Source organism: Prionailurus viverrinus, chromosome B1, assembly GCF_022837055.1.
Source record: "Prionailurus viverrinus isolate Anna chromosome B1, UM_Priviv_1.0, whole genome shotgun sequence".
NCBI classification, from domain to species: Eukaryota; Metazoa; Chordata; class Mammalia; order Carnivora; family Felidae; genus Prionailurus; species Prionailurus viverrinus.
In genome coordinates, this window is record NC_062564.1 from 146,352,615 (window position 1) to 146,423,876 (window position 71,262).

At 41.4% G+C, this 71,262-nt stretch overlaps 3 protein-coding genes across 5 annotated transcripts; all 3 read right to left on the reverse strand.

Moving 5' to 3' along the window:
• Nucleotides 1–24,703: 24,703 nt before the first annotated feature.
• LOC125163274 (growth-regulated alpha protein-like) lies at nt 24,704–44,033 on the reverse strand. Of its 2 annotated transcripts, XM_047854801.1 has the most exons (5): nt 43,840–44,033; nt 43,619–43,742; nt 43,420–43,503; nt 26,974–27,057; nt 24,704–25,615 (listed from the first exon to the last, which is right to left on the reverse strand). In XM_047854801.1, the coding sequence occupies exons 1-5, from the start codon at nt 43,925–43,927 to the stop codon at nt 25,603–25,605; spliced, it is 393 nt and encodes a 130-aa protein (XP_047710757.1). In that variant the 5' UTR covers nt 43,928–44,033; the 3' UTR covers nt 24,704–25,602. The 2 variants fall into 2 exon arrangements, with proteins under 2 accessions (XP_047710757.1, XP_047710758.1); XM_047854802.1 differs by lacking the exons at nt 24,704–25,615; nt 26,974–27,057 and adding an exon at nt 41,859–42,591.
• A 17,109-nt stretch (nt 44,034–61,142) lies between these two features.
• On the reverse strand, nt 61,143–62,154 carry LOC125164245 (platelet factor 4-like). Of its 2 annotated transcripts, XM_047856841.1 has the most exons (4): nt 61,925–62,154; nt 61,745–61,819; nt 61,490–61,616; nt 61,143–61,370 (listed from the first exon to the last, which is right to left on the reverse strand). In XM_047856841.1, the coding sequence occupies exons 1-4, from the start codon at nt 62,025–62,027 to the stop codon at nt 61,283–61,285; spliced, it is 393 nt and encodes a 130-aa protein (XP_047712797.1). In that variant the 5' UTR covers nt 62,028–62,154; the 3' UTR covers nt 61,143–61,282. The 2 variants fall into 2 exon arrangements, with proteins under 2 accessions (XP_047712797.1, XP_047712798.1); XM_047856842.1 differs by lacking the exon at nt 61,745–61,819 and having other exon boundaries at nt 61,925–62,124.
• A 4,764-nt stretch (nt 62,155–66,918) lies between these two features.
• Nucleotides 66,919–68,724, reverse strand: LOC125163893 (platelet basic protein-like). The gene is made up of 3 exons (XM_047856170.1): nt 68,494–68,724; nt 68,019–68,154; nt 66,919–67,866 (listed from the first exon to the last, which is right to left on the reverse strand). Exons 1-3 carry the CDS (start codon nt 68,678–68,680, stop codon nt 67,764–67,766), a joined length of 426 nt encoding a protein of 141 aa, XP_047712126.1. The 5' UTR covers nt 68,681–68,724; the 3' UTR covers nt 66,919–67,763.
• Nucleotides 68,725–71,262: the final 2,538 nt, after the last annotated feature.

Genomic DNA, 71,262 nt, shown 5'->3' on the forward strand with positions numbered 1-71,262 from the left:
TTTTCAAACATTTTATAAATAAACCTCAAGAAATTGATATCATATTTTAACCCCATGATTTTGTTGTTGTTGTTGTTGTTACATTGCCTTTCTACCTATACTACTAACAGTATAGGATTTATCTTTGGGGGGCTATTTAAGAATAGCAGAGGCAAAACTCTCTTTCCGATAATGTTTTAAGCCATAACTCTTACCACACTTAGGAAACACCCTATATATCTCCTGGGTCCTTGCTTTTGCTCTTGCTTTTTGCTCTGTCCAAATATCCTTCATCTTCCTCACCAAGTCCCCACAAATCATCTCATACCCAAATCCTTAGTCACAGAGGTCCATCTAAAATGTTCCCTTCTCCACAAACTTTCTAGGGAAAAATTAATCTACTCCTATTCTCTCCTACCAAAGCATGTTTTGTGGGCTTTTTGGTTTGTTTGTTTTGCAATTATAATACCACTAATCATGTTTGCTTACTTCTCTACGTCTTCTGGTAACTTGTGGGCTGATTACAGGTTGGAATCCTAGAATTTATCCTATGTAAGGCCACTTCCTCCAACCTATCCTACCCTCCATCCTGCTCCTTTAGCCTGCCAAACTCTTTACAATGTTAGGGTTTTAGAGTTTTGATTTCTGTATGTGTTACGCACGTAGGGGAAACCACAATTTCTTTTTCCCTTTTACTCAGAATATGGCTGCCTAGTAAGAGACTACATTTCCTAGTTGGCTTTTCATCCAGGTGTAGCCATGTTACAAAGCCATAGAAGATACAAGTGTAAGTAATTACCTCCAACGTATAGAGAAGGCACTAAGATTATCATTATCTCGCTTCACGGGGAGGATACAGGCTTACAGAGATTCAGTAATTCAGTTACTTCAAAGCTTATAATTTCAAGTTGAGACTCTTATGCTCCGATATCTCTTGTGAGTTTAGTTTGCCAGAGGCAGATGCACAAAATCCAGACAGTTATGGGATATCTGTAACTGAGATTCAGGTCCTCGTGAATGATGACCACACCAAGGCAGTTCAGGTAGTTCCATGATAGCCTCTCCGAACATCTGAACATTCAGTCTGCCTTCCTGTACAGGCGCAACGTTCTGGTCATCTGTTTGAAGAAGTTTTTCCCAGATGGCCGTCTTCCTTCCCTTCCTGCTGGCTGGAAATGGTGACGGTGGGGCAGCTGTAGAAGTCACAGTGGAGGATGACAGAACTGCCCTTCTCAGCCCAGATCCCTAGATGATTTTACAGGAGAGCTTGACTACTGACCCTGGACTGTGAGGTGAAAGTGAAACTTTTGTTGTCTTACCCCTTAAATTTTAGAATCAGTTTATTAACCATCACCCCCAATGAATATGCCCCAGAACACCTTTCTATCAGTAGTAAATCCTACTGACGTTTCAGGTCTCAGCTTAAATGTTCTTTTCTTGGAGAGGTCTTTCCCAGTCTCTCAATCTTTTTTTTTTTTTTTTTAAGTTGACTTATTTATTTTGAGAGAGAGTGAGAAAGTGTGGGGGGAGAGGCAGAGAGAGGGAGAGAGAGAGAATCCTAAGCAGGCTCCACACTGTCAGCATGGAGCCCCATGTGGGGTTCAAACCCACAAACCGTGAGATCATGACCAGTCAAGAGCTGGACATTTAACCAACTGAGCCATCCAGTTGCCCACAATCTCTCTATCTAAATGGTTTTCCTTTACATGCCTTATCATTTGATCCAGATCTTTTCTTTTAGAAAGCTCAGCAACATCTAGGTCTGTTTCTATTTATGTGATTATTTAGCTCTCTCCCTCATTAGACTGTAAGCTCTATGAGTGCAGGACCACACCTGCTTATTCACCAGCACTAATGCACTATCAAGCACATAGTTGGATCCCCAAAAAGATTTGTTATGTAAATACAGCTAATATAGTAATTTAGGCAATAACTGTCACTTATTAAATATTCACAATTTTCAGGAGTGGTACTACGTGTTTTACACACATCATCTCATTTAATCCTTTCAACAACATATAGAGAAGGCACTGATAATATCACAATCCCGGTTTACTAGAAAAAAGTAGGTTTAGAGAGGTTCAATAATTCATACAAGATCATATAGTTCAAAGCTTATATTTTCAAGTCAAGAGGATTGCCTCTGTGCTTATATATCTCTTGAGAGTATGGTTAGCAAGAGTTGGGTGCACAACTTTCAGACCCTTCTACTAATGGAGAATTCCAGGATTTCTACTAATTGAGACTCAGATCATAGTGAATTATGACCACCTCAAAGCAGACTGATTTGGTCTGAACATGCCTGAACACCCAGCTGACTTTCCTATGCACCTGCAAGACATTCTTGTCTCTAAATGCAGCAGGAAAAAAGCCTAAGCACTGTTTATAATTTAAAAATATTCTCTAACCCCTGTGTTAATTCAACATAAGGCATGAAGAAACATTCTTCTGAGCTCCCAAAGGAGTGACTACAAGATTTTTTTGACTATTTTTTTCTTTGTTTGAGTCCGGGATTTGATCCGGAGTGGATTGATATTTTAGAATTATGCATGATATTTCCTTATTACATATTTGTTGTTAAATGCCCCCCCCAAACACACACACCACTCAAAACAAGCCAAGAGTATAATAGCAGAAGAAAAATCTCTAATTATAGAGAAGCTTGTGTACAAGATTGAAAATGGTATTAAATCAGGAGTCAGGGCACTGAGGATCTAGGTCTGCAGTGCCCAATATGGTAGTCTTTACCCACAGTAGCTATTTACATTTACATTGAAATTAAATAAAAATTAAAAACTCAGTTTCTCAATTGCATTAGCTGCATTTTATTTTATTATTTTATTTTATTTTATTTATTTTATTTTATGTTTTTCAATTTTTAAAAAACTTTTATTTAAAAAAATTTTTTTAAATTCATTTATTTTTTAATTTACATACAAGTTAGTTAGCATCTAGGGCACAATGATTTTGGGAGTAGATCTTTAATGCCCCTTACCCATTTAGCCCATCCTCCCTCCCACAACCCCGCCAGCAACCGTCTGTTTGTTCTCTGTATTTAAGAGTCTTTTATGTTTTGTCCCCCTCCCTCTTTTTATATTATTTTTGCTTCCCTTCCCTTATGTTCATCTGTTTTGTATCTTAAATTCCTCATGAGTGAAGTCATATGATATTGGTCTTTCTCTGACTAGTTACACTTAGCTTAATACCCTCTAATTCCATCCACATAGTTGCAAAAGGCAAGATTTCATTCTTTTTGATTGTTAATACTCCATGCTATATATATACACCACATCTTCTTTACCTATTCATCCATTGATGGACATCTGGGCTCTTTCCATACTTTGGCTATTGTCGATAGTGCTACTATAAATATTGGGGTGCATGTGCCCCTTCGAAACAGCACACCCATATCCTTTGGGTAAATACCTAGTTGTGCAATTGCTGGGTTATAGGGTAGTTCTATTTTTAATTTTTTGAAGAACCTCCATACTGTTTTCAAGAGTGGCTGCACCAGTTTGCATTCCCACCAGCAGTGCAAAAGAGATCCTGTCTCTCCACATCCACGCCAACATCTGTTATTGCCTGAGTTGTTAATATTAGCCATTCTGACAGATGTGAGGTGGTATCTCATTGTGGTTTTGATTTGTATTTCCCGGATGATGAGTGATGTTGAGCATTTTTTCATGTGTCGAGTGGCCATCTGGATGTCTTCTTTGGAGAAGAGTCTATTCATGTCTTTTGCCCATTCCTTCACTGGATTATTTGTTTTTTGGGTGTTGAATCTGATAAGTTCTTTATAGATTTTGGACACTAATGCTTTATCTGATATGTCATTTGCAGCTATCTTCTCCCATTCTGTTGGTTGCCTTTTAGTTTTGCTGATTGTTTCCTTCACTGTGCAGAAGCTTTTTATTTTGATGATGTCCCAATAGTTCATTTCTGCTTTTGTTTCCCTTGCCTCCAGAGACATGTTGAGTAAGAAATTGCTGAGGCCGAAGTCAATGAGGTTTTTGCCTGCTTTCTCCTCCAGGATTTTAAGGGCTTCTTGTCTTATGTTTAGGTCTTTCATCCATTTTGAGTTTATTTTTGTGTATGGTGTAAGAAAGTGGTCCAGGTTCATTCTTCTGCATGTCGCTGTCCAGTTTTCCCAGCACCTCTTGCTGAAGAGACTGTCTTTATTCCATTGGATCTTCTTTCCTGCTTTGTCAAAGATTAGTTGGCCATATGTTTGTGGGTCCATTTCTGGGTTCTCTATTCTGTTCCATTGATCTGAGTGTCTGTTTTTGTTCCATACTGTCTTGATGATTACAGCTTTGTAACGCATCTTGAAGTCCAGGATTGTGATGCCTCCTGCTTTGGTTTTCTTTTTCAAGATTGCTTTCACTATTCGGGGTCTTTTCTGGTTCCATACAAATTTTTAGGATTGTTTGTTCTAGCTCTGTGAAGAATGTTGGTGTTATTTTGATAAGGATTGCATTGAATATGTAGATTGCTTTGGGTAGTATTGTCAGCTACATTTTAGATGCTCAACAGTCGCATATGTCTAGTGGCTACTGTAAGAGACAGTGCACATTAGTGTGGCTTTTGAGGCCACCAAAGCAAGTTTCCTGAGTGATGCTGTTTGGATTCTGATGGGCTGCTGTGTTGATGTGGATTCGTTTTATAGCTCCTATCAGTGCTTGAGCCGGAGCCATAATTGAAGGCAGTGGTATTAGGGGGACCTTCTCCATATATAACCTGAAGAGAAAGAAGTCACCTCTGTAGATTCAAAACAGCCTCACTCCTTCTTCACTGTAACTTCGGCCTTAGCTAGAACCAGGAATAGGCCTAATTATCCTGGTATTGATCTGGACCTCATCTAGTTACTTCCTCAGCTTCGCTCTGCAAATGTGTCCCTTATAACAATCCCCCAAATGTATAATTTGTTACTGTGCTGGGAAAACACTGTGCTTGGCATCAATGGTAGTGTGACCATCTTGATTCGGAAAGAAAGAGGAGAGGGTTTGTGAAGTCAGTCACCTATTGAACAATCATATCACTGCAAACTATCATTTCTATATAGCATGTTGTAATGGGGTTAATCTAAAAGTACTGTAAATCTTCTAAAAAACCTCTACAATACTATTTTAAAAATCATTGCAAGCAGAGTCTGCCTTAGGCTAAAGTGTATATTCAGTATACTCAGGGTCTGTTCTCTCTCTCTTTCTAATTGGTGATGATGACATCTTTTATGTTAAAGAGTTATGTAAACATCCTCCCTTCTGGGCCAAGTGCCTTTCTCTGCAAAGATGTCAGATCAAAGTGTAGTAAAAATGCATCTGACCATTTCCCTCTGCATCGTTCCAAACTCACTAGCCCCAAATGTTGTTCTGTCCTGTTGGGGAAGTCCGTGCTCTATCTTGCTCCTACTAATCTTCAGAGATGGGACCTTTACAATTTGTTCCAGGTGTAGAGGCAGCGACACTAGCCAATGCAGACACACTTCAGAATTATCTGACCCTAGGGAAAGAAGTGGGGAGAATTTACCACCAGTGTCCTCCAATATCCACTGGGGGCACCAAGGGAGTCAACAGCCTCTTGCTTCTGGGTGCTCCCATGTCATAGAAGTTCCAGGGCATAAAGCAAGAGACATGCTATGTAGCTAAGGCCAAGTGCTGTCAAGTTATACCTGCTCAGAGCTGTTTATTGTATGAATGGCAGGGTACAGAGAGGGCCCAGAGGATATGAGGCAGGGCACAACCAAAAAAAAAAATTACAAATAACAATAACTAAAAAGTATACGGACTGTATGAGAATGTTTTCTGTTGGTGCAGAAAACAAAACTAAGTATTCTGGTTGAACTTTTCTGGCAAAAAATGTAATTTATTTGTTTGGATACAGAATGTATCCAAGGAAGTGAAATGAGCATCCAGTTGGCCAAGATTCCTCCAGTCCAATGTTCTGACTGTTTTCACATCCCACTTCTTGGTATCCCCTGCACAGCTGCCTTTGTTCCCAGTTTGTTGGTCTCTGAGAATGTGGCCAAGCAAAGCAGGTTGTGGTTTTATTGATAAAGTTTCTTACTCTTCTAATCTGATGGCTCACAATGAGTCAATATGTGGTTTTTGCTGGGCCTTTAGGTAACGCAACTGTCATTCCAATAGACTGCAGCTGCCTGCACTTTGGTTGGTTTGGATCAGTGCCTGGGTTGCTTCTCTGCTGGCTAATGGTAAAGGGAGGTCAGCCAAGTCCATCATAGATCAGGAATAAAGCTTTATACAACATTGTTGAAGGGAGGAAGCTAAGAGAAGCCAGAAAAAGGGGAGAATAAAGGAATGGTCCTCTTTCTTGGCAGATAAGAAAAAGCACGCTCAGATGTAGACTGGGGTTCTAATCACAATCGTGTCTAACAGGATGAGGAAGCGTGGTTACATGGTGAATTGCATCCCTCAGGGGCACCTTGATGGAGCAACCTTTATCATAGTTTTCATGTTCTAGTACAGTGGTCTGCCTGCTCATCAGAGCCATGGTCAGGTATGCTAGTTGTTCTTTTAGGGAACCTACAAACAGTGCTCCTTACAACTTCCTGAATTATGAGTCTTGATCCAATTAAGATACAAAAAAATAAGTTAGATCAAAGACCAAAATACCAACCTTCCTGCTAATAAAGCTGATATTAAAAGTTGCAATTGGTATCTATGGATAGATGCACTCCTTAATACTGGACGCCAGAATTAGGCAGACTTATCTACCTAGTCACAAGCTGAATTGGAAATTCTCAGACATCCCCTATGGGGTAAGCTGCTTTCACACACAATGGAGAACAGAGCAGATCACTTGCTATAGGTGGGCAGGTGGCTGTCATGGGAAAGGTAAGAGGAAGATGTTATGCAAATCCACTTGGTTCATAACAAACTCATCCATCTAAATAATCGTAATCTTCCTCTCAAAAGAAGAGAGACCAATTAACTTAACTTTTCAAGATGCCACTTTTCCGTAGGTAGATGAATCATGAGAGAGTAGAAGCAAGTTTGCAGGTAAAACACCAGCTTTTTCTGAGCAGTACATGCTGCTCAACTTGCACACCGCCCCCCCCCCCCCCACTATCTCTTCTTTGTGGATGGGCTTGCTGCCAGATCCTGTACCTTCACGCTGTGACTCATTCTGTTGCTGTAGATTTTTTTTAATGTTTTTAAATTTATTTTTGAGATAGAAAGTGTGAGCGGGGCAGCAGCAGCAGAGAGAGAGGGGGATAGAAGTGGGCTCTGTGCTGTCAGCAGCAAGCCTGTGTGGGGCTAGAACTCACAAACCACGAGATCATGATCTGAACCAAAGTCTGACACTCAACCGACTGAGCCACCCAGGTGCCCCAGTTGCTGTAGATTTTGACTCCTCTGGGTTAGTACTGAGACTGATAAAGAAAGGATGACAAGGAAGCTAAACTTTATGAAGAAAGTATGTTTATACCCATTTGTTTACTCAACAGAGAAATGAAGCTTCAAAGATATTAAGATACATACTATATTTCAGTGATTCTAAGAACCTTACTTGATCACACTTTAACGTCTCTGAAGTCATGATATGCTTACCACTAATGGGGAACACAGATTATTTAACTGGTATTTCTCTTTCTAAATGGTATGTAAAATAATGATGACTTATAATCTATAGGGTCTGAGAATCAGTAAGAATCTAATAAATGAGGAGCCTAAAATTTGTCACCTGGGTTGTGTGACTTCAAACTTCAGAATATTTTTTTGGCCCACAACACTTTCCCCCTGAAATATGCAGGCAATTAAGGCAACACGTGTTTCATGTTTTATGCAAATGATTTCCTCCTTTCCCCACAACACTTCACGTACTGCCATCCAAGTTGGCATTCAGTCTTGCTTGGCCACATCCGCCCAGAATTACATTCTCGTGGAGCCAAATTCCTTCTTTTGTGAAGCAAAGCTTCTTACTGAGTTCTGTGAAGTGCACTGATGATATGTTCACTATCACAAGTTGAACTGATGTTGACTGAATGTTCCAGCAGCTGGGCCTTGTTAGAAGAGTAAACTGGGGCTGACGCTTTATGTCAACTCAAGTGGAATGTGAGGGAAAAGGCTGGGGAACTTTTCTTATTGCTCAAGACTATTCCCTTTTGCAATCAAGAAATGTGGGAAATAACTGAAGTGATTATTTCATAGTTGATTTCTCAAGCAATACTTTGGCATTTTTCTCAAATGCATCTTAAGTGTCTCTTTCATACAAAGTGTGAACGAGAGTATGCTACCTGCCACTGAGAATCTGACATGATATAAAACAGGAAACACTGAATGCACTCTTGACTAACAGAATAAGAGAGGCTCAGAGAGGTGATATGGGGGTTTGAAGAAGGAAGAAATCACATACGTATGAGAGAATTTCTCTCAAGCAGAGATGGGATCGAGACTTCTGGTTTCCTATAATGTCAGTCTCCAATAGGGTATTTGGAGACACTCTCATGGAAAGCAAATAAATGGTAGATTAAATATTTTTAAAAAATCTTTTAAAAGTTGGGGCACCTGGGTGGCTCAGTTCATTGAGTGTCCGACTTCTGCTCAGGTCATGATCTCACGGTTTGTGAGTTTGAGCCCCACGTCTGGCTCTGTGCTCACAGCTCAGAGCCTGGAGCTTGCTTCAGCTTGCTCCATCTCTCAGCCCCTCCCCTGCTCATGCTCTGTGTCTCTCTCTCAATAATAAATAAATGTTAAAAAAAATTTTTTTAAGTAAAAAATCTTTTAAAAGTTGAACAGCCAAAAAACAATAAAGAATTATTAGATCAAGATTTGAAGAAAATCAGGAACTCAGATAAATAAGTGGAGTATAAAAGCCCCTTTGTCCCTAAAGCAATTTGCTAATTCCCCTAAATCTGAACTTTAATTTTGATGACCCACTTATAATGGCCAGTCTAATAGAAGACTGCCTTCAATAAGTTCATAATCCTGGAGACTGCACAGACAGGATGAAGAAGAACCAGGTGTAAACCAGCCCTCGACCATATTTCACATTGAATGGCTGAATCCAGGTAATATTAAACTTCAAACTTGAAGATCTAAGGTGGTCCTGGACTGATAGAGATTTGGAACACAAATCAAGTTGGAGAAAGGCAATGAACAGCATATGGTCATACACCATCATCAGGTTCAATATACTTTGCTTCCACCAAGGATATGACCACATCCATGCAGACATTGACATTGTATAAGGGTGTGTGTATGTGTGTGTGTGTGCGTGTTGTGTGTGTGTGAGTGTGTGTTGATGACACTATAAATTGACACTTGTAGCTATTACCACATTTTAAAACTGGTATCTTTAATGACAAGGGATCTGCCTACCTTTGCGATTTTCTCAAATTAAGATACTGGGTGAATATTTACGTCAAAAATATCCAGCTCAATATTTTACCTGGATTACATATCTTTCTTGCCATAAAATAGTTTCTCTTATTCTAACAGTACTAAGTATTGAGTAGTGAGTTCTTTCAAAGAATTTCTATCTTCAAAATATGCTAATCATGGATCAATGTCCTTTGAGAATTTGTAATTTATTTTATTTATTTATTTATTTATTTTTTTTTCTGAAATTTATTGACAAATTGGTTTCCATACAACACCCAGTGCTCATCCCAAAAGGTGCCCTCCTCAATACCCATCACCCACCCTCTCCTCCCTCCCACCCCCCATCAACCCTCAGTTTGTTCTCAGTTTTTAAGTCTCTTATGCTTTGGCTCTCTCCCATTCTAACCTCTTTTTTTTTTTTTCCTTCCCCTCCCCCATGGGTTCCTGTTCAGTTTCTCAGGATCCACATAAGAGTGAAACCATATGGTATCTGTCTTTCTCTGTATGGCTTATTTCACTTAGCATCACACTCTCCAGTTCCATCCACGTTGCTACAAAAGGCCATATTTCATTTTTTCTCATTGCCACGTAATATTCCATTGTGTATATAAACCACAATTTCTTGATCCATTCATCAGTTGATGGACATTTAGGCTCTTTCCATAATTTGGCTATTGTTGAGAGTGCTGCTATGAACATTGGGGTACAAGTGGCCCTATGCATCAGTGCTCCTGTATCCCTTGGATAAATTCCTAGCAGTGCTATTGCTGGGTCATAGGGTAGGTCTATTTTTAATTTTCTGAGGAACCTCCACACTGCTTTCCAGAGCGGCTGCACCAATTTGCATTCCCACCAACAGTGCAAGAGGGTTCCTGTTTCTCCACATCCTCTCCAGCATCTATAGTCTCCTGATTTGTTCATTTTGGCCACTCTGACTGGCGTGAGGTGATACCTGAGTGTGGTTTTGATTTGTATTTCCCTGATAAGGAGCGACGCTGAACATCTTTTCATGTGCCTGTTGGCCATCCGGATGTCTTCTTTGGAGAAGTGTCTATTCATGTTTTCTGCCCATTTCTTCACTGGGTTATTTGTTTTTTGGGTGTGGAGTTTGGTGAGCTCTTTATAGATTTTGGATACTAGCCCTTTGTCCGATATGTCATTTGCGAATATCTTTTCCCATTCCGTTGGTTGCCTTTTAGTTTTGTTGGTTGTTTCCTTTGCTGTGCAGAAGCTTTTTATCTTCATAAGGTCCCAGTAATTCACTTTTGCTTTTAATTCCCTTGCCTTTGGGGATGTGTCGAGTAAGAGATTGCTACGGCTGAGGTCAGAGAGGTCTTTTCCTGCTTTCTCCTCTAAGGTTTTGATGGTTTCCTGTCTCACATTTAGGTCCTTTATCCATTTTGAGTTTATTTTTGTGAATGGTGTGAGAAAGTGGTCTAGTTTCAACCTTCTGCATGTTGCTGTCCAGTTCTCCCAGCACTATTTGTTAAAGAGGCTGTCTTTTTTCCATTGGATGTTCTTTCCTGCTTTGTCAAAGATGAGTTGGCCATACGTTTGTGGGTCTAGTTCTGGGGTTTCTATTCTATTCCATTGGTCTATGTGTCTGTTTTGGTGCCAATACCATGCTGTCTTGATGATGACAGCTTTGTAGTAGAGGCTAAAGTCTGGGATTGTGATGCCTCCTGCTTTGGTCTTCTTCTTCAAAATTCCTTTGGCTATTCGGGGCCTTTGGTGGTTCCATATGAATTTTAGGATTGCTTGTTCTAGTTTCGAAAAGAATGCTGGTGCAATTTTGATTGGGATTGCATTGAATGTGTAGATAGCTTTGGGTAGTATTGACATTTTGACAATATTTATTCTTCCAATCCATGAGCAGGGAATGTCTTTCCATTTCTTTAAATCTTCTTCAATTTCCTTCATAAGCTTTCCATAGTTTTCAGCATACAGATCCTTTACATCTTTGGTTAGATTTATTCCTAGGTATTTTATGCTTCTTGGTGCAATTGTGAATGGGATCAGTTTCTTTATTTGTCTTTCTGTTGCTTCATTGTTAGTGTATAAGAATGCAACTGATTTCTGTACATTGATTTTGTATCCTGCAACTTTGCTGAATTCCTGTATCAGTTCTAGCAGACTTTTGGTGGAGTCTATCGGATTTTCCATGTATAATATCATGTCATCTGCAAAAAGCGAAAGCTTGACTTCATCTTTGCCAATTTTGATGCCTTTGATTTCCTTTTGTTGTCTGATTGCTGATGCTAGAACTTCCAGCACTATGTTAAACAGCAGCGGTGAGAGTGGGCATCCTTGTCGTGTTCCTGATCTCAGGGAAAAAGCTTTCAGTTTTTCCCCGTTGAGGATGATGTTAGCTGTGGGCTTTTCATAAATGGCTTTTATGATCTTTAAGTATGTTCCTTCTATCCCGACTTTCTCAAGGGTTTTTATTAAGAAAGGGTGCTGGATTTTGTCGAAGGCCTTTTCTGCATCGATTGACAGGATCATATGGTTCTTCTCTCTTTTTTTGTTAATGTGATGTATCACGTTGATTGATTTGCGAATGTTGAACCAGCCCTGCATCCCAGGAATGAATCCCACTTGATCATGGTGAATAATTCTTTTTATATGCCGTTGAATTCGATTTGCTAGTATCTTATTGAGAATTTTTGCATCCATATTCATCAGGGATATTGGCCTGTAGTTCTCTTTTTTTACTGGGTCTCTGTCTGGTTTAGGAATCAAAGTAATACTGGCTTCATAGAATGAGTCTGGAAGTTTTCCTTCCCTTTCTATTTCTTGGAATAGCTTGAGAAGGATAGGTATTATCTCTGCTTTAAACGTCTGGTAGAACTCCCCTGGGAAGCCATCTGGTCCTGGACTCTTATTTGTTGGGAGATTTTTGATAACCGATTCAATTTCTTCGCTGGTTATGGGTCTGTTCAAGCTTTCTATTTCCTCCTGATTGAGTTTTGGAAGAGTGTGGGTGTTCAGGAATTTGTCCATTTCTTCCAGGTTGTCCAATTTGTTGGCATATAATTTTTCATAGTATTCCCTGATAATTGTTTGTATCTCTGAGGGATTGGTTGTAATAATTCCCTTTTCATTCATGATTTTATCTATTTGGGTCATCTCCCTTTTCTTTTTGAGAAGCCTGGCTAGAGGTTTGTCAATTTTGTTTATTTTTTCAAAAAACCAACTCTTGGTTTCGTTGATCTGCTCTACAGTTTTTTTAGATTCTATATTGTTTATTTCTGCTCTGATCTTTATTATTTCTCTTCTTCTGCTGGGTTTAGGCTGCCTTTGCTGTTCTGCTTCTAGTTCCTTTAGGTGTGCTGTTAGATTTTGTATTTGGGATTTTTCTTGTTTCTTGAGATAGGCCTGGATGGCAATGTATTTTCCTCTCAGGACTGCCTTTGCTGCATCCCAAAGCGTTTGGATTGTTGTATTTTCATTTTCGTTTGTTTCCATATATTTTTTAATTTCTTCTCTAATTGCCTGGTTGACCCACTCATTCGTTAGTAGGGTGTTCTTTAACCTCCATGCTTTTGGAGGTTTTCCAGACTTTTTTCTGTGGTTGATTTCAAGCTTCATAGCATTGTGGTCTGAAAGTAAGCATGGTATAATTTCAATTCTTGTAAACTTATGAAGGGCTGTTGTGACCCAGTATATGATCTATCTTGGAGAATGTTCCATGTGCACTCGAGAAGAAAGTATATTCTGTTGCTTTGGGATGCAGAGTCCTAAATATATCTGTCAAGTCCATCTGATCCAATGTCTCATTCAGGGCCCTTGTTTCTTTATTGACCGTGTGTCTAGATGATCTATCCATTTCTGTAAGTGGTGTATTAAAGTCCCCTGCAATTACCACATTCTTATCAATAAGGTTGCTTATGTTTATGAGTAATTGTTTTATATATTTGGGGGCTCCGGTATTCGGTGCATAGACATTTATAATTGTTAGCTCTTCCTGATGGATAGACCCTGTAACTATTATATAATGTCCTTCTTCATCTCTTGTTACAGCCTTTAATTTAAAGTCTAGTTTGTCTGATATAAGTATGGCTACTCCAGCTTTCTTTTGGCTTCCAGTCGCATGATAAATAGTTCTCCATCCCCTCACTCTCAATCTAAAGGTGTCCTCAGGTCTAAAATGAGTCTCTTGTAGACAGCAAATAGATGGGTCTTGTTTTTTTATCCATTCTGATACCCTATGTCTTTTGGTTGGCGCATTTAATCCATTTACATTCAGTGTTATTATAGGAAGATACGGGTTTAGAGTCATTGTGATGTCTGTATGTTTTATGCTTATAGTGATGTCTCTGGGACTTTTTCTCACAGGGTCCCCCTTAGGATCTCTTGTAGGGCTGGTTTAGTGCTGACAAATTCCTTCAGTTTTTGTTTGTTTGGGAAGACCTTTATCTCTCCTTCTATTCTAAATGACAGACTTGCTGGATAAAGGATTCTTGGCTGCATATTTTTTCTGTCTAGCACCCTGAAAATCTCGTGCCAATTCTTTCTGGCCTGCCAAGTTTCAAAAGAGAGATCAGTCACGAGTCTTATAGGTCTCCCTTTATATGTGAGGGCACGTTGCTTGCTTTCAGAATTTGCTGCTTTCAGAATTTTCTCTTTATCCTTGTATTTTGCCAGTTTCACTATGATATGTCGTGCAGAAGATCGATTCAAGTTACGTCTGAAGGGAGTTCTCTGTGCCTCTTGGATTTCAATGCCTTTTTCCTTCCCCAGTTCAGGGAAGTTCTCAGCTATGATTTCTTCAAGTACCCCTTCAGCACCTTTCCCTCTCTCTTCCTCCTCTGGGATACCAATTATGCGTATATTATTTCTTTTTAGTGTATCACTTAATTCTCTAATTTTCCCCTCATACTCCTGGATTTTTTTATCTCTCTTTTTCTCAGCTTCCTCTTTTTCCATCACTTTATCTTCTAGTTCACCTATTCTCTCCTCTGCCTCTTCAAGCCGAGCTGTGGTGGTTTCCATTTTGTTATGCATTTCGTTTAAAGCGTTTTTCAGCTCCTCGTGACTGTTCCTTAGTCCCTTGATCTCTGTAGCAAGAGATTCTCTGCTGTCCTGTATACTGTTTTCAAGCCCAGTGATTAATTTTATGACTATTATTCTAAATTCACTTTCTGTTATATTATTTAAATCCTTTTTGATCAGCTCATTAGCTGTTGTTATTTCCTGGAGATTCTTCTGAGGGGAGTTCTTCCGCTTGGTCATTTTGGATAGTCCCTGGCGTGGTGAGGACCTGCAGGGCACTTCCCCTGTGCTGTGGTGTATAACTGGAGTTGGTGGGCGGGGCCACAGTCAGACCTGATGTCTGCCCCCAGCCCACCGCTGGGGCCACAGTCAGACTGGTGTGTGCCTTCTCTTCCCCTCTCCTAGGGGTGGGATTCACTGTGGGGTGGTGTGGCTCGTCTGGGCTACTTGCACCCTGCCAGGCTTGTGATGCTGGGGATCTGGCGTATTAGCTGGGGTGGGTAGGCAAGGTGCTCGGGGGCAGGAGGGGCAGGCTTAGATCGCTTCTCCTTAGGTGATCCACTTCAGGAGGGGCCCTGTGGCAGCGGGAGGGAGTCAGATCCGCTGCCGGAGGTTTGGCTCCGCAGAAGCGCAGAGTTGGGTGTTTGCGCGGAGCGAGCAAGTTCCCTGGCAGGAACCGGTTCCCTTTGGGATTTCGGCTGGGGGATGGGCGGGGGAGATGGCGCTGGCGAGCGCCTTTGTTCCCCACCAAACTGAGCTCTGTTGTCAGGGGGCTCAGCAGCTCTCCCTCCCTTTGTCCTCCAGCCTTCCCGCTTTCCGAGCAGAGCTGTTAACTTATGTCCTCCCAGACGCTAAGTCGCGCTTGCTGTCGGAACACAGTCCGCCCGGCCCCTCCGCTTTTGCAAGCCAGACTCGGGGGCTCTGCTTGGCCGGCGAGCCGCCCCTCCGCCCCGGCTCCCTCCCGCCAGTCCGTGGATGGAGCACCGCCTCTCTGCCCTTCCTACCCTCTTCCGTGGGCCTCTCGTCTGCGTTTGGCTCCCGCGACTCTGTTCTGCTAATCCTCTGGCGGTTTTCTGGGTTATTTAGGCAGGTGTAGATGGAATCTAAGTGATCAGCAGGACGTGCGGTGAGCCCAGCGTCCTCCTAAGCCTCCATCTTGCCGCAACTCTCGAGAATTTGTAATTTAAAAACGATTTTTCTGGGGCGCCTGGGTGGCGCAGTCGGTTAAGCGTCCGACTTCAGCCAGGTCCGGATCTCGCGGTCCGTGAGTTCGAGCCCCGTGTCGGGCTCTGGGCTGATGGCTCAGAGCCTGGAGCCTGTTTCCGATTCTGTGTCTCCCTCTCTCTCTGCCCCTCCCCCGTTCATGCTCTGTCTCTCTCTGTCCCAAAAATAAATAAACGTTGAAAAAAAATTTAAAAAAAAACGATTTTTCTCAAAGCACATGACAGACATTTTGCTGGAGTAATTGGAATTATGGAAAGGTGTCACATATCTGGTGCATGCATGCTATCGTCAGCATCATTAGTCATTTGAAATATGAGTATAAAATACAAAGGATTTCTTTCCTTTCAGTCTCCATTGTTAGATCACCTTCAACTTTCTGACTCCCACACGCTGGCATGTCCCCGAGTCCATCCAGAGACCTCTTCTCAAATTTATCTACAATCAACACCAAGGGTAACTTACTTAGGTCCATGGCTTTTATTATCACTTGTATGTTGAAGATGCTTCCACTCATGTCTCCACCTCTCATCTTTCCTCTGAGCGTCAGGACGGATGTTGCAACTATTCAACGTCTCCACTTTGGTGTTTAACAGACACCTCAAACATGGTAAGACCAGAAGAGAATGCTAGTTAACCCTCCAACACAAACTTACTTATCCCTTGTCATCTCTTAATAAAAGGCACCGCCATTCACAGACCAAACCTACGTTGCCTGCCTTGATTTTTCACTTTCTTTTTTTCACCCCTTGCCTCCACTCTATCAGCAAATCTGTTGACTTTACCTTCAGCATTTATCACTCATTCAATATTTCTTGCTCTCCTGACTGTTACCTCCTTAGTCCAAGCCACCATCACTGTCTCATAGGATGTGACAGCCACCAAACTTGCCTCTTTGCCTCCTCTCTTGCTCCACATGCTCACAGTCCATTTTCTACACTGTAGCCAGGGTGATATTTTTAAATAAAACAAAACATTTCACTCTTTTACTCTCAGCTCTTCAACGCCTTCTCATTACACCAAGAATAATATCTAAAACTTTTCCATGGCTGCAAAGTTCTTTATCACTGTCCCCATCTACCTCTTCAACTTCATTTTTGAGACCCCCCCCCCTTCATTTATTCCACTATGTCAACCTTCCCGCCCCACTTATTCCTTTAGAATGTGCCATTCACAATTTTATTTTATTTTTTTTTCCAGAATTCTGAGTCACAAGAATATATTCCTGTGCTGTACCCAATTCATTCTTCACTGCACTTGCCTTTGCATCAGTCTAACTGTGAAAGACCTTTTTATGGTGGCTGCTTTTTTGGCCTTTGCTGTATTATGTGTAAATAAAATGGTCTTGTTCCTTCTCACCTTTCATTTCTGATTTTATTTATTTGGCTTCTTTCTCTTTTTTTCTTTAAACAAATTTTTTTAATGTTTATTTATTTTTGAGAGACATAGAGAGAGACAGAGTGTGAGCAGGGGAGGGGCAGAAAGAGAGGGAGACACAGAATCTGAAGCTGACTCCAGACTCTGAGCTGTCAGCACAGAGCCCAACACTGGGCTTAAATCCATGAACCACGAGATCGTGACCTGAGCCTAAGTCTGACACTTAAGCAACCAACTGAGACACCCAGGCACCTCTCTTTTTTTCTTGATGGAGTCTGTAGAAAGTTTATCAATTTTGTTTCTTTTTTTTTAAAGAACAAGTTCTTGGTTTCAGTAAATAATCTCACATTGGAGTTTTAGAGAGGGAACTCACTTGTCCCATTTCTCCATGAACCTGTCTAGTCTTCCACGAACCCTTTGGGAATATACCCCACCAGTATGGGATATATTTTATATACATAAAAATTGGGTATATCAGCTCTTTCCCACTTTGCATACAAGCAGTATAGTTATCTGCCACATTCACTGTCCTCACCTTACCACTCTCTCTCCATTTCTGAGATGAGGTTTTTGTGAAAGACTAGTTTATACAATTTTCTTAGAAATTCTTTGGAAGGACAATGAAAGAAGCAAATCCCCAGAAAGGTGATAATTCATAACAGGCCATCCCTGAACCAAGTCTTCATTCTTAATCTTTGAACACAACCCTTTTTTGTGCCATTTTGTCAAATTTGTTACAACCAAATTTGCCTTACAACAAAAGTGTCCTTCTCCAAATGAATCATGTCGATACAGGTACATATAATCTTTTCTTTCTTTAACCTGACAGATAAATGCATTAAGGTCTGCTTGTACTGAGTCTTGTCAGTTATCTGAGGTTGGGTCTTCTGGTCCTATCTCCTGTTCTCCACTGAGGTCCCACACAACTTCACAAGCAAAATAAAGAGGATATCAATTCTTCCCTGCTGGCTTTATTCTGCCTTCCCTGCTTCTCTCTTCTTCTAGGCCATCCCCTCCTGCCACCCAAAAAAGATATCCATAATCACTGAATACAAGGTGAAATTTGTCAGCTTAACAGCTATACAAATAGCCTCACAGACTTTAAAATCTAGCTTGGTCTTGACTAGAACACCTTGCTGTAGCTACTGAATAGATGGAAAAGGCACTTTTCCGAGAAACAGGATGACATTGCACATATACATATGAAAACAGAATCCCTAAATATAAGAAAAAATCGCCTGGAGTGTTGACAGTCCCCAATTTTGAGTGTAAGTTAAGGGATGGAGAAGAAATGCGGTCAGAGAGCAAATTTGACTTGCCTTGGGGTGACCATGGTTTGAATAGATAGTACTTACCTCTCAAATGTGAAGCAGGCTGGTCATTTTCTAGATCTCAGTTGGGTTGAATAGTGCATCACCTCATTTAACTGTCAGAAGGATTAGAAGTCTGGGCATAAACATCTGTTCAGAGTTATTAAAATATAGATATTTGGGGATATATTTCTTAAGACAATTCCCACATATAGGAGAGAAGTTAGCAATAGCAAGGTCAAACGGGGTGACATCCTATTATTTAAACTAACAAGCTGGGAACAAACCCTCATGAAATACAGTCCCCTAGCCAGCCAGAATCCCATCTGCCCAAAGAGAGTAAGACCAGTTTTTTCCTTATTTCTTCCCCTTAATTATCCACCTGCCCCTAAATTTCTTCCCCATTGTTCTGTTGTAATGCTTGAGATTCTACTATTGCAATCATTTTGGAGGGCTAAGGCTTATTCAGTTTTCAAAATCCACTCACTACTAAATGCCTACTTCATCAAGCTCCCACTTACCTTTCAAATCTCAGCTCCTGTGTGACCTCTTCTTTGGATTCCACCCACCCACCCTGCCCCCTGGTTCTCCTGGGCAATTGAAGCCGCTCTGACTAGACTCTCATTGCTCCTGCCCTGTCTGTCTGAGTTCCCACTATATGAACAGCTCCTTGTAAAGTGTCTTTAGAAAGTTTGATGGGACAACAAAACAGGGACCCAAGGGTGGTGGTGAGGGTAGGTAGCAATTATAAATAAGCTGATTGGAGTAGACTTGAGAAACTGACATTTGAACAAAGACTAGAAGAGGTGAGAGAGTTAGCCACAGAGATATCTGGAAATAATATATTCCAGGCAGAGGAAACAACCAGAGTTAACAAACATTCAGTCCCTAATACCCTCACTAACAATAGGACCTCACCTCCTGCTGGGTTCTCCTCCATCACTCTCTTCAGGCACATTGACTTGCTTAATGACCCCTGAACAACTCATACATATGCCTGCTTTAGGGCCTTTGCGTGGCTTGTTTCTTCTGCCTGGAATATATTATTTTCAGGGGAGACCCTTGGGGGGAGTGGGGAAGGGCAGACCTAAGGCTTTGTTGGCTATTATAAGAACTTGGGCTTTTCTGTGAGTGAGATGGGAAGTTATCAAAAAGTTTTGAGTAAAAGAATGTCATTATCTGGTCTATGTTTTAAAAACACCACTGTGGCTATCGTTTTGAAATAAACTTTGGGGGTGAGGGTGGCAAGTATAGAAGCAGAAGTCAATTTGGAGATTATGGTATCCCCAGGTGAGAGATAAGGCTAGCTCAAACCAGGGAGGTAATAGCTGATGTGGTGCAAAGTGGTCAGATTCTAGATATATTTTACAGGTAGATTCTCCAGGGGTTTCTGACAAAAATAATGTCTAATGTGTGGGTAAAAAGAAGTCAAGAAAAACTCCAAGATTTTTGGCCTGGACAATTGGAAGCCTAAATTGCCATCGACAATAATGGTGAGTTGCAGGCAGACCAGATTTTGGGGGCTGACCAAGAGTTCCATTTTGGATATATCAATTTCAAGACGTCTGTTAGATAACGAAGTGGAGTTGTTCAGTAGGAAGTTAGATGCACAAGTATGGAGTTCAGGAGAGGGTTCAAGAGTGGCGTTCTAGGTCTGGGAGTCATTAGCACATAGATGCCGTCATCGGGATCTGTTGTTTTCTCTTTCTAAACTTTGAAATTCTTTCTCTCCTTCTCTACTCATTGTACTTCTTTTGCATTAAAATTTTTTTCATGTTTATTTATTTTGGAGAGACTGAGAGAGAGAGAGAGAGAGAGCACATGCAAGCAGGGGAGAGGCAGAGAGAGGGATAGAGAATCCCAAGTAGGCTCTGTGCTGTCAGCATGGAACTTGGCTCGGGGCTCAAACCCATAAACCGTGAGACCATGAACTGAGCCAAAATCGAGTCAGATGCTGAGCTGTCAGCACAGAGCCTGACACGGGGCTCAAACTGACCAACCATGAGATCATGACCTGAGCTGAAGTCAGACACTTAACCGACTGAACCATCCAGGCAAGCCCAGAAGTTCCTGTTCTATAAACTTATGCTATAGGTACACCTGTATGACTTGTATACACAAGAAATGAATACATAAATGTCACTAAATCATTATTTCTTTTTTTTAAGTTTATTTATTTATTCTGAGAGAGAGACAGAGAGAGAGAGAGACAGACAGAGAGACAGAGAAACATGTGCGTGAGCTGGGGAGGGGCAGAGAGAGAGGAAGAGAGAGAATCCCAAGCAGGCTCCACACTCTCAGCATGGATCCTGATGTTCGGTCGAATCCCACAAACCATGAGATCATGACCTGAGCTGAAACCAAGAGTCAGACACTTAACTGACTGACCTACCCAGGTGCCCCCCTTAAACTCTTAAAATATTTACCATGTACACATTTTCTTTCAATAAATATGACACATGTATCTATTTGCTGATGTAAGTTTGAGCCCAGAAATAACAAATTAAATAAAATTAAGTGACAGTAGGAATGTGGGTCCCTTTTTTGACCAGATGGCTTCAGGGGTATCAAAATTTGAATGACACCAGGAAAAATGGGTCAGAACTGGGTCTATCCACTGTGTTTTGAAGCAAATCTTAATAATGGATAATTTTCACAAAGGATCTGATTAATGGTCATTCTTAATTGTTGGCCTGCCTTATAGATGAGAGATTCATCTCATCTATTGATATCTGTGTTTTAGAACAATCACTTTGCAGTGAATAAGATGGATTGGAATAGGAGCAGACTGGAGTCATGGATACTAGTTTGGAGGTATTTCAGGGAAATGGTTGAAAGTTTGAGAAGGCCAGAATTAAGACAGCGGCAGAGGGAAGAGAAAGGAAGGCTGGATGAGTGTGGGAAAGAGTGGAGAAGAGGCAGCACCTAGAGCCTGGCTGGATGTGGGGCAGGACAAGGTCAGTCTATGATGACCCCTAAATCCCTCGCTTAGGCAGCTGGATGAACTGTATGTAATAAAATAGAAAACCAGAGGAACAGTGGGTCTGGGGAAAATAACAAACACATCTCCTTCACCTTGAGTTCTCTGGCCCATGGGGTAGGGCATCGTCATGGGTGATTGTGTGTTTCAGGGCAGGATGAGGGTGCAAGGTAAGGGAACAATTCTTTTCAGCAGTGACACGAATTGAATCTCAAGAGAGGAGAAAAATCCTTGTGTGGATGATGAGTTCTGGAAGGAGGTTCGGCTAAATTAAAATGATAGCATATTTTTATTGGCACCAAGAAGAAAATACAGAAGATAGGCAGCAGTCCAGACCAAGATGATAACATGTGACGGCCGAGTGGGGGAAGACTGCTTATTGCTGGCAAGGAGTAGCAGTCAGGATGTCTTAAACAGCCTGATGAACTGCCGTGTCATGAGGAAGAAATGCACCTCACCCAGAAACACACAGAGGGTCTCTTTCTGGAGATTTTATGTCTCAGCATCCCACAGTCTGGGTGTAACCAGGGTGGAGCTGGTTCTGTTAACTAAAGCGGAAGTAATGGAGATAATGGAGTAATGGAGGATAAAAATCAGGATTCCTGGCTTCACGCCTTGGCTCTGCCACGATCTGGTTTTATAATATCTGGCAAGTCAGTTGGTCATGTTGATTTTAAAACTTCTTCTGTGAAATAAGTTCAAATGTGAAGCAATTGTTATTTTGACAGTTTATGTAATTGAGGAGCAAATAACCCAGACTTGAGGGGGACGGAAGGGTGCCCTGGAGGAGGTGATATACAAACTAAGATCATTCCTCAAATCTTAGTTCCTTTGTATGTTAGGTCAGGTTCAGGGGACGGAGGCAGGGCGAAGGGAACCAATTTAAGCGGAGACAACAGTATGAATATGAGCTTTAAGCCAAGAAACGGAGACTAGCTTCACAATAAGTACGAGCAATGTGATGTGGTCCCTAGAGCAGAAAGAGATGAAAGGCATTCACCTCTTTTGTTCTTTTCATTTGCTTTCTAAAATACATATTAGTGTTGACATTTTATAGAAGAAGACACTGAAATTCTGAAATGTTACTTGCCTGAAATCACTTAATCTGTAAGTGGTAGAACTAATAGGATCTATCTGCCTCAAATCCTGTTTTAACTACCGATTTTTACCACTTCCCCAGAACACATGAAGAGGGGTGGGGCAGGGTGGTGGTGGGGGGAAGTAATGAAGGTACACTTTTCTCAATACATCCAAGCAGGTTACATTTTGAAAAATTCGTTGAACCTAAGAAAATCATGGTGAAAAAATGTAACATGTGTGAGACGGTGTCAAACCACCAACATGAGGAAGTAAAAGATTTCTAGTAAAATTAGTCACATAAATGAATCACTAACCGTGGCTGCTTCTTAGGAGTTCACTGTATCCTTTAGGCATAATTAACACAAGCCAAATTCGGTGACCTTGATTCTTCATAAATGTGCACAAAAGGCCACAGCAATTTGATAGTCTTTTACAACTATTTCATCCCCAGCAATCCCATTTTATTTTATTTTTTAAGTTTATTTTATTTATTTTGAGGGAGACGTATAGACAGGGCGAGTGGAGGAGGGGCAGAGAGTAAGGGAGAAAGAGGGGGGCTCAAACCCACGAAAACTGTGAGAAACTGTGAGAAACCTGAGTCGAAACTAAGAGTGGGCTGAGCCACCCAGGCGCTTCCACAGCAATTCCGTTTTTAAAAAACCACATACGTATTCCAAAGACGTACCGCAGGTGTGACCTTTCCTTGAGCCCTCCTTCTGGAAACACTTGCCACACGGTATAGGTCATGCTTATTCATTCTAAGGTCTTTTCTCTGTATTTTGGATCTGGCAGGCTTATTACAATGTAGTGAGGTATGAATTTTATGTTTCTATGATGCTTAGAATTTGTTGGGCTTCTAAATATGAAAATTTCATCTGTCTACAAAATTCTTAGTCATTAGTGACAATTTCATCTGTCTGCAAAATTCTTAGTCATTATTCTTTCAAATATTACTTTTCATCCATTCTCCTCCCCTCATTGCCTGGAATTCCTTTCAGAAATAATTTAGATATTCTCAATACCATTCTTGAAGTCTCAATCTTCTTTTTGTATATTCTGTATTTGCATCTCTCTAGCACATCTTAGATTCACGTAAAGCAATGGTCTCTCTAGCTGAATCTAATCTATTGCTTAAGCCCACGGAGTTGTCTACCAGCTACTCCGGAAATGGCCTGCCTCATCCTGGGGTGGCTCCTGACCATGTCTCCGTCGTGTGTTTACGCTCTTCTGTTCTAGGGTGCTAGACCCTGAGTGGATACATGACATAAACTGTGCCAGTTAGATCCCTTTCTCTTGAAATTTGGAATTTGATATTCTAAAATATTCAGTCTTGTACTTGTGGTCCTGAGATAGTTCCTGCAGCAAGCCCAACTTGAGAGCTAGTTGTTGATATACAATACTTTATGATTTTTCACACTTATTTTCAAAGCAATTTTATTTTAGGATCTCCTCTTAACAATCCTGGCAGGAAGGAAAAGGATTTGATTTTGTTTTGTTTGCCATGTTTTCACATTTACAATGGAGTGTAGAGAAGTGACGATACTTGTTCAGAATTGCAGGCCTTCGACCTTTTGCCCAGGGCTCTTCCAATGCATGCATATCACCTCTTGAAGGCACTAGAGTCTCTCCTGAGGAAATGTATTTTCTCATTTGTCTTTGTGTTTCCCTTTCACACATGAAGACACACATGGAGTGATCGAATCCTTCGAAGGATTCAATTCATAAAAAGGGCACTATCCCTTGCCACAGTTTATTGGACCTCTGTGGACACCTGGGTCGATATAGCCAATGAGATCTTCTCTTTCAGGAATCAGACATTGAATCTTAGGGAAAGCAACTTATTTTTTTGTGGATGACTTGTCATAGAGACCCAAAAATCAGAGAAAAAAGAGAAACCCCAGGCCAGCAGAGAGAGGCAAAAACATAACAGATGACAAGAGAAAGTCCTAAGAACTCCAGTGTCTAGGGACTGAATTCATTTCCGCTATGGACTAAATGTTTGTGTCCTTCCAAAGTGCGTATGCGGAAATCTTAACCTCAATGTGATCGTGCTTGGAGGTGCGGCCTTTGGAAAGTAACTGGGTCATGAGAGTAGAACGCTCATGTATGGTATTAGTGCCCTTATTTAAAAAAAAATGGTCAGAGAGCTAGCTCTCTTTTTCCTCCATGTGAAGACACAGCAAGGAAATAGCTATTTGTAAACCAGGAAGAGGACCTTTTCAAGTACTTGGCCTTTCTGGCACCCTGATCTTGGACTTCTGGCTCCCAGAACTATGAGAAATAAGTTGTTGTTTAAGCCACCCAGTCTAGGGTAATTTGTTAGCAGCCCCAACTGAGAACATCACTCATCTGTTAAAACATTTTTATTTTCAGAACGATAAAAAAATTATATACATATATATTCTCTCAATATGGTGTTGCATATCCAGAAATTCTACCTAAAAGAAGTTAAATGGTTAAAACACAGCCTTAGTTCTGCATTTTCTATTTCATCTTTCCGAGGCATCATCCTCATGATCTTCCTTGGGTCTCAATGGTCTTAAATTTCCTTCCCTTCCTCTTCCAACCTGACGACTTTACAGTTTCCTAGGGTGGGTTGCCTCTACTCTTGGCTGAGGTTATCTATCAGGTTTGCTTTATTTAAGAGTAAATTCTTACAATTTAAGACCAGTCTATCATACAACTGTATGAACCCCATTTTCTTCTCATTAAATGCATAGATCTTATAACGAATGAAAAATTCCTGTGAAAGAAGCATTGAAGTTTTGACAACTGTAGATAAACAATCTTATTTATACTGAGATCCAAGATTGTGGATGACTAAAATGGGGAGCAAGTTAAAGCCTTTGGAACTTAAAAGTTCAAGCAATCAAAAGGCCAGAGTGTTGACAAGTTAATCAAGAAAAATGTTGATATCATTAGGAATAATATAGAAGGATAGGGTCAAGTGAAAAGCAGTGGTCAAATGCCAGAGTGCCTTCGGAAGTTAACTGGTAGGGCACAGCATGGAAAAGGTGGACTCTACTAAGGTGTAGTGAGCCTAACTAGGAAACCTCTAACCTACGATATGAGTTTAGAGAGTATTCTTACAACATAATGGAAATTTCATAACCCTCCCTTCCATTATTCCCTCACAAGTAGCCAACCACCTGCCTGAAAACAATGTTTAGGTTGTCAGAATAAGTAAAGAAGGCAGTTCATTTTAGTCAGAAATTAGCATAACTTGATGCTACTCTGAAAGAAACCTCTGGAGGATGTCCAAGCTCACGATGATACCGAGGGCTTCTGATATCCACAGGATGTGATGTTCCTTGTGTGACCATCAGTTAGGGGCACTACAATACAAACAGAGCAACAGGTGACTATACAGATACACAGGATTACCCATGTGTGGCCCCTTGTAAGAAAATAAGAAAAAACCCAGAAGAATAAAGAAAAAATCTCATGTATTTGGTAAGCTAAAAACAGACAGCAGCCATAATTAAGCACTTTACATGTATTATCCCATGATAGAGCAAAGTAAGAACAAACGAAATCATGTAAATCTCGATGTTAAGTGAGTTATCCAAAATGACATAAATTATAGTTGTGGATCTGGAACACTAACCCATAGCTCTATGAGTCACAAACCTGAGCTCTTCCCACCACATTATACTACTCAACTGCCAAGGTGATCCCCTGGTGAATCATAGTTCCACATACCCTTAGTTCGTTTTCCTTTTTTAAATTAATTAATTAACTGTTTTTATTTTAGAGAGAGAGAGTGTCAGTGGGGGAAAGGGGCAAAAGGAGAGGGAGCGAGAGAATCTTAAACAGGGTCCAAGCTCAGTGAGGAGCCTGATGGCGGGGTTGGGGCCGGGCGGGGGGGGGGGGGGGGGGGTTGGTGATCCCATAACCCTGGGATCATGACCTGAGTCGAAATCAGGAGTGGGACATTCAACTGACTGAGGCGCCCAGGCACTCCCTTTTCATTTTTTAATTTAAAAACCCACAAAATTTAGTTTTTCTAATATGAGTCATAATCTCTGTCTTATGCACTGCGTTGGCTTAAAAATCCTACCGTGACTTTTTTTCCCACAAGTTAATCCAAATACACTCCCATTATCACCTGCCTGTCCTTAATGTATCTTCTCCATTCACCAATTTGCAAATTCCATGTGGAGTCTGGATTCTAGAAATGTTGTGCTGGAAGTAAATTTTTTTTTTCTAAAGGGATTTTTTTTTCCTTAAAACTTCTTTCACCAAATGTGTCTATTGCCGGCCTACCTTATCTGCATAAGATAGTGTCTAGCAATATTAGATCATTTTTATATTTAATGGGGATACTTACAACACAGGTCAACTTGGATAGCATGTTAAATAGAAGGTAAGAACCAATGGTTCTCAAACTTGGTCATGCATCAGAATCTCCTGGAGGGCTTACTAAGACACAGGTGTTTGGGCCCGACCCCCAGTTTCTGATTTCAGTAAGTCTAAGCTGAGGCCTAAGAATGTGAATTTCTAACAAGTTGCCAGGTGATGATAATTCTGCTGGTCTTGGGACCACACTTTTGGATTCTCTGGTATAGACTCATTCTAATCTTACTGTAATTTTATTCTAATCTATGGCAGAGTCTGTATATATTCATACATATCTTTAATTAAAAGAAAAGAAAGGGAGTTCGAATATGAGAATCCTTGGCGTTAATTATACCTGTTGATAATCTTTTTGATAATAATCATCACCCATTCAGCGTTAGGATCCAAACAAATTAATTTCCCATCTTCCAATGTGACTCTGGAAAAAAAAAAAAGAGCATTTTGGTTAAGTAATAATTGTACATAATTTAATAATGTTTTAAATGTATTGATTAAAATGATATCAATATGAAATTTTATATTTAAAATGGACATATGGATTTCTCAAACTACATTAATATTATTATTGGAATATGACTTTCAGTCATACCAGTATACATAATGAAATTTTAAAAATCAATTAAAGATAAAATTTTTTCTTAAAGTTTTTGAGATATCAAGTATGCAGCAAACATTTAGTAGACTTATGCTACACAATTGTTAGACTGGAAAATCTACACAAGGGTAATATCTTCCGGGATTCCAGTTATCAACCACTTACTCTATATTCTTTATCATTATACCTGGGCTAATTGTGTTAGCTTTGGGGACTCATGAAAGGCTCATTTATTACTGGGGGAGAGGAGAACATAAATTGCTTATTTAAATTAATTCTGAAGTTTAAGTTGCTTCTATAGTTTTTTTTTTAAGTTTATTTATTTATTTTGAGAGAGAGACAGCTGAGTGGGAGAGGGAGAGAGGGAGAAAGAGAGAATCCCAAGCAGGCTCTGCTCTGACAGCACAGAGCCTGATGCAGGGCCAAACTCACGAAACTGTGAGATCATGACTTCAGCCAAAATCGGGAGCGGATGCCTAACCACCTGAGCCGCTAGGACACCCTGCTTCTATAGTCTTAAAATCTACTTCGCAGAACCACAAATCTCTACCTCTTTGAAGTTCATTGCATGAATGGAGGACCAGATCATAATAAAAACGATAATGATAATAATGTAATAATAACCCCTTAGCAAATTACCAATACACAGCCACAAAGCATCATACATAGTAGTAAAACCTCGAAAGTATTTCATTTGAAAGCAGAAAGAAGATAAGGGTACATTCTATCACCACAGTCATTTCCACAAAGCTAGAAAGATAAAAGGCATAAAGTTCCAAAGGAGGAAAGTAAACTGCCATTATTGCCAGATAAACTACTCAAGTAAAGAGTTGGTGGTTACAAAATCAATACAAAAGTTGGTCTAAATGCTAATAACAACTAGAACAAAATTTTATAAAGTTATTCTTTACAATAGCATCAAAAAATATAAAATGACTAGAAATGTGGGGTTTTTTTTAATAATACAAAAGAAATGGAGACCTTTATGGAGAAAATTATAAAACTTTGGTTCAAGACATTAAAAGAAGCCCTTGATAAAGTGGGTTTCTACGGGATTGATAAAGTGGGATTCTATGTTCTTGAAATAACTCAGAATCATGAAAACGTCAGTAATTCACAAATTAATCTATAATGTCAAAGAAACTCAAAATTATGATGTAATTAGTGCAAATCTGCAAGCTGATTTTAATATTTATATGGAAGAGCAAAAATCCAAGAAAATGTGCTCTGAAGACAACGGAAGAATTTTCCTTTCTTGATGTTAAGAATTACTATACAATGTTAAAGATAGTGCACAAGTAAAGACAAATCGATTAATGGGACAGAATAGAGGGTTCAGAATTGAGGGGAACTCAATTTATGGTAGAATTAGCACTGCATATCAGTGGGGAAATAATGATATTTTAATAAGTAGTGCTGGAATAATTGATGAACTATTCGGAAAAATAAAATAAAATTGAACAAATCTCTCACATCACATACTAAAATCAGTTCCAGGTGGGTTAAAGTCTTAAATACAATGGAAAAAAATTGTAAAAGTTTTAGAGGACAATATAGCAGGATATTTCTGTGAAGTCTGTGAAGGAAAGTTTTTTTGAAACGAGACACTAAATGTGCCAACCAGAAAAAAAAAAGCATATTGTTTAACTCGGTATGTAAAAAATACAAATTTACATTAATTGAAAGGACACCATAGAAAGAAGGAAAATACGAGCCGCAAATTGGAAAATGAGTTTTGCTATCCATAAATCTGACAAGCGATTAATACCCAGAATATGTAAAAAACACCTGTGAACCAATAGGGAAATGATAGTATCCTAGTGGGAAAAGAAGCAAAGAAATGAACAGAAATTTCACATAAAAGGGAACATACATGCTTATGAACACATGGAAAAAATACTCAACGTCATTAATTAACAGAGAAATGCAAATTAAACGAGCAATAAAAGATACTGTTACATACCCATCAGGTTAACAACACCAGATGTTGGCCAAATGTGAAACAACAAATGGTTTTATGTAGGAAGGAGTGTTCATTGGTACTGTTACTTTGTAATACAGTGTGGCATAACCTAATAAGGTCAAAGATGTGCAAACCTTAAATGAAACCCAGCAAGTAATAAGAGAAACTCTCATATACCTGAACCATATATGGAGGATGTTGATAATCGCAAAAACGTGGGTAGAACCCAAATGTGCACCAGCAATGGACTGGAGAAGCAAACTTGGTATTTGTTGAGTTAGTATTCCTACAACGGGATACTAAGTGTCATTTAAACTGAATAAAGGACAGCTAAACATATCAGAATGCATGTATTGTAGAATAAAATGTTGAATAATAGAATTAAGTCAAAGAGTATATACAGCATGATGCCCTGAAGTTCAAAAGCAGGCTGTCTTAGTCCATTTTGGCTGCTATATATATAAAAAACACCACAGACTGGGTGGCTTAACAAATACCATTTCTCACAGTTCTGGAGGTTGGGAAGTTCGTGGTCAAAGTGCCATGGATTTGCTGTCTGGTGAGAACCTGCTTCCTGGTTCATAGAAGGCCACATTCTTACTCTGTCCTCACATGTCGGAAGGTTAGGGAGCTCTCTGTGGTCTCTTTTTTAAGGGCACTAATCCCTTTGTTGAGTGATGAGGGCCCCACCCTCATGACCCAATCACCTCCCAACGTTTCCTCCTCCTAATAACTGTAACGCTGTGGTTTAGGATTTCAACATATGAATTTGGGGGTGCATTCATTCAATCCACATTCAATCCACGCACATTCAATTCACAACACAGGCAAAACTGTAATTGTTTTAGATTTCATACATAGATGGTATAATGATTTTTAAAAAGCAAGAAACAGCAGCTCAAATAGTAGTTATTTCTTAGCTTGGGATGGGTATATGATTCCGAAGGTGTATTAGTTTGCTAGGACTGCAACAATATACCACAGACGGGGTGGCCTGAACAACAGAAACTTAGTATCTCACAGTATGGGGGCTTTAAGTTCAAGATCAAGGTATTGGCAGGTTTAGTTTCTTCTGAGGCCTCTCACCTTAGCTTGCAGATGGCCATTTTCTTGCTGTGTCCTCACAGGCTTTTCTTTGTGTGTGTGTGCATTTCTAGTGTCTCTTCCTCTTATAAGGACACTAGTCATGTTGGATTAGGGCCCAGCCTTATGACCTCACCTAACCTTAGTTACCTCTTTAATGATCTTATCTCCAAATACAGTCACACTCTGAGCTTTAGGTTGGTAAGACTTCAAAATATAAATTTAGAGAGGACACAATTCAACCCAAACACCAAATAGGTGTTTTGCATGTGCAGGCTTCTGATATACGAATTATATTCTAGATTTTGGCCTGGGTGGCAAGTGAACAGATTTTGTTTTATTACTGATCTTTAAATTGCATGTATATATATTTATATACTCTTTTGTATGCATCTTAGACAGAATCCTAAGACTCACCAAGCTTTCCTCCCTTGTCTCCAGGAAGACAATGAGATATTACATCCATGATTATGTCATGTTACATGGCAAAGGGATTTGGCAGACGCAATTAAGGTTACTGATGAGTTGACTAAATTAATCCAAAGAGAGATAATTCACATGTAACCACGTGGGCCCTAAAAGCAGCGTTATCTCTGGTTAGTAGCCGAAGAGAGATATTTGAAGCATGAGATCAGATCAGGGTGGGATAGATTCTTAGGCATGGATATGGAAGAAGCTATGTGGAAGAAACTGAGAGTAGCCTCTAAGAGCTTCAAGTGACCATGAGCCAATGGCCAGAAAGTATATGGATACCTCAATCCTACAACTGCAGAGAACCGATTTCAGCCAACAACACAGATCATCTTGGAAGTGGATTCCTCCCAGATCCTCCAGACAAGACTTCAGCCCAGCTGACATCTTAATTTAAGCTTTATGAAACCCTAAGCAAAGAAACTGGTCAAGTCATTGGCCTACTGACTTACAGAACTTTGAGATAATAAATGGGTTTATTCTATGCCACTGAGTTGTGATAATTTATTACTTAGGAATGAGCCAAAACACTATGTATGATATCGTTCAAAATTTTAAAAAGTTTCAATAAAATGCAGAAGTGTTCTCCCCAGCCTCTAAGCTCTATATTTGTTGAGCTTATTTCTGATGCTTCAGAAAGATTGTCACACCGGCTTTGAGAGCCACTAAGCCATACGGACTCACTATGTTGCCCAAGTGTATAATAGAGAGATCTCTAGAAAATCAAGAATTACCCATGTATTCTTACTGAGGACCATGTAACTTTGCTTCTTGCACATGTTCTTTGACTTCAAAGGCCACTCAAAAGAGTTCACACACTAATCATGTTCCTATTTGAGAGCATTTTACTTTTTTGGAGAGGGTACATGACATTTTCCGAGAGCATAACCACTGGACAATTATCTTCCCACACCGTACATGAATCATGCTCAGGGCCCTGGTCTCTGGCACTCCCAACGTACCGTATTTTTTTAATGCAAATGTCCGCATTGCAAAGCCCAATCCTAGAGGCTACCATTCTCCCCCACATCTTTCCTACTTACATGATTTCTTTCCTGTTGCAGTGAACACCTTCGGGTATCAACTGGACATGTTTAATGAATTTCGGAGAAATAAAATCAGAATGTGTCTGAATACACTGGCATCGCAACTCTTGCCCCTCACAGAGATTGGCTGTGTAAGAAAAGAATGGCAAAACCCCGAGTAAGAACAAAGATAGCGGTTATGTTTTTCCTTTATCCATGCAGCAGGACACCCAGTTCCCAAAATAAGTACCGCTAGGCTAATTTAGAGAGACAAGCACGCAAATCTAATCACCTGCTATTTTTATGATCAACAAACGTTTATTAAGCATCTACGATGTTTGAGGAATGGATACGTGCACTAGACCAATAATTCATTGCTTAAAAGTATGCATGGTCAATAAAATAACTTATTTACAGATACAATCAACTTGCTTTCCTTCTATGAAAAGTTTTCAACATAAAAATTTTATGTGAATTCTATCAGTTGAAAGAGGCACTTCCTATCTGTCCACTATCATTGCAACAAATACCCCTAAACTTATTTGCAGTAATGCTCCTGCTGTTATCTTGAGTAAGACAAGCACAGATCCTTCCAGTTCAATAAATCCAGGAAGCTAAACATATTTTTTAAATTAATCCAACAAGAAATTCTTTGACACCCCACAATCTAAATACATGTTCTGCCAAGGTTTCATTTTACAGTTGCTATATTTTGCTCAATGCTAAATACAATCTCATCAGCTCTCGAATCTTTTCTAAATTTTTGCAATGCCTAGAAGGAAAACACAAAAGCTGTAGCTGCTTTACCAAAGATGCTCAGTGCAAAGACAGCCAGCAGGAGGAATCTTCTTTGTGAGCTCTCAGCAGCCATGTCAGTGCTTGATCTTGATCCTAGTCTGAATGGTGGAACCAACACCGCAGCCCTCTTTTATGTGCTTTCTGTAGCCCTGGGAATTTTTTGTTGTTCATGCACTCCCCCTTCATTGAAGGATGAAAGGAGCAGTTTATTAAGTAGTGTGTTTGCCACAAGCCAATAAGGAAACTGGGTTTGCTTTTCGAGCTTTGTTGTCGTAAGGGAAAGGGGGGGTTGACGTTTGGGGGCAGGATGTGAATTCATTGAAAGGACAAATGAACCTGTTATTTCCTAGGGAGGGAAACTGCATAATTGTGAAGAGTTCCACGCCAGTCAGTTAACAGTGGCTTACACAATGGAGTAAGAATGTCTATGTACTTTTTAAAGGTCATGTTTGTACAAAGTAAGTAATTAAGATGCTTTTCCTCAGTGTGGTATTTGCTTTTAGCTTTTAGACCTATTTGGCATAATCCCACTCAAGGTGATCATAGAATCTGCCAAGCTCCAGGCGCTCTTATAGCATAAGTAACCTACAAAGAAACTGAAGTTCAGGCTATAATAACTCTTGTCCTGGCAAAAATAGCAAACCACAGTTTACTTGTGGTATGAAAGCAGCAGTTTTAATGGGCTTGAAGCTGAAATAAGTAACAGTGAACTACGAGCTCCCATTTTTTTCCTGAAGTAATTTTATAAGTGACCTTCGTTGTTATTCCACACTGGCCACGTTGTCGGGTTTTTTTGTTTTTGTTTTTGTTTGCCTGAATTAACAAATCAAATATCCAAGCATTGGCATTACTCTCCTCACTCTGTCATGACCAAGAACCACAGACTGGGTGGCTTAAACAAGAACCCATTTTCTGTCTTGGAGTTCTGGAGGCCAGAAGCCCCAAATCATAGTGCACACAAAGTCGGTTCTTTCTGAGGGCTCAGACGGAAGGAGCTGTGCCAAGCCTCTCTCCTCGGCTTAGAGGTGGTTGTCTTCATATTCACACGGTGTTCTCCCTGTGTGATTGCCTCCGGATTTCCCCTTTGTATAGAGACACCAGACATATTGGATTGGGGCCACCCTCCTGACCTCGCTCTAATTTGGAAAGACCTTGCCTCTCAATGAGGTACTGTGGGTGAGGACTTTAACCTATGGGTCTGGGGAGTGGCCATGAGGGGACATAATTCAACCCACAACAGCATTTAGCTGAAGAATCAGTGATTACTGAAGGGCCGATGTGGCCTGAAGGTAAACCTAGCCTCAGTAATGATAATAAGGTGTTTTCTGTTGACAATCATCAGTGAACGCGTGTCACCTGCCAAAGCCTTTGCGGGACATTGAATAGTCAAAGAATAAAAATGGAGTGTCTGCTCTTGAGGAATTCAGAGCCTGTTTGGAGACAGACATGTAAATAGACTAAACTAGAAGGTGATCTGTGTTAATCTAGATGTATACCTGGGGCCTTCGGCAGGCAGAGGAGGGAGGACTTAGAGGCGAGAGCGGGGAGAGAAGACTTCACCCGGGAAGTAACATTGGAGTTGCTGAAGGTGAAAGGAAGTGCATCAAAACGAAAGGCTGACAGAACGTTCCAGACAGAGAAACGCATACAAAGGCACAGATTCACAAAGGGTTGCTGTGGTCTGAATGTTTGTGTCTCCTCCAAATTTACACGTTTGAATCCTAAGCCCCAAGGTGATGGTGTTAGAAGGTGCGGTTATTAGGTTATGAGGATGGAAACCTCGTGAGTGAAATTAGTGGCCTTGTAAAAGAGACCCCAGAACTCCCCTGCACCTTCTACCATGTGAGACAAGACCAGTCTAAGATCCAAGGGAGCCGTTGCTCAACCAAGTTGGTACCTTGATCTCAGACTTCCAGCTTCCAGAAGCATGAGAAATAAATTCCTGTTGTGTATAAGCCACAGGCCCATTGTATTTTCTTACAACAGCCTGGACAAACTAAGACAGCGGTCTTCGCATACTAAGGAAGAGTAACAAGTTATTCCAATCTCAAAATTAGGTAAGTTTTAGTATCTTGACAACATTCAAGTGACTGATCAGATATTGGCCTTTATAGAAACACTATTCAGACACCATCTTGATTTCTTTGAGTCTTATTTTCCACCTGTACCAAGTGAAATGCTGTGTTATCCATATGTCTAGATATTATGATGATAACAAGGACGTATGCAAAGATAAGATAGTCAACTATTGAAAGATTCAAAATAATTTAGTTTTCCAAAACTTCAAAAACAGGCTTTGGACATCATGGTTGTTAAGGAGTTTGCTAAAGACATAGTGATAAAAGATCTGGAGATCTTCCTTATCAAATATGGGTCTCTTGTCCTAGACCTGCCCAAATCCATGCCAGATCTGGAGCAAAATTAAAGTACAGTTGGATCTAGGTTGTTTGAAATGCTCAGATTGTCAGCTTCTAAAATTTTACAGACAATCTACTTTATTAGTTGAATTTTCACACGAGCCTGAGACCCGTGCACACATGTAAGTCACACACATACACAAAATCCTATTTTTAACTGTAATCTTATGTTTCTTTCTTCAAAATATTTACCTACTCTAACAGAGCTGCAGTATAATTTAATGGTGGTAACAACCACTAATTGAGTCCTGCTTTGTGTCAACACAACTCAATGAACTTTCTGTGTATTATCTGGAAACCTTACAAGGGATGCTTGTGTCTTATAGATGGGAGAATTGAATATCCCAGAGAGGCTAAATAATTATGAAAGATTAAAAATAACCACAAATTTTTAAGAACTCCTCACTTCAAGAAGTGAAATCTACTTCCCAAACCCCTTAGCTCCATGCTGATACTGCTTTGGGCCATAGAATGTGGTAGAAGGGATGTGGATACTTCAGAGCAAAAATTCCAGAACCCTTGAAGGTAGGTGGGAGGAAGGGTGAAATACATAAAGGGGATTAAGAGTACACTTACTGTGATGAGCACTAAGGATTGTATGGAATTGTTGAATCACTATATTGTATACCTGAAACTAATATAACATTCTATGTAATTTACACTTGAATAAATAAATAGGAAAAAAATGTTTCCACTTCTGCAATCTTGAAATGCTGCTGCCACCATAAGAACAGGGCAGAGCTCCTCTGCTGGAGACACGAAGCCCAGCCAACAGCCAGCACCAAGCACCATACTAGTGAGCAAGGCAGACCTGCTCAAGCCACAGATGACTGTAGCCACATGAGTGACCCAGGAGAGACCATCAGAAGAACCACCCAGCTGAGCCCAGTCCAGCTGTGGCATCACTTAGCCCAATCTGATGACCTACAGGGTCATGAGCCAGGATAAAATGGTTGGTGCTTTCAGCCACTACATTTTGGGGAGGTGATAGATAACTGAGAGAGTAACTCAGCAGATCACCCAATGTAGCTGACCCCATTTTTTTTTACCTCAAATTGGCCACAATAATCATCATATTTCCTTTAGAATACCCTACAAAAACTTGTGGTGTGAATGGGCTCTTAGTTATTAATTAGTGCCCTGATACTGATTCTACAAATTTTATAAAGCCAACCCTAGAACCACAACTAAATAAATTTAATAATAATCTAGTTAATGAAATAGTCCTATACTAAATATCAGAAAGCTGAGTCCTAACTCATTTTGAAATAGGACGGTTCTGTGACATTTGGTAATTCCTTGGGGGTCTCTGAGCCTCCACAGTCCCATCTATAAAATGAGAGAACTTATTTTTTTGTGTGATCTCCAAGGTTTTGAACTAAACTCTTACCTGCCTGTTAAAAGACCAGTTCCTGGTTTTAATTTGTGACTTGTTTATTCCTCTTCAAACTATGTGTTGTTTTTTTTTTTTCAGGGAACCCCTGAGAGCTAAGGAAATAATTCCAACTACTTCTCACTTAAAAGAGAAAATATTTATCATTTTAATTTTGAGGACAAAATGTCAATAGGCATACTATCCTTTTCGCAGGAGAAGATAAGGTGCTGGATGTGGGGTTGGTAGATTCTACCCCCCCCCCCCCCCCACACACACACAGACATCCATTTCAAGGCGTTATGGACCTAACTTCTAGGTTTTGACTTTTTCCCTGCCCACTTCACATTTTCCTTCCTCCTGATTCTCTGGTATTATACTCCTTACTAAAATAATTGTACACGAGTCAACACTGGGATCTAACTTCTGGGGAATCCAAGTGACCAAGTTTCCCTGAAAGCAGATTCTGATACAATCCCTTGAGTGCAGTAGTTTACCTTGGAAAGAACCATACAAAGAGCAAGTGAGGGAATGGGGGAGTGTAGGGTAGGGAAGAGAAAAATACCAATACAGTCTATGTAATAAATGAGCTGTCACTGTTAAGTAAGTACAGACTAATCTTGCTATGGAGCCCCTGAGGAATCTTGTAAAATGTTCCTCAGAATTGTGCCACCAAGACTTTCCAGCCATATTAAAGGGAACAGTCCTAACTTCCTGCCATGAACAACTAGAAAACTCAACAGAACACATTGAACAACTGCTTTTAGACACTAGAAAATAAGCAACAGAAGACTAGGCTCCCTGAGAAAAGGAAATAAAGAAGGTCAGGTTCATGATCACCCTGGCTTTTTTGCTGGAGCAATTCTGGACCATGGTTTGGCAGGGGGTGGGGCTGGGGGGATCCCAAGCAGAGCACAGTGGTTTTGCTGACTTGAGGAGACACAGATTTGAATTAAGGGAAACTGAGGTGACTACAAGTTATGGAGTAGGGTTGCAGGAAGGAGAGCTGCATGCATGAAAACAGAGCTCCTGAAATCTATACTGAGGTTCCATTGGATCTCTCTGATCAATGCTATGCTCTCTCTGATCAATGCTCTGATCACACATGCATATGATGAAACTCCACTGGGTCAAGCAGAGAGGGGCCAGAGATCTATAAGCTGAGCAATTCTTAGACTGCATGGGGTGGGGAGATACTTGAGTTCAGACTTGTTAGAGTGGAGGGAGCTTGTGAGCATTCAGGGCATTCGGCAGAGGCACAGGAAGGGCATGACTCAGCAGTACAGCTAAACAAGCTTTGGGGCAAAGAGCTCTCTGTAGACCCCCCTAATGAAGCTTAAAAACAAGCCTCAAAAATATCAAGCTGGTTCTCTAGTAACTTAACTGCCCGTCATAGCAGAGGCCAAGATCAGAAAGGAAGAAAACAAAATCTTGACACTTAACAACATAGGATTAAAAATTTCCTGCATCCAATCAAAAATTACTAAACATGCCGGGAAGAAAAGCATGATCCATAATGGGAGGGGGGTGGTGGAGATCAGTCAATAGAAATAAAAATGACACAATGATAGAATTAGTAGACAAGGATTTGGGGCACCTGGGTGGCTCAGTCAGTTAAGCTTCCGACTCTTGGTTTCAGCTCAGGTCATGATCTCACAGTTCATGAGTTCAAGTCCCATATCAGGCTCTGCAGTGACAGTATGGAGCCTGCTTGGGATTCTGTCTCTCCCTCTCTCTCTGCCCCTCCCCCTCTCATGTTGTCTCTCTCAAAAATAGATAAACTTAAAAAAATTTTTTAATAAAAATTAAAATGAATTAATAGACAAGGATTTTAAACTAGCTATTACAAATATGCTCAAGGGTTTAAGAGAAAATGTGAACATAATGAGGAGAGAAGTGGAAAGTTTATATATATAATAAATATATTTATAAATAAGTCATTTAGCAAAGCAATGAAGTGAGAGTCCTTGCTAAGGTAGCTATGAGAATGTAAATGTTTTTGAGGAGATAGAGTTGAGTAGCAAGGTAGACAGGAACTCCTTCATATTTATATAGTGTATTTTCCAGAATTGTCCAACCAAAGGACTGGAAAATAGAATATTCATCTACTAACTCCTGCCCCTGAATGAGTGTGGCCTCTTAGGGCATTAAATCACAGGCCATCCTGCCTCTGAGCTGAGCAAACTCTCTCTGCCATGCTCTCCTCCCCACACCCAAATGGAGACAGCCCTCAGGAAGAGGATCAGGACAGGGGGCTTGAGTTGGGAAGCTGTCACCAAGTATAGGTGCTGCCCATTGCAACGGTGCAACTCATTGGTAAGTAAAGGAAATATGAACGGGGGCATCAATGGTGAACATAGGATTATTTGTGTGGGTAGTCAGGAAGAAAAGAGAAACGGTATCATCTGTTATTCTGGACTGTCTCCATTATGCTATTTCAGGTTTGCCACTTCCACCATTCCCCAATGTCCTTCCAGTTACTTCTTGAAATCCTGAGAGGACATCTCCATTGCATTCACAAAGAAGGACTCATAATGACATAATGACTCCTTTCTGGGTTTAGCTCCTTTGGTAACATTGCTCAAGAAACTTTAGTCAATGTTGCCATGGTTATTTCCTGCTGATGATCTTTCAAAGTTGTGATGTGTCACCCAGTATTCTTTTCCTACTTAAACTCATGACCACCACCTTACACCCCTTGTGTCCCATTTCCTGCCATATCACTCTTAATGGGAGGCTGCCTTGTACTTGCAAAGTCTCAGGTTGATTTGGTGGGAAAAGTATAGTACATATCCACTTGATTGAGGACAGGCCCTGAAACGATGTCCATAGAATTGGCCTAAGGACCAATGGCAGATTTCTGGAGCCACTGATAATGCTTAATCCCTGCAAAAACTTGAGAAAGTGTGTTCTTTTATTACCTTCATTCTGAAGCAAGGGACATGAGGCTGAGTGAAGTCAAGAAACATGCCCAAGATCGCACAGTCAACAAGTGATAGAGCTGGAATTTACCCAAAGTTTACCCAATTCTTTGAAACCTATGTCCTTAACCACCATATGAACAGAACATCTCCTTTCTCCTTTCTATGTTGTATGTTCCATACTGACAAAAGCTCAGTGGCCAGTACAGCAGGCTCAAGCCAGCGTTTGAATGTAAGAACTGGTCTTAGGTGTGAGGGTGTTATTGAGCCCTCGGGGTCCCTCTTATAAATAGTTTCCAATGTCCCTTGCCTTGGGGTGAGGGAGTAAATGTTAGCATTTGTGGAGCTTCAATAATGGCTTGCATTTACAGTAAAACTTTGGTTTGCGAGCATAATTCGTTCTGGAAACATGTGTGTAATCCAAAGCACTTGTATATCAAAGCGAATTTCCCCATAAGAAATAATGGAAACGCAGATGATTCATTCCAAACCCAAAAATATTCATCTAAAAATGATTACAATACTGTAATATGATACAAAATAATAAAGAAAATACAAAATATGAAGAAAAATAAATTAACCTGCACTTACCTTTGAAAACCCTTGTGACTAGTGTGAGGGAGACAAGAGGGAGGAGGGTTATTGAGTAGGATGATTTTCACTATCACTAACAGGTGTTGACTACAGTACAGTATGAATCAACTCTTGTCCTATCTGTATTTAATGTGACTGGTGATACGACCACTGAGGAAAGGGTCTCTATCTGGAAGCAGCCTGACCTAGAATGAAGCAGAGCATTCCTAAGCTTACTCTTATATGGAAAAGCAAAGGACTGTCCATAGGGGCTTTCAAGCGACAAAAAACCCACTAGTGACAGTTGTGGGCACCTTCCAACGTTCCAAAAAATCACTGATTTCTGCCAAACACCGCAGCCTGAGACCGAGCATCCGAGCATGGAAGACGATCACCTACAATCCCACAGTGTGTGTGTGTGTGTGTGTGTGTGTGTGTGTGTGTGTGAGACAGAGAGAGAGAGGGAACCATTGTCTCAGTCGTGATCATGTGACATTAGGCATCACGTACTACTCGTATTTCAAGACATGGCTCATTTATCAGGTTAATGTTTGCTCCTTTTGCGGAACACTTGCAGAACAAGTTACTCGCAATGCAACGTTTTACCTTATTTACTTCTGTACGATTCACAAATTTTCTTCCTTCTTATCTCAGCTTAACTAATAACACTGCAGTTACAAAGAGGTTACCATTTTTAACTTTATGAAAACAAAGCTCACACAGGTTGTTTCTTGCTACTCAGAATCCTTATTTACCCAGCTACTTGGGCAGGGCAGAATCTGATCTTAGGTATGGAGGCTGCCAGCCCTGCCTTCTGGCCTCTGCTGAAGACTTTTACCTAGGGCTCAGGATTTCCTGAATGAGTCCTGAGTCAGAGACAAGCACACCCCACACATTCACGAACATTCTTCCTTTCCTGGTTTGGAGTGTGGTTTCAGATCATAGGCATCTTTCCTCTCTTTATGTACAAATCTTGTTTGTCTTGGAAACAGCAAGTGCTTGGTGTCATCCTGGGGCAGTTGGATACCAACTTCCAGAGGGCTTTCTCAGGCTAAACAATCTACCAGGTTCCATAAAATTTGCACTAGGAAGGATGGGAACGAATATACTCAAACCTTAAAACTATTTGATAAATTGATATAAAGAATTGGAGTAACATTAAACTCAGTGGCAGAGATATATATATTTATTTATTTTTCTATTGAGATAGAGAACACCTGAGTGGGGGAGAGAGGGAAAGAGAGGGAGAGGGAGAGGGAGAGGGAGAGAGAGAGAGAGAGAGAGAGAGAGAGAGAGACTTAAGCAGGCTTCACGCTCAGGGTCAAACCCCATCCCGCCACCCTGGGTTCATGACCTGAGTGCAATCAAGAGTTGGGATCTCAACCGACTGACCCACCCAGGCACCCCAGTGTCAGTTACTTATAAATGAAGGTTAGAAAATTGAACACAAATGTCAATTAGATCTTTTTGTAGACAAAGTACTCAGCCATTCACTTTTTGTGCTTCTACTGGTGACCCAACTTATTTGAGGTTTGAAGAAAAAATTCACTTTACCGCCATTTCCCTGCCAGCTTCATTAAATTGTCATTAATTGTTTGAAGACTCATTTATCAAAAGCAATTAAATGAGAGTCCTTGTTAAGATTGCTCTAAGAATGTAAATGCTTTTGAGGAGAGAAAATTGAGTAGTAGGGTAGAGAGGAGCTCTTTGTAACAAATGGCAATAAATATCAGTGACTCTTACACTGAGGGACAGAGGGAAACCCATACTTGGGAAAAGCATATTCCTGGGTAAATGAAACCCAAGCATATTCCTGGGTAAATGAAATGACAGCTATCATCAGATAAAGTCAAACATAAATTATAGTTTGACTTATCTGTGTAGCAAATTGAATGCCCAGGAGGAAAAACAATTTTTAAAAAGGTCGAGAAATATTGCTGTAAATCATCAGATGATCCAGGAAAGATAGACTTTTTGCCCCTAAATGAAACAAACATTTTTTTAATTTTGAAATACTTTATTTTCAAGTTCTTTTCAAAAATAGCAATAAATATGTGAGCCTCTCTGTTATAAGACATAGAGAAACACTGCATATTTAACAATAAATAAGGCATTATGCCTTACAGGAAAGACATAAAATGTCCACAGGATATGTAGAACATTGTAGTTCCTAAAGCTTCAACATGAGAAATGTTGACCACATACTGTGACATCATTTCAATAAATAACAGCCATTCTTTTAAACAATTACAAAAATAGTTGTGCACATACATTCCCCAGCCTGATAACAACCTCACTCTCTACTTGGATGCCCCAGCCACTGTCACAGTGGCTGGTATGCTGTGGGTTCCTCAGAAGTATTAATTTAATGACTGGGAATATGTGCAAACCTTTACCTTCAAAGTAAATACAAATCAGGGTTGAACTAAGCTGGGTTTAACATAAAATAAACAAGAAAAATAACGGCATAGTGCCGCAAAGAGATTCAGTCGCAGCCTATAATTACGTTGCATGTAAAATAGTGGCAGAGAATCTCTGAAAACCAGCCCACCAACAAATAAATAAATAAATAAAAAGGAGGCTTCTCCTAAGAGACGCTCAAAACGTATGAGGCCCAATTCTGGTGGCACTGGGCGCTGACGATTCCACTTTTTCCTCTTTGATCCCTGTAAGGGCAAGGCTGGATTCAGGTGCAGCCACCAGTCTGCTTCCGCCTTCCTCTGGTCAGTTGGAGCTGCCCGATAATGAGAAAAATGTCATCCTTAGTACTGCTCAGGAAAGCTGGCTGGCACAGCACCCCTCTCCTGTCCCAACCGTGACGTTCCAGAGTTTTCTGAAGCTAGTTTCCCCAGCCTGGCATCTAAAAGGCTACTGCCTACATTGTGTGGTAGAGACCTCTAAGCTCTTGGATGCTTTCATTTGGGAATGTAGGTGGAGCCTGTGGTCTCGGCTCAATTATTGGCTACGAACAGCCACAACGTGTTTCTCTCTGTCACCCTGGGCCTCCCTTCAGCCTCATAGCAACCCCATATGGTAGTTACTACTGTTTACTCTTTTCCTGGGCGTACAGAAGCTTTAGATTCATCATCATCATCGTCATCGTCATCATCCTTGGGTCACAGGGCTGATAGGTGAGAGAATCCAGATTTTCTCCTAGTACAGTGTCACTACAAGGTGCCCGCTCTTCACCTCTAAGCTTTAGAACCTATGTTGCACAACACCAAGGATTTTGCTTTGCAGACGTGAAGCCCAGAAGGAATGGGGGGGGGGGGGGATGCCTATGTTTCTTAACAGGTGGAAAGCTTTTTAATGTAACTGACCAACACCAATAACTGTAATAAAAGCAGGTTTACCCACATTCGTTTGAATGGGGAGAAAGGGCACTAGAAATGTTGTTCCCGCAACAAAGCGGATGAATAACCTGAACAGCAAATTTAGTGTGAAACGGTTTTTCAGTCCTTCAGCGAAACCTAGGTTTCCTTGATCAAACTTCCCGGACGCATTTGCCAGGATCCGTGACCAAGGACTCTAGCGACACGCATCCACAGAAAGCATAACTCACTTGCTTAGCATCTTTTCGATGATTCTCTTGACCATGGGGGCTTCGGGGTTGAGACAGGCTTCGTGTCCGTTCTTGAGAGTGGCTCTGCGGAGACAAGGCAGAGTCCCCGTTGGCGGGAGGCCGGGCCGCGGGGTGGGGGGCACGGGGGCAGAGGGGGGGGGGGACGGCCAGGACGGCGGCAGCGCGGGGCGTCACTTACATGACTTCGGTGTGGGCGCAGTGGGGGCCCGACTGCGTCACCTTGACGCTCTGGATGTTCTTGGGGTGAATGCCCTGCACGGTCTGCAGGCACTGGCAGCGCAGCTCGGTGACTACGGGCGCCCCTGCGGGGAGAGCAGGCCGGGTGAGCGGGCGGCCCCGGGGAGCGCACCCCACCCCCATCCGCACCCGCACCCGCACCCGCACCCCGTCCCCCCGCACCTGCGGCGCTCCGGGCGGCGGGGACCAGGAGCAGGAGCAGCAGCGCGGCGCCGAGGAGCCGGGGAGCGCGGGGCGCGGTGCGGGCCATGGGGCTCAGCTCGGGGAGTCGCGGCGGCGGTGGCTGGAGCTGGACGGCTGGCGGGAGGGCTGGCGGAGCGGACTCTGTGGCTCCCCGAGCCGGGAGAACCGCTTTTATCCCCTGTCGACTCGGCGCGGCGCAGGGCGCAGTGGGGGGGCAGGGAAATTCCCGGCGCCCGGGGTCATTCCCGGGTGCGGAAGGTTCGCGCGGCCCCGCCCCAGGGGTGGAGGGGGACCCGCCCGCGGGTGCCGGCGACTCAGAGACCGTTGTCAGCCCCAATGCGCAAAGGGGGCGTGAGTGGCCGCCCCGCGGCGGCTGCCACCGCGGGGGGAGGGTGCGGCGACCGTGAGCGCCCAGGGATCCCCGGTCGCTGGGAGAGGAGCTGGGGACGGATCTGTGAGCCCCGGACAGGGGTGGCGCGGCAGTTTTGGAGGGAGAGTTCTGTCTCGTTAGTGATCAGATTTGGGGGAATTAAGGATAGCGAGGGGGTACATTTGCTTGGCTCTCTACCTTCCATCTCTGTATATTCTGTCTCTGAATTCCGTCTTGCACAGGTCCTACGCCTGAAAGGGATGCTGTCAAACATACAGCCAGCGTCTCGGATTCCAGAGAAGAATGTTCAAACTGTTTCTCTTGTATATTCTCAAATCACACTTAGATGACCTCGGTTATGTTTTCCACTTGGTGGGAGTAAGAATCAGTGTCTAGAGTCGATTCCAGTGTGGATTTCAGTGAAAGGAGAGGGCTGTAACATGACCTTTTTTTTCTTCTTCTTTTGTATCCTGCTGAACTTCCTTGTAGTCTCCAAAATGTTGGAATTCCCTAAATCCCGGAAAATCTCTTTTTCCATGCATGAGGGGTTCAAATTTGAGCTATGGAATACAGGACCGGCCATCAGTCTCAAGCTGGAGAGGGGCAAGTTGGCCAGGCTCCCGGAATTCACTCGTTCTGGTCTTTCCGGGGACAAGGCAGCACAGGGTCCCCAGTGAGCGGGTACCTGCTGTGTGGCACCCTCACATGAACCGCCACATCACACTCAAAAATCCATTACCACACAACCCTCAGGGCTGGTCTCCCTTTCTCTAGCAACAGTGACTTGGCTGTTTTCGGACTAGGAATTTCAGTCTCTGAAGCTGACACCTTTGCTATTTTTTCACCAGAAGTTTTAGAGAAATCTGACGAATTCAATATTAGGTAGAGAGGGTTTAAGTGTAATTCTCCAGGTTGGATTCAGACCTCTTGGAGACCATGCGGGAAGGGGGGAACAAACAGGAATGACCTCTGGCCCAGAGATGGGTATGTAGGAACAGGGCTCCCAGACTGCCCAGCTTAGTGGGTAACAGCCTGCTCGTGGCAGCTGGCCACTGAGCCCTTAGCGAAACCATCTGTCACCTGCAAGTTGTTAAACATTTCTCTGTCCACACCAAGATAGTTATGAGAAATGAGTCAACATTTGTGAGAGGTGGTGCAGATTAAACACTATATAAATGTTCATTAAGTGAGTGGAATAACTTTTCCCAGCATTGCCTAAACAGAAACTCAACCCGTTGTAAATCCTTCCATAAAGAAAAAGACAATTGTAATGGAAAGGTTCACTCCCCAATTTTTCTTTTCACATTTAAAACGTTCTGTATTAGTGGGAATGCAAGCTGGTGCAGCCACTCTGGAAAACAGTATGGAGGTTCCTCAAAAAACTAAAACTAGAACTACCCTACAACCCAGCAATTGCACTACTAGGCATTTATCCAAGGGATACAGGTGTGCTGTTTCAAAGGGACACATGAGCCCCCATGTTTATAGCAGCACTATCAACAATAGCCAAAGTATGGAAAGAGCCCAAATGTCCGTCGATGGATGAATGGATAAAGAGGTGGTGTATATATATATATATATATATATATATATATATATATACACAATGGCATATTACTCAGCAATCAAAAAGAATGAAATCTTGCCATTTGCAACTACATGGGTATTATGCTAAGTGAAATTAGTCAGAGAAAGACAAATATCACATGACTTCACTCATATGAGGACTTTAGGAGACAAAACAGATGAACATAAGGGAAGGGAAACAAAAATAATATAAAAACAGGGAGGGGGACAAAACAGAAGAGACTCATAAATATGGAGAACTAACTGAGGGTTACTGGAGGGATTGTGCGGGGGGGATGGGCTAAATGGTTAAGGGGCCCTAAGGAATCTACTCCTGAAATCATTGTTGCACTATATGTTAACTAATTTGGATGTAAATTTAAAAAGATTAAAAAATAAAATTACAAAAAATAATAAAATAATAAACCACAAACACAGGACAAAGACAAAAAAATAAAAAAAGATGAAATAATTTCAATTCATATGTAAAAATGAAAATGAGCATATTCGCCTTAAAAGACTGAAACAGAGATACCTGGCTACCTCAGTTGGAAGAGTATTGGACTCTTGATCTCAGAGCCTGAGCTCGAGCCCCAAGTTGAGGGTAGAGTTTACTTTTAAAAAATAAAAGGGAAAACCAACTACCACAAGAATAGACAAAGACAAGAACAGAACAAAAATTTCTTTCTCCTTTTTCTCTTCCTCTTCCTCCTCCTTTTTCTTCTTTTTAAATACTTACTTGTTGAATCTCTCCCTCTTGGGAAGAAATAGTTACTCTAACATGGCAATGAAAATGAAATCCATCAGATGTTGTAAACCATTTGTTTCCTACACACCCAAAACTCAAAGGTACACAGTTCTCCAAGTAATTGTGAACATTTTTCCTCATTAATTTTGCTCTAGTTTTTAAAAAAAGTCATGAAAGTGTGATATAGGGACAAATGCGGGAAAACAGAAGGTGTTGAGTGAATATAGAGTAAAACGAAGTTATATGCAGGGATCCTGTGCCATCATGAGAACTAAGACTTTCCAGGAACTTTTGAAGGGGGAGCAATAGCCTATAGATGTTGCTTCGTTAATTGCATACTGTATTTCATTTGCTTTGAAGTACTACTAGTGAATGTAAAATTATCTGTACCCTTATAAATGAAAATATCTTGTCTATTGCAGATCAAAATATTTTAGCACCCCCCCCCCCAAAATGTTCTGTATGAAGCTTCCTGAAAGGAAGGCACAACTGTACTCTACTAGGAGATACACTTACCCAGGAGTTTTCAATTTTACTGTTGAACTCTACCACTGATTTAGTTTGTGGTCCTAGTTTCAATCACTTCATCTATAAAAAGGAGTTTGACTTAAAGACTCTTCACTGCATTTGTTGGAAAAGATGACTGTCTTTAAAGACATTCTAGCCTTTGTCGGTATGATCCTGACAGGAAAAGCTAGGGAAATTGAAAGATCAAAATTTGTGTTAAGCAGTAAGAAGGGAGAACAAAAAATCCTGAAAGTTGTAAATATGAGGCTAGCTTATGAGTAATTGAGTCTGTGTGGGTCTCCCCTCGTTATATATAAATTGTGCTCTGGGATTTGATGGGAAACTGGCCAGTAATCCAAAAGCATTCTTTAAAACTTGAAAGGTGCATTGCTTTGTTTTCTACTTGTAAATGTAAGACAGCCTCATTTTATGAAGTTTATAAAATCAGAAAGTCATGAAGAGACTATTTTTTTCTATAATCTCTTAACTTTTGTTTGTTCTACAGAATAAACTTTAACAAAGTCACTGAAAATTTGAGTTTTTATTCAACAAACATAGTAGCTAATGAATAAGAGTCTACAGGATTCTGAGTAAATACGAAACAGACCACTTCCTTTATTTAGTTGCCACATACTATGGGTTAGTTACTAAGCCTCTGCACCTACTCCAAGGTGCAGCACATTTATTTTGTGCTTAATTGCAGGTGCTTTTCTAAGGGTTTTTACAAATATTGACTCATTCAATCTTCCAAACAACCCTGTGAAATAGATATTATTATGGGACTTTAAGGTTATGTTTATGGGGCTTTAAGTTTACAAATATAAAAACTAAAGCGAAGAGAGGTTAAGTAACTTTCCCAAAGTCACAGGATATTGAGTCTAGGACTCACACTCAGAGAGAATGGCTTTTAACCATAATGCTACGATAAAGATGCTCTGTGATACACGATTAAGAATTCCTAGAGAGGAGTGAGTTAACAACAACAACAACAACAACAAAAACCCGAAAAACAAAAAACAAAAACAAAAACAAAAACAAAAACAAAACACTGTTATACCCCTAGTTGAGTGGTTCAAATTTAATATTTTAAACTGTGAGCACAGCAAAATAATCATACATCCTGCATGGTTTTGTTTCACTAATAGCATAATTCTCTCCTGTTATAACCTGTTCATATACGTTGTTACATTTTCTTAAATTGTCCAATTCCGAAAACCAAGTAATTTGACCGTGGAGAAATCTGGTAAACCTCCCCTTAACTAAAGGATAAAGGTTAATGGCGTCACTCGGTATTAAGTGGATAGCATGTACCTCCTGATATGATATGATGAAAAGGGCACTTCAGCTCTTTGGTACTTTCCCCCAGAGTTTGTAACTCTATCTAGCCATGAGAAAACATCCTTTAAGCCTAAATTGAGGAATATTAAATAGCTGACTAGAACTCTTCAAAAACGTCAAAGCCATGACAAATAAGGAAAGACTCAGAGACTGTGGGGGATAGTGGGGAAGTTCAGAGGGAAGTGGGGGATATAACTCACTGAGGGTGGCATCCTGGGTTGGGTCCTGGAGCAGAAAGTGGACAATAAGTGGAAAATCTGGTGAAGTCCAATCAAGTCTGGAGTTTTCATTAATAGTAGTAATAATGTGCCATGTCGCCCGGGTGGTTCTGTCGGTTAAGCATCCAACTTCGGCTCAGGTCATGATCTGCAAGTTCGTGGGTTCGAGCCCCTCGAAGGGCTCAGTGCTGACAGCTCAGAGCTGGAGCCTGCTTTGGATTCTATGTCTCCCTCTCTCTCTGCCCCTCCCCCACTCACACGCTCTCTCTTTCTCTCTCTCTCTCTCACACAAATGAATAAACTTAAAATAATAACAATAATGTGCCAATTTTGGTTTCTTAAGCTTTGGCAAATGTTCCCTGTTAATGTCAAGTGTTTGCAACCCGGAAAACTGAGTGAAGGGTGCACAGAAACTGTACTATTTTTACAAATTTTGTGAACTTAAAATTACTTCAAAATAAAAAGATCATTTTTTTAAAAAGTTTGTTCTCTGTATCAATTTCGAACACCACCAAAATGAAATCAGTGAACATGCATGCTTTACTGGTAGCTTCTTAAAGAAAAGTGAATGTTTGTTGAGTTTGTATTTGCTCAGGTATGAAAATCAGAAATATCTGCTACCCCGGTTTGAACACTTCCTCATGTTTTATAGGCTCAAATAGTTGGGCTTCAGCACAAGTCATACTGTACAAATCTCTCAACTTCATGTAAATAAATAAAAAAAAAAAACAAAGGGGGTGCCTGGGTGGCTCAGGCAGTTGGGCGTCCTTCCAAATTCAGCTCAGCTCATGATTTCAAGTCTCGTGAGTTCGAGACTCTGTGCTGACAGCTTAGAGCCTGGAGCCTGCTTCAGATTCTATGTCTTCCTCTCTCTCTGATCCTCACCAGCTCACACTCTGTCTCTGTCTCTGTCTCTCTCTGTCTCTCTATCCCTCTCTCTCAAAAATAAACACTTTAAAAAAATGTTTTAAAAAACAGAAAAAGAAAAACAGAAAGTGTTTTTGCTGTAATGATCCCCAGACCGACCTAAAACTGACGTAAATGAGGGTGTTCAGGGACATCAGAAACTCCAATTTATCTACCGAAGCTGCCAAAACAAACAAAAAAAAGTAGAAGTAAATGGAGCATGTCAAGAAGCAGCAAACACTTGTGGCTTGTGCAGATTAAACTTCCAGGAACGATTTAATGCCGCTTGTTCTTGAAAATGAGGTAAAAAGGAAAAGGTTCCTTTCTGGTTATTTTTTCTGTAATATGCCACTTAAATCCATGAAATCTTTCTCAATCAAAATGCAGAAATATTTATAAGCACCGGACTGCTACGGCTTACTACAACGAACAAATCCATTCTCTTGTTTGACCGTGTCCTTCTCTGAGTCAATTACTTCCGCAAGAGTTAAACATCAAGGTTTTATGCACATTCGTTTTTTTTAAGTGTATTTATTTTGAGAGAGACCGACAGAGTGAGTGGGGGAGGGGCAGGGAGAGATGGGGAGAGAGAATCTCAAGCAGGCAGGGAGGAGGGGGGGCGGTTGGTGGGTTCTGGAACTCATGAACCTTGAGATGATGACCCGAGCTGAAACCGAGAGCCGGATGCTTAACCAACTGAGCCACTCAGGTGCCCCTTTGTGCACATTGCTTTAAACCGGTACAAGCAAGACTCTTAAGAAATGGAAGAGTCTTTTTCCAAAAATGGATGCTTTGGTGGTTAAATTCCGTTTGCCCCCAGTACTTCTGACCAATCTTTTGGAATCAACAATTAGTAAAATCTAGGATGTTACATCATCTATGCCCACTGTTTTACCCTGGTAAACGCACGCAACCAGCTGCGTGCAGGTATACATTTACAAGTCTTCGCCATAGCTGCGCCAGACGCCTTTTTGCCACAAAGTCTCTCTGTCATTGCTGTAATCTCTTACATTGCTGAAAATCTCTTGCCAATTTGGGACAGGAGGCAACAATAAATATTTCCTCCTCTTTCACGTTTTAGGCAGATACTGTACATGACTTCTCACAAGATCCCCAGGAGGACTGAACCCAGATGCCTACGCTCTGTTTCACTCTTCCCAGTTCTCCCGTCCCAGCCTTCGGAACATTTCCTCGAATAAATCTGCCTGTATGGCGAGCTGATGACTCAGGTTCTGCTTTGGGGGCGGCGGGGGGCAGGTGGGCACCCAGGCTGAGACACTGCTGCCCATGCTGATTGGCAAGCAGGAAAGGGCATAGCTTGCCTAAAATGATCTCTTCTGATGTAATAATTCTGGCTCTGAGGGGAGAAGAGTGACCATGTCTGAACATGGTGTTAAATTCCTGGATCCATCCACCGCACAGGCCAAAGGCATTAGTGTGTACCAGGAATCGGGCCAACCTCTCTATTCAGTCTCCTCAGATACGGCGTGTTGGGCTCCTCTTTCTCTTTTCCCTGGTAACACACCCTAGTTTCATCTGCTCTCAATCCATGAAGTTCAGGGGATGACCCATTTCTCAGTTCCTTCCTGTTGGGGCCCACCCTCAAGCCCTGCTGATTGACTCAGAGATGGGCAAGTCACCTAAGCCCTTTCAAATGAGAAGAAATCCTTAGAATTTTTGTTGAAATAATTGAAAAAGAAGTCCTTAATTCTTCCTAGGGCTGCTAAACTGGCAACATGGGACCCAGAGGTGAGCCAGTGCTTGGGGAGAGTCTGCCTGAGAATGAAACTGGCCCGGAGGAAAGCACATGACATGGGAGAAAATTACAAAGGACATTGTTTGGGCACCCATGGCCTCTAGGTGGCTCTGATTTATTTGTGGATGCTATCTATGTAAGCCAACATTCCCTTCCTGCCTACCTGCTTCCTTCCTTCCTTCCTTCCTTCCTTCCTTCCTTCCTCTCTCTTTCTCTCTTTCTTTCTTTCTTTCACACCATTTAAATTAGGTATCTGTCTCTTGCTAGTCTGGCTTAACACCATTCATCTGTCATATTTCTGCTAGAGATAACTTGCCAACACAAGTAGTTCTATTTACTCTATGTTTAACCCACTTATCCATTTATTCCTTCAACATTTACCTACCACTTATAAGCTAAGGAATAAATCAGGCTTCATAGAGGGAAAAAGATATTCTCTGTCACTACCAAACTCACAGTCTATAGAAGGAAGACAAAAAGATAAGGAGTTGCCTGGAAGTCCACGATACATGGCGATGCACAGAACTTTTATAGACGCTCAGAGGAGGGGGGGGGCGGCTCTGATTCCCTTTCTTGGAAGGGTGGGAGCTATTAGAGAAAACATTCTGGAGGAGGGTGCTACCTAAGGTGAGTGGGTAGGGGACCCATTCCAGAAACAGAGGACCAAATAAGCAAAGACATGGAAGCTGGAAGCAGTGTGGTATGACATGACTACAGAAATAAGCAGTTTATTTTTTTAGGTTGGAGTTTAACATTGAAGCAGGAAGTGCAGAGAGATAGAATAGGAATTTAGGCCCGGCCCAGAGGTGTCTGCTTGTCACTCAGGAACCATTTCAAATGTCACTTCCATCAGAAAGTTCATAACGCTGTCCAACGGATTATCTTGGCCCTTGGATACAGATCATGTTGTTGGGAACCACTGGTTTACCTACTCCTATGTTGGATTATGTATTCTGCAAAGAAGCTATCGTATCTCATGTCTCTTTGCATCCCATCTCCAGTATGAGTGTGGTTCATATAAAGTATTTGACAAATGTTTGTTGAAACAATGCATGAATAAATGGTTTCAGGCCACTGTTTCATGTAACCAATGTGTCCTGACGTTGGGACATCAGGGAACCATCTTTGAAGGATTGCCAACAGTTTAGATTTCCTTACTTTTGCCTCTTTTGACACTCAGCATCTGAGTAAAACCTTTCTGGGGACATGGGTGAACCCAGATGGGCCAGAATTTGAATTACAGGGTAAGAATTGAAGAGTATCTTATCTGGGGGAGCCAGAGAAATGATTCTGAACCAAATTCTCTAGAAAATGCTGAGGCCATGGTCTGCCAACATGTCCAAAAAACACAGGTAGGACCTACAAATATATTCAAAGCCAGAGCACCTGAACCATGTCAGGAATTAAGCAAAGGAGGTCCAGGTTGACTGCCACATATGGAGTTGGAATGTGTTTGACCTTTATAGACCATCTGCTTCATGATAGATGGGCAGGTTCGTTTAATTAAAGGTACAAGATCTGGGCAGAAAGTGAATGGATAATTGCTATTTACCTCATGTATTTTTTTTTGATCCATCTATGTGCGCTAGGCACAGTGATAGTTATAGTAGGAGATATGACATTGGATGAAGTCAGTTTCTAACATACATAAATTTATTTATCCTGTCTGCTTTCTTCTGCAATGTAAGATCACTCATTTTTCTGTTGCTGACATGATCATCTGATGATATGATCGGTCTACAAATACTTAAAACCATTCAGTAAACACTGAGAACCATTTGATACATTAGTTTTTGCCCGGTTTTTTGAGGTTTATTGGTTCTTAAAATGTTTTTATAAATTGCTTTCTGTCTCCATTTTCTTAAAATTGTTTCCTGAACTTTCCAGAAGCGGTGCTCAGTAAATGAATGACATCATGATCATATAGTGTAACAGGAAGAAATACAGGATTGCCAAAATTGCAAAACAATAAGGAAGTGAAAAAAGTTTTCTTAGAAATAATCACACAAGGAATTTGTTTGGGAGATGAAAACACCATCATGACATTATGGTATTATGAAAACAAAATTTAGGAAGTCAAAAGATGAATGTATAAAGCATAAAAAACAAAACTGCACGCGTGGCATAAAGATACAGATTTCAACTAGGAAATGTATGAATCATCATAAAAACTAGATATTGAGCATGCTGTCCACAGTATTTTCCAATATTCACTATCTACAATATTCCAGTATTCATTATCTAACATTTTTTGGCCCGAAATATTTCGTTTTTATCTTTTCCTTCTAGGCTCTGTCCATATACTCGGGTAATCTGGGAGACAGGATTCTGAATAATAGTTCTTTCAAAGGGGTCGTTCGGCTGATGTGTGACTGGGCTAGTTCATTGATTGACACTCCCGAAGTGGTTGAGGATGTTAAAGAAATATGAGATCCAGTTAAATATGGTGGGAATTATGGTAGAAGTGGAGAAAGGATGGCTTGGCTGTGTGTACTTTAATTATGTGTATGTTACACATCGGCTGTGAATATCTGCAGTCAAATCATGTGTAATGAGTACGATTTATAGCATCTCTGTGTGATGGAAGGGTGCGGCTGGACAGATGAGGGGGGCAGATTTCCTGATAGCTATAGATGTGGCTCTAACTAAAAAATCATACCAAGGCGCCTGGGTGGCTCAGTAAGTTAAGCGTCTGACTTCGGCCCAGGTCATGTTGGTTGAGCGTGCGTTCGAGCCCCCTGTCGGGCTCTGTGCTGACAGCTCAGAGTCTGGAGCCTGCTTCGGATTCTGTGTCTCCCTGTCTCTGCCCCCGCCCTGCTCATGCTCTGTCTCTCTCTATCTCAAAAATAAATAAACATTAAAATTTTTTAAAAATCATGCAAATTATCAATAGGGTAAATGGCATGAATGTGTTATAATGTCTATGAATGACTGGGCGAAATCTCTGAGCCTCACAAAGTCAGGTGTGGGAAAACAGAGTCTTTAATGTTGAACCCACTTTCTCTTGGCAAGATGCCTTATCCAGCACCCCACTGCACCTCTGTGTCATAGCACTAACTGCATTCCTGTTTCCATGTAGTTAATAAATATAAACCAACATTTCTTTAGCATCTACTCTGCTAGGCATTTTTCTGGAAGAGAGAATGAAGAGACGGCAAGATCCTTATTCCCTGATCTAAAAGAAGGAGCAGATAAATAATTGCAATGGAGTCTAATCATTTTTTCCATTGGTGAGATGGATAAACTGCTTTATTGCCTTTTTTTCCCACTGATCCCATCTTAGAATTACTTAGAATTACTTAGAATTACTTAGAATTACTGCAACAAGAAAACTGTTTTCTTGTTTTTAGAATTACTTAGAATTACTTAGAATTACTTAGAATTACTTAGAATTACTTAGAATTACTGCAACAAGAAAACTGATTGTCCCACACAGCTGATAAGAGCTGATTCCTCCAACTCTGCTTTCAAGTTTTACTATCTCTTACGGCAACACTGGCTAATAAGGGCCTAATGCCCACGTGTCTGCTTCAGCAAAGAGATAAACATTTCACAAGGTTACAGCCAAAGTTCCTTTCTTCTGCTTGTTTTCTTTACTAAGTAAACAGTTTCGCCAGGCTCCCAATCACCAAATCTCCTGAATATTTTATAATCTTATACTTTTATAATTTTAGAATCTTATATGCTGGTTGATAAGCATTGTGGTTTTGTTATTTGATTTTCTTTCAGCTGTTACCATGAATGGAAAATACAACTTGTATCTGTCATGTTAAACTTTTTAATTTATTTTTATTTTTTTAATATTTACTTATTTTTGAGAGACACAGACAGAACACAAGTGGAGGAGGGACAGAGAGAGATGGGGACATAGAATCCAAAGCAGCCTCCAGGCTCTGAGCTGTCAGCACAGAGCCCAACGTGGGGCTCGAACTCATGAGCTGTGAGATCATGACCTGAGCCGAAGTTGGACGCTTAACCGACAGAGCCACCCTGGCACCCCTGTCAAGTTAAACTTTTTTCTAATCTACAGTCGTCCCCGTTTATCCACAGGGGGTACGTTCTAAGCCCCCCAGTGGCTGTCTGAAACCATGGAGGGTACTGAACCCTATATATGCCGTTTTCTCCTATACATACATAACTATGATAAAGTTTAACTTATACATCTGGCACAGTAAGAGATTAACAACAATAATGAAATAGAACAATCACTAACAATAGATTGCAAGAAAAGTTATCTGAATGTGGTCTCTCGAAATATTGCATTGTATTCATCCTACTTCTTGTGATGATGTGAGATGATAAAATGCCTGCATAATGAGATGAAGTGAGGTGAATGACATAGGCATTGTGATATAGCATTGGGCTACTATTGGCCTTCTGCCCATAAGTCAGGAGAACCACCTGCTTTCACAGTTTTCAGACCACGGGTGACAGTGGGTAATTGAAACCAAGGAACACAAAACCACAGAAAGGGATGACTGCTCTAGTTATCTGCACCCAAACATTGAGTTGTGGTTCTGTGCAGGGAAAGTTCTGGCTTGTTGGACATGTTCTTAATGGTTCCTTGTAAAAGTCAAGGATGTGGCCACTACTGCTTGGAAATGATATGTGCTTTGAAAGCAAAACTCCAAGAAAAAGGGAAGAGTAACTTTTGCTCATTAGATCCCAATTCTGAATCAGACCCCTGATGGCTCCCCCTTGTAAGTGACACCTACCTTTCCCAGTTCCCTGTGAGGTGGATATTACTGCCTTTGTTTTTCAGATAAGAAAACTGAGAGACCCAGGTCACACAGAGTCAAAACTCTGTAGTCAAGATTGTCTTATACAAAATCCCACTGGGCCAAATAAAGCCAGCGACTTCAAGGATAAGGAAAAGAACTGTAGGCAAAGGAGAAATAGGTATCAAACCACCAATTAAATTTACCGAATGTGTTTACTTTTTCCCAGCCCCCCTAGGAAGTAAGGTATTTTCTGCTCTCAGTTTACTTTACATTAGGGACCAAACCAGGATGCGCAAGGCTGACGCTCAATGGGGAGTGAGTATAAGGAAGAGCCCCAAGCTGAAAAAGACAGAAAATCTCAACAATCCAGACAGTTGCCTCTCTGGCCTTACATCTTCCCCTCAAAATCTGATCCTCGTGGGGTTCCCAGAGACACCAGCCCCAGGTCAGCCCTCGAGAATGAGAGCAAAAGCAGACCACAGGCAAGGAGAGTTAACTCTCCAGCTGGCCCTGAGCTTCCCATCCCTCTCCAAGTATCTTGAGAAGCATTAATTAGCGTATGGACTCCAACACGACATGGTAAAACTTGAGTCTTTAACCAAAGAACTAGAGCAATATTTTATTTATTTATTTATTTATTTATTTATTCATTCATTCATTCATTCATTTTATAACAATGTTTTAAAACGACAAGTTATGATACATTAATGGGTTGTGAAATACTTCACAAGCTTGTGGCCAAATGTCTCAAAAATGGATAAAGGAGGATAGTATAGAAAACGAAATATCAAACACATTGTACAAAGCAAATGTAAGTATTGTATTGTGAACTTGTGTTGGGGTATGTGTATGTGTGTGAATACATAAACACACACAGTGGATACATACATACACAATATTTATAAATATGTAAGTGAATGCTTAATCTCCTGAGTTTGACACCTTTCTGTGACCAAGGAAAAATTTATTTTATTACCCCAGGACTTGGTTTCTTCCATGTAAAATTGAGATAGGAACCCTCCCTAACAATAAAGTAATTCCCACTTCCTTATAATTGTGTGCAGTGAGAATTTATTGAAAATTAGCAGTTCACCTTGCAACCAATATCCAATAACTAATATTTTGGAAAAAAAAAACAGGGTAGTTTTGAGTGGCAAAATTACAGTTGTTTAAAAATTTTTCCTTATAGTTTCCACTATGTTTTCTACGTTATCCGTAACGAGCATGTGTTCATTGTTTTTTATAATAAGAAAAAATATGGATGTATCTTTTAAAACAACTAAACCCTCAGTGCTCCATGTACTGAAAAGGAAACTGTGGTGGTTTTTTTTTTTTTTTTTTTTTCTTACCACAAAGGCCTTCAAAGGGAAAAAAAACAATACATTTAAAACTGCAGAGCAACTTTGAAGAGCAAAATATCTTTTGGTGGTTTTGGTTTGGTTTTGTTGATAAGGTCCATGACTGTGCAGTAAGTGTATAGTTTGTATATTTTCTGCAGAAAAAAAAAAAAAAGCTTGAGTACATTGAATCCTTATCATTCCGTAAATATTTCAACAGCGGGAGCTACAGCAAACAAATTGCTGCCTGAATAGGAAAGTTTTTTCCCAACACCATTGCTGATAAAGGCGGCCACTTGAAAGTGTTCTCTGGCAATTTCGAAGGAAGGATTTGCAAGGCCTCTGCATGGGTTGACTTTGCAAAATTTGTTTTAGTCCTTTGAGTCCCACTTACTGACTCTAAGTACACCGTTGGAGGCAACCCATAAAAGGAAAAGAAGCAAACAAAACAAAACAAAACAAAACAGGATCTTACCTCCCATACCTCCCATACTCCATTTACAGTATTTTCTCTCTCAAAGTTCATTTGACTTAAGGAACTTTGATTTATATTGCAACGATATCTTGCTGCTTACCACCAAGAATCAGTCTGTTAAATGCCTCAGTCTACACTCTGGACTGACGGGGATGGTACACTGAAAGCAATATTCAGAGCAACAATAATCATTATAGTTGCTGATTTTTTTTTAATGTTTATTTATTTTTGAGAGACAGCAAGCCAGTTGGGGAGGGGCAGAGACAGAGGACGGCAGAGGATACAAAGTGGACTCTGCACGTACAGCAGAGAGCCTGACGATGCGGGGCTTGAACTCACAAACCACAGATCGTGACCTAAGCAGAAGTCGGGTGCTCAACCGACTAAGCCATGCAGGCATCCTGATATAGTTGCTAATTTGTTTTTAAATTTTTTTAAATGTTTATTCATTTTTGAGAGACAGAGAGAGACAGAGCACGAGTGGGGAAGGGGCAGAGAGAGGGAGACACAGAATCTGAAACAGGCTCCAGGCTCAGAGCTGTCAGCACAGAGCCCGTCGCAGGGCTGGAACTCGTCAACTGCGAGATCTGGACCTGAGCCGACGCCGGACGCTCAACCGACTGAGCCACCCAGGTGCCCCTATAGTTGCTAATTTTTAAGTACAGCCTTAGCAGGAGGAACTGCATTGGGTGCTTTGCCCACATCATCTGTTTGATCCCCACGGTCATCTATGAAGTAGACACTCATACTATTCTCACTCCACAGATGAGGAAAGTCAGGCAGAGCTCTGGCAAAGCATTGGGTGCCAGGCTGAGGCTTTACACCTTGAAGGTTTTATGCAAAAAAGTATCTGTATTTTGGAAAGCTAATCCAGGTGGCTTGAGTGAGTTGGGCTGAAGGTAAAAACACCAGATGGGTGAAAACTTGTTGGAAGACCATCGTTCATTCCCCATAGCCACCTCAGCTCTGCAGAATCATAGACTGCCCTCCGGTCGTGCTGAGGAGTTAATGGTCTTACGTCTTTCTACTTATTTTTCATCTTGTGGCAGTTCCATTCTTCCCTTTGCCTCCAGCAAATTCCTACTCCACCTCCAAGCGCTATGCGTGGACAGTCCCTCCAGAGAGAGGTAGCTAAGAGGTCAATGGCCTGTGTGAATGGCAGCGTAGAGGGATTTGGGCGTCAGAAGCATCTGCTCAGCCTCTAACAAGCTGTGGCTTTGGGACATTTCTTACGTTTCCAAGACTTACCTCAATTCTGCAGTGGGAATAATAGTACATAACACGAGAAGGGGGTGCGGAAATTTGGATGACACTCTGAAACTTCGAAAGCCTCTATAAATAGAGTTTACTTAAGTAGTTTGTCATCTCAGAGGCCCTCCCCACACCCAAGGAGAATGAATTGTACCAGTCTCCTTTTTCTCTTAGCCGTCCAATCCTACCTCTGCATATTGTTGTATTAGGTTGAAATGACATTAAGTCACAAGCAAGGGTCTGTAGTTTTCTCCTGCCTCCACTAGATTCTACCTCCTTGCCCATGAATGGTTGGCTGAACAGCACTATTCTTTCCCAGAGATTTCCATGCCTTAATCCCTGGAATGTGTGAAAATGTTACCTTATATGGGAAAAAAAAAGAGTTTGCAGATGTGTTAAGGGTCTTGAGAGGAGATTATCCTGGACTATCCGAATGGGCCCAATGTAATCACAGGTGTTTTGTTTTGTTTTGTTTTGTTTAGAGGGACACGCAGGGTATAAGAAGTGTCATAGAGGAAATGTGACAACAGAAACAGAGGTTGGAGGGATGTAGTTTGGAGATGAAGGAAGAGATCATCCAGCACAGCACTACAGGTGGCCTCTAGAAACTAAGAAAGGCAAAGGAACGGATTATGCCCTAGAGCCTGTAGAAGGAAAGCAGCTCTGAGGACACCCTGAGTTTAGCCTGTGAGCCCCAAATTGGGCTTCTGACTTCCAGGACCGGAAGATAATAAATGTGTATTGTTTAAGCCATTGTGTTCATGGTACTTTGGTACAGAAGCAATAGGTAACTAACACGCCTATCTGGAAGCACCCTCCTTCCTCCCCAAGATATAGTGGTGTCTTCCCGAAACATGAAACATGTACAATCTTGCACCTCTCAATTTTCCACAGCTGTTTAACATACATTCGTGGTTTCTCCAACGTCAAGGGATTCATGGAACAGTGGTAGGCTGCAAAGAAAGTTTTACCGAACATAAGAATACCAAGGAGAACATCTGTTCAGGACATTTGCAGGCTTACAGGAACATTCACAGCATATTAATGGGGTGTAGCAAAACCCAATTCTGTAAGTTTGACAAATGTGGGATTCACTAAAGGTAGTTATGTGGGTATCAGAACTATTTTTAACATGTCGCCTTGGTGACATGTCCACATTATCAAAGCACCAATAAAGAGTGAAATAGTTTAATGTAATTCTCTGGAAAGTATAAATATATTTCCACTAAGTAGTAGAGAATCCTAGTTTCATTTGTATTATTTTTTCTAATACTTAAGTTGAATATAAATCTTTACAATTTTTTTTTTTTTAGTGTGTATTTATTTCTGAGACAGAGAGAGGCAGAGCATGAGAGGGGGAAGGGCAGAGAGAGAGGGAGACACAGAATCCGAAACAGGCTCCAGGCTCTGAGCTGTCAGCACAGAGCCTGATGTGGAGCTCAAACTCACAAACCGTTTGATTATGACCTGAGCCGAAGTCAGTCGCTCAACCAACTGAGCCACCCAGGCACCCCGGTTGAGTATAAATTTTAAGGGCATAAAAGCAGAGCCTTATTTATTTATTTATTTATTTCTTATTTATTTATTTAAAAAAGCCTGTGACGTTTCAGTGTGATTAATATTTACTGGCAAAGCTAATTATAACATTAATATGTAAATAAAGTAATGCAATCACGTAAATATGCAAATATATATCAGTGAACGTGTCACACTAAATGAACCAGTCCTTATTAAACCCAACTTCCCTTCAAATATATATTTTTGCTTAAAATTCTGGAGATTTTCTTTTTTTTTTTTTTTTTTTAAATTTTTTTTTTTCAACGTTTATTTATTTTTGGGACAGAGAGAGACAGAGCATGAACGGGGGAGGGGCAGAGAGAGAGGGAGACACAGAATCGGAAACAGGCTCCAGGCTCCGAGCCATCAGCCCAGAGCCTGACGCGGGGCTCGAACTCACGGACCGCGAGATCGTGACCTGGCTGAAGTCGGACGCTTAACCGACTGCGCCACCCAGGCGCCCTGGAGATTTTCTTTTAAATGAAATTGAGTCAACACTATTTCTTTGCTCTATTAAGAAATACACCACACGTCGATTTATTTTATTTATTTAGAACTTGGAGGGCAATAAAAAAAAAAAAAAAATCGGGAGATTTTTCCACCATTAGCTTGAAAATGAATAAAAGAGAAAACATGCTGCATTGCAACTGTACAGAGTGAGGCAGCTGGTAGCTAGCTCTCCAAAAGCTTCCGGAGTATTTTCTTATACAGGGGGGCGTCCGGGTCTAGGCATATTTTCCTACCATTCTTCAGAGAAGCTCTGCCAGAGAAAAGATTTGAACGTGGGGTTAGATGCGTAGTGAAGCGGGGTGTGGAGGAACACAGGCTAAGGCAAAGGAGGCAGAGGGTAGGGCCCCGAAGCCAGTGCATGGGACTCACATCATCTGGGGAACGGGGCAGTGGACTGTCGCACCCATCACCTCCAGGCTGCGGATATGCTTGGGACGGACTTCGGAGGTGGTCTTCACGCACATGCAGCGCAGGTGCTCATCTCCTTCTGGGTCCCCTGAGGGTTGGGGGGGGGGGGCGGGGAGGCGGTGGAGGACAGAGCGGTGAGTGAGTGAACCTTCGAACTTACCTTAGGGATCTTTTTTCATTGCGTCTGGCTTTCATTTCCTCACCCATAAATCATACCTCCCTCAGAGAGAAGTGTTACTGACAAGATGATAAATAGTGCACCGGGCAGCTCATGGCACAGCGTCCGCACACCTAGGCAGAGCTCAGAAGATTATAAAAATTCCACCCCAGCCCTGGGGGTTCCCCGACTGCCTGTCGTCGGCCCCCGTCCCCTCCATGCCTTACTTTAGCTCTTACCTCTGGGGAGGGCGACCACAGCTGGCAAGAGCAGCAGTCCCAGGAGCAGGAGCCCCGAGATGGGCAGGGGCCTGGGGGCGCGGGCACCCACTCGAAGCCTCATGTCCAGCAGGTGCCAGCAGGAGCCGAGAGTGCAAGGGCAGTTGGGGCCGAGGCTTTGCAGGCCAGTGGCTCCTAAGACTCTCCAGGCCGGTTTTATCCCCACTGTCAGTCCTGTCCTGTCCGGAAAACTGGGGCGGATGGTGGGGGAAGTGGAGACACTTCTGGGAAGGGTTAGGCCAGATCTGGCCAGCCAAGATTAGGAGGAAAAAAAAGAAGAAGACGAAGAAGAATACTGGGGTCAGCTGGGAGCTGGGAGCAGGAGCAACACCCTCAATCTAAATTCATGTACGTGCACATGGGTGCAGTTAGAGCCAGTATTTGAACCTGTCTGTTGCCTTTGTTATGTGTTATTGTAGAGTTCTCTGTGATCACTATGTTGCCATTTATACAGGTGGTGCCTTCAGACCCTAGACAGTTTCTGTTTCTTTCCCAACTGGCAACAAACTGCCTTTTCAAGAACTGCTTATTTCTGCCAGCGTGGCCTGATTACCACGGAGTTGAGCTTTGTGGCTGTGTGTGTTAAAGGTGTGTCTTCCTAATTGTTTTCTTGCTCATAAAAAGTTGAATTGGTCTTTGGGATGACTCAGCTCTGAATCTCACCCGAATGTGAAGTTTCCTCGGTCTCTTGAACAGGATCTACCCTGCCCTACCAGCCACCCTCTAGGAAGCAAAGTCTGTTACCCTGGTCTATCCTCTTACCCTGAGAAAAATTATGAAAGTAATATTGGAATGCATTCATTCTGTAAAAACTTGGTGCCCACATGTTACTGGGCTTGGCCCAGAAATGAGGTCAAGCAGGAGAGTTTCCAGGCCACATTTCCCAGAGCCTGCTGTGACCTGGACAAGTGCCAGTTTAAGTCAGGCTGCACTGTGGCTGGATCAGTGATGTTCTAAGGAGGGCACAGAGCTTCTGGGAGTGGAGTGTAGAAAGATGTGGAAGAGGGGTGGAGGGTAGGTAACAAAATCCACAAAGTAAAGGTCAAGAGATCGATACGGACCATCTTCCCTTCCCTGAAAAAAGGATGACTTAGGCTCTTTTTTTTTTTTTTTTTTTTTAGTTGTTTTAAGTTTATTTTTCTTGAGAGAGAGAGAGAAGAGAAAGAGAGCAGGGGAGGGACACAGAGAGAGAGAGAGGGAATCCCAGGCAGGCTCTGTGCTGTCAGCGCAGAGCCTGCTTTAGGGCTCAAACTCATGAACTGTGAGATCATGACCTGAATCGAAATCAAGAGTCAGGTGCTTAACCGACTGAGCCATCCAGGTGCCTTTACTTGGGCTCTTAAATAGGGCAAAGTATGTCCTCATCTCAAAGCCAGAGGTTTTCTGTCGCACTAACAGTGAAGGGCATCAGTGGCCCACGGCAGGAAACTAGCTGACTTCTGAATGCTCTGGAGGACCAGGCTTCTGCAGGGCTATGCAATGTCCCTCCTCCACCTACAATGTTCTTTCTCTTAGTATCCCACCACTTGCCTTTCTGCTAAGTCCCATTCGAATTTCTGGTGTCTACCTAACATCACTTCCTCAGCGAGGCCTTTCCTGACAGCTACAGCTAATTGTGTCCCCTGTTGTGTCTTGTAGCTTCCCTGCATTTGCGATCTCTCACTGATACAGATATTATACATGCAGATACATATGCATGTGCGCGCGCGCGCGCGCGCGTGTGTGTGTGTTTGAAAGTGTTTAAAATGTTTTCTGGGGTGCCTGGGTGGCTCAGTCGGTTAAGTGTCCAACTTCAGCTCAGGTCATGATCTCATGGTTTGTGGGTTCAAGCCCCAAGTCGGGCGCTGTGTCTCAGATTCTGTGTCTCCTTCCCTCTCTGTCCCTCCCCCGCTCGCACTCTCTCTCTCTCTCTCTCTCTCTCTCTCTCTCAAAAATAAACATTAAAAAAATTTTTTTAATGTTTTATCTCCCCACATGCAAAGCTGTATGAGGTGAGCGGTCATAATGTATATCACTGTTCTAGAACATGGGTAAGGACTCAATATAAAGTACTATATTCATGAAGATAATGTTGAAAATGATGATGCTGAGGCTTTGACTTGCTCCTCTGTTGGTTTCTTCACACAGTTAGAGCAGACCTCTATATCTGCAGGTGTCCCATCAGGTTGTGATTATTTGTCAACCTGTCAGCCCCTCCGATCAGACAGTGATCTCTTCAAGGACAATTCTCTGGGACTTACATATGTTGAACATCCAGCATCCAATGCAAATGGATGATCCAGAAGGTGCTGTAACTTACACAAGTGTATTGCACTAAAACTTGAGATCCCAAATAGGGTTAGTGGCAGAGGGGATGGATAGAAGAGATGGTTTGGGATATGAATGGGTGGCATAACGGATTTTACAACCTTACCCCCAGATGTCAATGTTTACAGGAAGTAGTAAGTGTCATTAAGTGATTCTTTCTCTGCATTACATGAAATAGTTTAATGCACACAAAAACGAAAGACATGTGCATCTTAGGAGGTATCGCATAGTGGAAAAAACCTGTGTCATGTTTCAGCAGCTGACCCTGTTGGTAGCAGGAGGAAACCACTAGAGAAATGAATGAAATGTCTGAGCTCTTGTGAATTATTGGAGAAAAACTAATGAAAACGATTGCAATCCCCACTTACTGCTTTATTATATGTTTATATATATGTGTATATATATTAACCACCATTTAATAAGTGCATTTATTTTGTAGACGAAACATTTTAAGGCACTGAGCCTATACTGATGAGGAAATAATAAAAGTAGATGTTAGTATACAAAATTTGTGAACTAAGTGCTTAATACGTGAGTGTTCCCCCAAAGTCCATTTACAGATTGGGGTTGGTGAACTTGCTTCTCCTTCAACCATCAAAGTATGCTGCTTGCGATCAGGTCCTATTTTTGTGTGCCAATAACATCGCGATATAGGATATAATCTCTTCATTAGAGAAAGAAGAATCGGGGAACGTGGTGTGGTGGTGAAGAGCAAAGCTTCAATTACTCACTCTGTCACCTACTTATTTATCTGATCTTGCGGCAAATTTCCTAATCTCTTTGAATTTCAATATTCTTCTGTAGAACACTGGGAATGCTAATAGTACAACAAATAAAATAATAGCTAACATTTATATAGGGGTTCTTGTGGGGCTTCTAGCCCTTTGAATCTATTAACTCTTAATTTTCACATCGGTTGTCAGACAGGCAATATTATTATCCCATTTTAGAGATGAAGAAACTAAGGCACAGAGTGGTTATGCAACCTGTCCAAAGTTACACAGCTAGTAAGGGGTAGAGCTAATTCACCCAATTATTCTCTTTACAGAGGATGAACTCTTAACCAGATCATATCTATCTTGTGAGAATCATTTAATTCATCCATACAAAATACTTAGTATGCCAGGCATATTAAAATTTATCCAAAAATTTTCACTATTATAATAAATTAAGAATGACACACATCAGTGGCATGTGGGTGGCTCAGTAGGTTAAGCGTCCGACTCTTGATTTCAGCTCAGGTCATGATCTCACGGTTGATGAGATCGAACCCCACATCGGAGTCTGTCTGTGCTGATAGCATGGAGACTGCTTGGGATTCTCTCTCTCCCTCTCTCTCTGCCCCTCTCCTGCTTGCACGTACATGCTATTTTTTGCTCTCTCTCAAAAATAAACAAATAAACTTAAAAAATAATAACAATGGGGGCGCCTGGGTGGCTCAGTCGGTTAAGCGTCCAAATTTAGCTCAGGTCATAATCTCACAACTCGTGAGTTTGAGCCCTGCATCAGGCTCTATGCTGACAGCTAAGAGCCTGGATCCTGCTTCAGATTCTGTGTCTTCCTCTCTTTATGCCCCTACCCCACTTGTGCTCTCTCTCTCTCTCGGAAATGAATAAATGTTTAAAAAAATTTTTTAAATAATAATAATAAATTAAAAAATCTAAAATTGACACAGATCATCAACTAGTGATTTTGTGTGCTGTATTGAGAAACAAATGAAGTGTAAAAAAAGGGGGGAGGGGTTAGTAAGGCTTTTTCCCCCAACAATTCTGTTAAAATTAATAATATATGACTGCAGGGGCGCCTGGGTGGCGCAGTCGGTTAAGCCTCCGACTTCAGCCAGGTCATGATCTCGCGGTCCGTGAGTTCAAGCCCCGCGTCAGGCTCTGGGCTGATGGCTCGGAGCCTGGAGCCTGTTTCCGATTCTGTGTCTCCCTCTCTCTGACCCTCCCCCGTTCATGCTCTGTCTCTCTCTGTCCCAAAAATAAATAAACGTTGAAAAAAAATTAAAAAAAAATATATGACTGCAAAGCGACAACAAGTTTTGATTTCATGTTAATACTTCTGTGAGGATAGTGTGGGTATAAATTTAAGGGATTAAGAAATAAATGACCAGGGGCGCCTGGGTGGCTCAGTCAGTTAAGCGTCCGACTTCGGCTCAGGTCATGATCTCACGGTCTGTGAGTTCGAGCCCCACGCCGGGCTCTGTGCTGACAGCTCAGAGCCTGGAGCCCGTTTCAGATTCTCCTGTTCATGCTCTGTCTCTGTCTCAAAAATAAATAAACATTGAAAGAAAGAAAGAAAGAAAGAAAGAAAGAAAGAAAGAAAGAAAGAACCAGAGGGAGCGGGGAGAGAATGGGCAAAATGGGTGAAGGGGAATAGGAAGTCCAGGCTTCCAGTTATGGAATGACTAGGCCACGGGGATAAAAAGCACAGTGTGGGGAATGTAGTCGATGGTGTTGTAATGATGTTGTACGGTGTCAGGGGGGTAGCAGCACTTGGGGAGCACACAGCACAAGGGAGAGAGATGGTCAGTCACTCTGCCGAAATGAATGCAACTTTGGCCATCAGCTATATTCAAATAAAAAAAAGTAAAAAAAAAAAAAATTAAAGCTCTGTTTCTTATAAAACAATGATTAGAAGTCTGCCAACGTGTGAATTTTTTATTTTCGTATTCGCAAGGTTGATTCCACCACAAAAATTGTAAGCAGACAGGATGTGAATACAAATATATACGAACATTCCAGGTTAACACATTTAACACCATAGAGAACCTATGTTATTATTAGGATTATTATTGAAAATACTGGAGTGTTTTTAATAGAGAGAATGTTAATGCTGTTCATCATAAATTTTTTTATTCTATAGTATTAAATGTATTCACTTTAAAGTAAGTAACCACAGCTTACAAGACTCACATTCTACAACTTTATTATTTTTTAGGGTTTGAAGGCTGAAATAAACATTAGAAAAACCTTTCAAAATGCTTGGAAGCAAAGTATCCTAAGACGAAGACAATGAAAAACTCTATTAAGTCCCTAAATAAATCAACAAACATTTATTGAGCAAGTGCTCTATTCCGGGCTCTGTGTGATTTCTAATAACAATGGCCATTATGGAATCTATTAATCATCATGAGTATAGCTAGTCTCACACTCAAGTAGAGCAAGAGAGGTTAACACGCATGTGAGTATTTGGAAAGAAAATTTTAAATAAAGGAATGCAAAGCATAGTGCCATATTTAGCCAGGAGTTAGGGAACAAACCATATATTATATTTTGGCAGTAAGTTTGCTTACTGTTATCTTCTCTCTGTCATCTATGAACCAGCCTTCTCAGAATGTCATGCGACTTTTCGAGGCAGAATTGAACACATATCCAAAGTTCAGTACAATATGAGTAGGTATTTTGGATAAATAAGGACTCCAGAAAGTCGAACCTTCAAACTCCTACTCTTCTTGGGAGATAGAAAGATTTGACACAAAGCGAACAGATTAAGCCATTGACCCACTACTTTCCAAAATTTTCTGGACTATTTTCTTGATTTTGGGAGCTTCTGGGTCCAGGCAGACTTTGTTCCCGTTCTTCAGCGTGGCTCTGCAAGAGGGAATGGAATGATCTGTGAGTGCCCTGGCCTGACCCTCAGAAGCCATTCACCGGGCTGGATGGATTAAACTGCGTCGGTGGGGACAGAAGCAGAGAGTTTCCCTAATGCCCAATGAGGCAATGGTACAAAAACAGGGACTTACATCACTTCGACGTTGGCACAGTGGGGTCCTGCCCTGAGCACCTCCAAATTCTGGATGTTACTTGGGTGAATGCCAGAGACGGTTTTCATACACAGGCAGCGAAGTTCAACGAACGGCTCCACGTCTGCACGTTTAGCTAGGGTAGAAAGCGTGACTCTGTTAGTGGTCCCGATTCTTGCGGAGATCTTATCTAGTGGCTTGTTTCCTTAGCCCCTTATTTGTTAACTGTGCCGCTCTCCTAAAGTCGCTGCGTCTATGACCGTCCGATCTTTAGTAGAGTACCCTGGCAGAATGCCTTGGCACACGTGAAGTGCCCACTAAGCCTTCCCTCTCCTCCCGGAGGTACTGGTGTAACGGCCTCTCCAGCCCCAGGAGCGACCGTGCAGACTTTCCCCCAGGCCCTGCTGCAGCCGAAGCAGCCACAGCTGCAGAGAGGCAGGGACTCCACTCTCAGCGCTCCCGCAGTTTCTCTTACTTAACCCAGAGGGAACCAGCGTGCTCAGGAACAGCGACAGCAGTAGCAAGCCCTGTAGGACCGGAAGCCGGCTGGTGCTGGAGCAGGAGGAGGTAGGACGGAGGCCCATGGTGGAGACGTCTAAGCTGGAGTCGGTCCTGGAGGCCTCGGTGCGAGGGCGAATTGCTGCCTCCAAGTCTGCGGTCATGGTGTCTCATGCTCTCCCGATGCCTTTTATACAAGCCCCTCGAGGCCAGCAGGGAGAAAAAAGATAGGGAAGAAGGGATGGTGTGTGGAAATACATGTGGGAGGATGGGCAAGTTGTGCTCAACCCAGATAAACACCAGGCAGGTCGGGGTTCCTGCTCAATTTTATTTGTACTTCCCTTCACACTGTGCTCTCCACACCCCCCTTCCCCCATTCTTAGTACCCATATCCTTGACACGAATATAACCTTCCACGTAGGGAGGTAAGAACTAAACTGAAGTCTTACACAAATTTTCTTTGTGTATCTACATGATAACACCCTGCTTTTCCTATAAGGCAATTTCTAGGCTTAACAGACACTTTATGACTATCTGAGAGCATACATATATGGCCCTTTCCAGTTGCCAAAGAAAGCACATGTTCCTAACTCGGTTGTTGATAAATGTTAGGATTTGTTTGTAGTATGTGCATAAAGTAGGAGCCAATTACCGCCAAAGGCCCACTTTGCATATTAGTTTGTGGGTTGCTTTCTGTTTTCAGAATGTATTATTTTTTTCTAATGTCATCCAGAAACTAGAAGAAAAGCGCCTCCTCCCTCGTGTTGTAAAATAAACTGCTTGTTGAGTCTACTCTAAAAAGCAACACCCAGCATATTTCCTTTTTCTTTTATTTTTAATATTTCAGGGAAGTAGGTAATATAATTCATTGTGAAAGGTTCATACACTGCAGATGTATGTGGAATAAAACATGTAAATTTCTCTTCATCATTATTCTATATCCTCACTCTCCGGTGGAAACCTTAGATAACAGTTTGATATTAGTTTTCTGTTCTGTCTACATTTATATACACACATATGTGTATATAGACAGACACACGTCACTCGTAGAGAAACATATATCGATAGAGGTAGACATAAATTTCTTAATATAAATGGGATCATTAGATGGTTTGCTTTTGCCCTTCAAAAATACGCCTTCAGGGGCGCCTGGGTGGCGCAGTCGGTTAAGCCTCCGACTTCAGCCAGGTCACGATCTTGCGGTCCGTGAGTTCGAGCCCCGCGTCAGGCTCTGGGCTGATGGCTCAGAGGCTGGAGCCTGTTTCCGATTCTGTGTCTCCCTCTCTCTCTGCCCCTCCCCCGTTCATGCTCTGTCTCTCTCTGTCCCAAAAAATAAATAAACGTTGAAAAAAAAATACGCCTTCAGCATCCTTTCATGCTACCCCAAGGTCATCTTTCCCCATCCTTTTTAATGGCTGCGTGACATTGTATGGCATGGGCAATCCTCAACCAACCTCTGTCTTATTGGTGACCTTGAGGGTGTTTCCAGGTTTGCAGTGTTACAAACTGCAACAAAATCTCTGTTCCGCAATTCTCAGAGTGCAATCATGAGTCTTGATCTCAAACCCTAGGTGATATAGAGAAAGCACCTGCACATCACAGGCTGGCTTGTGTGTGTTATTGTCTGGATCTCACTTTCTTCTATGAGACTTGCTTCCTCAAGTGGACCGTACACTTTTGAAGGTAGAGGCATGTCCTAGGTTTCTTTGAATGCTTTAGGGATTTTTTTGGTGTGTAGGATAATACATTACACAGTGGGTCTTAAACAGTGTTGGTGAGTAGATCAATGAGTATCGTATGAAGGAAAGTTTTTAATCAGACACAATCCTCAGACCAAACTCCATCTGGTCCCAAGTACCTATAGTATAAAGAGGTGATTTGGAAGCCTGGGAATAACGGACAAGGTTCTAGCCACAAGCTGTCTTCCTATTACAACTATGTACAAATCTTACACAATATTATTTAAACTTCTCATTATTTGCTTATGTTTTATACCTTTAACATTTTGGAAGAAACTCAAAATATTCAAATGTACAAAATTACATTTTCTATCAAAAGAATGAATACAGTCAATTATTGTTTCCAATTGTTTTTTCTTTCAACTTTAAAGCCAATTCTCCCTCTTGTTTAAGTTAGACAACACCTACTTAAGTTCATCTTCCATTGTTTTGTAAATGTATTTCTCTTTCTCACCCCTTTAGCTTTCCCCATGTATCTTCCAGTCTGGCAGTAGAACATATTAAAATGATTTTCCACCTCTTCCAACTCAGAAATTCATAGTCTAAGAAGCAAAGTCAAGAAAAAGGTTAAGCTGAAAATGACTATCCTTCTTAGAGCTAAGATGTGGAGTGAATAAGAGAGATTCTCAGCAGGAAACAGAGTAAGGAGAGTGAACGCCTTTCTAGTTCTTCTTGAGCGATGACTTTATAGTCTTTCCTCATTATTGTGATTGAAATGTTATTCATTCTCTGGTCAGATATACTTTTATTCAAATGTAAGCTCAAAAGCATTTTCAGAGCAAGATATAAAGTGTCGTGGTTTTTTTTTTTTAAGTATTATAGTGTCTTTTTTTTTCCCCCATCCATCACAGCCCCAACACATATTGTTTGCTATATTTATTAGTTTCACTGGACACTTTTCCCTCTATACACACGCTATCCAAATTTCTTTCCTGGTTCATTTAGTACCAGGAAAGCGGTAGGCATGTTGCAGAGTATCATTAAGCCATTGTCTTAATCAACATATT

Bases quoted from the DNA above. Each gene is read 5' to 3' on its own strand.
- LOC125163274 (XM_047854801.1), bottom strand. From the start codon at position 43,927: ATGGCCCGCACCGCGCCCCGCGCTCCCCGGCTCCTCGGCGCCGCGCTG. The intron at 43,743-43,839 runs GTGCGGGGGGAC...CTCTCCCCGCAG, and splicing joins CGCCGCCCGGAGCGCCGCAG to GGGCGCCCGTAGTCACCGAG. The intron at 43,504-43,618 runs GTAAGTGACGCC...TTGTCTCCGCAG, and splicing joins TGCGCCCACACCGAAGTCAT to AGCCACTCTCAAGAACGGAC.
- LOC125164245 (XM_047856841.1), bottom strand. From the start codon at position 62,027: ATGAGGCTTCGAGTGGGTGCCCGCGCCCCCAGGCCCCTGCCCATCTCG. The intron at 61,820-61,924 runs GTAAGAGCTAAA...AGCTCTGCCTAG, and splicing joins TGTGGTCGCCCTCCCCAGAG to GTGTGCGGACGCTGTGCCAT. The intron at 61,617-61,744 runs GTATGATTTATG...CCCAACCCTCAG, and splicing joins AACACTTCTCTCTGAGGGAG to GGGACCCAGAAGGAGATGAG.
- LOC125163893 (XM_047856170.1), bottom strand. From the start codon at position 68,680: ATGACCGCAGACTTGGAGGCAGCAATTCGCCCTCGCACCGAGGCCTCC. The intron at 68,155-68,493 runs GTAAGAGAAACT...TTTCTACCCTAG, and splicing joins GCTGGTTCCCTCTGGGTTAA to CTAAACGTGCAGACGTGGAG. The intron at 67,867-68,018 runs GTAAGTCCCTGT...TCCCTCTTGCAG, and splicing joins TGTGCCAACGTCGAAGTGAT to AGCCACGCTGAAGAACGGGA.